The sequence below is a fragment of the Pipra filicauda genome, unplaced genomic scaffold (genome assembly GCF_003945595.2).
Source record: "Pipra filicauda isolate LSUMZ 115617 unplaced genomic scaffold, ASM394559v2 scaffold380_size693359_pilon, whole genome shotgun sequence".
In the NCBI taxonomy this organism is placed as follows: domain Eukaryota; kingdom Metazoa; phylum Chordata; class Aves; order Passeriformes; family Pipridae; genus Pipra; species Pipra filicauda.
The window spans coordinates 1-56097 of NW_024104510.1; the positions used below are offsets into that span (position 1 = coordinate 1).

Genomic DNA, 56097 nt, shown 5'->3' on the forward strand with positions numbered 1-56097 from the left:
TCCTGATAATATCTAAATGACAGCAGGGAGACTGAAGCACATTTTGTTTAGAAGTAAGATTTCTATAGAAATACTACACTCGGTTGTTATCGAAGACATTACCTTTCATTTGATGAAATTCTACTTTACTTGAAACCAAGCCATGTTTTATTCATTCTGGGGTTTTGGGGAGGAAGAAATACCTTATGAAATTTATAATCTTTTCCTCCACTTTAGCCAAGGACATTTGGCAGTACCCAAAGCTGAAACCAAGGAACTGGACATTACCTACATTTATGTATGAAGACGACAACCAGAATTACCTGGAACATACCAAGTGCTATGGTACCAGACTGGAACTACCCCATCACTGTGTCTAATGTTCTGGTGCAGTGACTCTCAAAGGCTGTGACACTACCTTGCATCATTCCTCCTACCCCCACAGCTGACTACAAAACAAGATGCTAAGAACCTGTGTTCTAGAGTACCAGGCTCCAACTCCTCAGAATTTTCTTTTCTTCGTATTCACACATAGGCAGTACAGAAAGGGAACAGCAGTTTGGAGAACCATAAACAAAATCACACAAACAAGCTTCATAACAATTCACTTTTTTTTCCCCAACTCCTTCCCACAAGGGGAAACAATACTAACCCAGGGCAAAGTAGAGCTGTAAGCAAGACGTTTGTCTTCCACTTCTCACCTCTGAATGCTGAGGGGAAAAAGTAAAAACAATTTCAAGTTCAAGACTTTTTCCAACTGTTTTACAGAATGGCAGCAAGAAGTAGATTTGTTGTCTGAGACACCAGTTCCCATCTGAGGTTTATATTGAGCCCAGCAATTCTGAATTTAACATGTTGTGTCACATTAAATAAATGCACATACTTACTCTTGTACATTCTAGCAGACACGTAACCAGCTGGAGTTCCCAGCAAGACCCACAATACAACAGCACAGGTCATCAAAGCACCACGGTTGGCAGGGGAAAGAAAATCAAGGCAAGCCAGGACTGGAGAGACAAAAAGCTTTAGTTATTTGTGGACACATGTCAAAATTCCCCTGTAACAAATCACTGTGAAGGTTTATCCCTTTCACTACCAGACATTTAAATGAAGACTGTGTGCATAAGCTTGACCATACCTCTAACAGCACTGTTTCATTCAAAAGCATTCTTTCCACCTCGCCTCTTAAGAAGAAAATTTCTCAAAGCCAAAAGGCTGAAAAGTAAAATGCCACCATCCACCATGATGTTTTACTTAAGAACACTCTATCCTGAAAATTAGCCTCTTTAATCACAGAAGGTTGCCTGAGTGTGAACCAATTGTAGAGATCAGCCTACAGAGACTTGCAAAAAAGGAGTTTGTCAGTAATCTCCAGTGTACAGTTGGTTTTATAAAGGACTTTCTCTCACCACCAATTTCTTTCTATGCTACACTGGTTGCACAGGAAACTATTGCAGTTAAGTAAGATACAGAGTTGTGACCAACACTGAAAGACAAGCCTATCAAGAAAATTCCACTAATCCTAAAGCATCATGTAATAAATAGTCGCTCCTCTATGAAAGATCAAAAAAATCTGAATCAAACTTGAAGAACAAAATTTCAAAAATGCTTCTTGTGTAGTAAGTATCAGTGTACCTTCTAAATCAATTATATAGTAAGAAAAGGAATGGTCATAAACTTTACAGATAACAGATAAGAAAACACCATCCTGTGACAGATGACATCATCATATGCATTTATAGCTATCTAAGGTAGGCTCTCATTATCTCAATGTTGTGTCAGCACCATTTCATTGGTGTGCACTCTGGCTCTTATTTCTGCACGGCTGCAGATTGTCATATCAAACATATTGGATAGAAAGTGTTCCCAGAACATTAAAGCTTTGATTACATGTCTTTGAACTTGCATTACTGGACCCTTACATAATTTACAGCATGACAAATTGTTTCTTTTTTAAAAAGAAACTTGTAAGAAGGAAGTTTGATTTCTGTACTCATGAAGAATCTGAATTAGCCCAGACAGCACAATGTTTTCAATGACAACACAACAGCATTACTGAAGCTATCCAGATTAGTGTTATGAAACTGCATTAATATTTTATTTTACTAAAGGAAGGACTTAAAGGCTTCTGTCATTTGTTTAATAATATTGCATCTTTCTTATCACTATTACACTACAAACACATCACCTTAATGAAGTTACTTACATAAAGTAATAAATGTCATAATGAAAATTTGCGTTCCTTGGCCCAAAAAGACAGAGAGTAACATTCCCTTCCTTGGAGGTCTAAACACATCTCCATGAACCAGCTTCCAGCCAAATTCCTCTTGGGCATCTTCCTGTATAAAATCAACAAAGTCTTTAGAAAAGATACATAATGCAGTAGTGAATTAACACAAACAAGATGCAAAATACATATTTAAAGTTTGATTAACTTCCAGTTAAGATCCAAAGTCAGACTAATTGCATCTGATTCATCACTCATTGATTTCATAACCCCCTAATGGTTCAGTGAAAAAGGCAGGATTTATCAAGAAAATCCTCATCTCTTAAAGCAAGAAAAAACCAAATGTAATTAGCCAAACCACAGAACATCATTCTAAATTTAAACTAAAACAAAGCATTCCATTTAATTCAACTTCAATCTAGTTAAAGGATTTATCTTTTTCTGCTTCCATTTCAAAGCACATCAGTCTCAATGACAATATTGGGAAAGAATGAAACTGTCTCTGTACTACAAAAGAAAGTTTGTTCCCTGGAACCATGAGGGACAAATACCAACACTCTGTCCCACTCCCAGAGGTGAAAAGATGGATGGCATGGGCAGGGGGGATCCTAAGGAACCACTGCTGAAGAACAAGGCTCTTCAATAGAGTCACTCAAAACAGACACTGCCCCTCACACAATAAACCAACCAAAACCAACACACGACCACAAGACCACTCTCCTCCTCATAAAATTAAAAGCTACAGGTTTCATTCAACCCAGGAATACTGAGTTCAGGTCAAAGGACTGCTTACCACTAGAATTACAGCATGCAAAAAAGCAGGGTAAGAAAGAATGCAGATGACGCTGGCAAATAACACAGAGCACCTTAAACTGCAACAGATTATGTAACATTTATTTTTGCTGGAAGATTGTCTTTGACTTCCCCACAATGATACCTCTGCTTACTAGAATTTATCTTGGTTTATGAAAAATAAAGAGAAACCAAGTTTGGCAGATTGAGATCCCTGTATTGGCCTATGGGCCACAGTGTTCATCTCAAAGCTCAGTTTTTAATAAAACTCTTTCATTACAGGCCAATTAGTTGTGAGTCAGAGTATTCTGTTTTAAAAAAATTCAGCGGTGTTTTATATTGCTAACCTTTATGTTCAAGATAAGGATAAGAATTGGACAGCTAAACCAAGTAGCATGCTACACTTTAGAGTTTCAAAGAGTATTTGAGGAAAATTACTCTTAAATTTTTTAGAAGTGCAGTAATCCTCATCTTATCCATTAATTTAGCTTAGTTCTCAGAACATTCTAACAGATTGAAGTCCCCTACACTCAAGTAGTCATTACCAAAGAGATTTGGAAAAAACCAACTCTCACTGCTGAAAACACACTGACGTGAGTTCTCTTCAGTTCTGGAATCCTCTCTTAGTCACTAGACCCTCAGAGCAATCTAGTGATTTCTAAACACTTCATTACTGTTTGTCTCACTAAATCCACAACACACTACAGCCAGCTGGCATTAGCTGAACATTAAATGCACATATTAGGACCACATCCACTGGCTCCTGCATCGATTTCTTTTCAAGTGCAATCACCAGCATCCCCTAAGTGTGAGATACTAATTTGCTTCACTGCAGATTCCTCAGCCCAGCTCCTCTTTTGCACAAATATTTCACACCTTTTTAAATAAGTTCCTTGAATTGAAACAGATCCTTAAGTCTCTCACACCTGGCAAGAAAATAAAAAGTGTGGTTTTCTGAAAGTCACACCTATCCCTGCTGTTACCCATACAAACTAATCAAACTTCTACAAGTCTTGCTCTTTATTACATTAAAAATTATCAACTAATAAAGACAACACAGTATAAGATAATGAACATAATTTAATTGAGAGCCTCACAGAAATAATCAGTTAAAGGATGTGGGAAAATTTTTCAACTTAAATTACTGTCTGGATTTGCATTAACAAAAGATATTTAATATCAAAACCACAAAGAAGAATAAAAGTATTTTCAGATGTTTTAGTTTCAATATGAAAATGTTTTGTGCATTTTGAAGTATTTCTTAAACCAGGTAGACAGCAACAGCAGCGAAAATTCAAACCTTTGTAGCATCTGACATTACTTCTCATGCTTAGGTTGCAGATATCCCTTTTACTGATGAGAATGAGAGAAAGGCTGAGTAAAAATTACTCTGAGTCTACTGGTCAAGTGTTTTTAACTCACAACCAGCTACATTCTCTTCCACTAGAGGAACCTGCCCCTTTCCCATTTTAAGGAGTACATATTTCAAAAGAACTCACAACAGGTTCAGTCAGATGGCAAAAGGTTTCAGCCACCTCATTAAGTCAGACAAACCAGACTCAGTTTGACACAGTGATTACCAGGTCTTTCCTAAGGCCACATAACATGACTTAAAACAGGGCTGCATTGACACACTTATGGCTGATGCTGGAAGGGACCTCTGGAGTTCAGCTTGTCCTGCACAAGCAGGGCCACCTAAAGCAGGTTAGCCAGCACCATGTCCAAATGGCTCTTCACTGTCTCCAAGGATGGTGATTCCATAAAGAACACACTGGCTGCTGAGGTGTGTGTCATACCACCTGCTGCATGTCCTGACTGACTCCATAATGCAACTACAGGACTCAGGAGAAATTGCCATGTCTTGATGGTGAGCCAATGCCAAAACACTTTTTAATGCCATCACTGTGTCTTGTGGTTGTTGGTGTACATAATAATGTATTATTAAATTATTAATAAAGTATTTATTAAAACCCAGGCTTTCCTTGGGAACAAAGGGACTTGCATTTCAAATACAAGTTTGTTTACGATCAAAAAGTTTCTGTGAATCACTCCACGTACTTCTAAAACCTGAAGCCTGTCCTTGCATATTACAAGTTCATCCAGTGATGCTAGAAAAGTAAGATCTTCACATCTGACCATGTATTCCTGCTGTTAGAAAAGATGAAATAGCAATACAGCTACTTTTAACCCCCAGAGATATTAGCATGTTTTAAATTCATCATAGTTACGCATCTCTCTAGATGTACTCAAAACTAATTGATAGACATCACTATCACCAGAGCAATGTGCTCATGTAAAAGCTGTAAATTTTACTCACTGAAGAGTCAATCTGGCTGTATCTTGCAATATCTTTATGAAGAGTCCTCAGAAAGATCATAGCCACCATGCCAGATAAGAAGAGAACAATTACGAGGGAATTCATTATACTGTAAATAAAGAAAAAGTCAAACTTTCAATCCAGTTATTCAGGTTTCAGGACATGCACTCAGTTCACACCAAATGTACAGCTCAAGTCTGATGAAACGTCTTAGATATTCAGACCTTTCAATGTTTTCCCCACCCAGAGAAGAGAACTGTTCTCAGTTGTGTACCTATATGATTTCTTCGGTGACAGAAGTGAGAAGAACAGTATTTCATGATACATTGCTAATTCTCAAGACAGTTACATATTGCTTTTCTCTATTTTCCTCCTTATATACCTCAGAAGTAATTTCCCTGGTGAAACAGCTACAGCTCTTAAAGCACTGTCACGTAGATTTTGTATCTATCAACCAATTAAATTGACATCATGCCCTTTAATATTTTGTAGAGATCAATTCAATCAGATTAGCCTTTTCAAACACTTACATTGCAAAACATTAACACTTCAACACAAATTATGTGCTTACTTTTGCATGGTAAGGAGGGAAATAAGAAAGAGCTTTTCACATACATCTTTTACTCGTAAAAAAAGACCTCCTTTTTTACTGTAAGCAGCAGCTGAGTACAAAACACACACTACACACATGTACCTCTCACTTGTCAGTCAGAGAAACCCAGACAGTGACAATAAGAACACTGCAAAGGAGCAAAAGTTCTCCAGAATGGAGGTGATAAGAGTAAAACACTGGAAGCTGCTTTCCCTTTGGACAATAATGATGCAATCCTTTTACAAAATTCAACGTGACAGTTGCTCCCAAGAGACGGAAATTTACTTCACGTATGAAAACAAAAAAGTTTTCTTGCCTAAAAACTTACAGACTTTGTTCTACCACAGCAGACATTTTATATATCTATAAATCCCTAGAAGCCCTACTAAGAAATCTCTGTGCTCCCCAGCAAGACTTCACCCCCCAAAAAAATGCAGATCTTACCTAAACCACTGGATGTTTGTATGAGGCATGGACTCCAAAATGTAGTCCCACCTGGAAGCCCACTTAATATTATTCTTTTCCTACAAAGAAATGAAACAGCAATTAATAGAAAGAAGTACAAATTCATTGCAGTCTCCAAGAAGGAATAAGCACACCAAATCTTTCCCATAAACCTTCCAGTCAGCATTCATATCTAAGCTTGGTATCAACCCTGGATGTTAGACCTCCCTCTTGCATTAATTCATCTCTTAAGCCTCTAAAAGAGTACCTTGGTTATTAAAATTCCCTATTCATGTCTTCTACCTCCGACTGAGGCTTCACTAAGCCTCATCTTTCTATGATTCAGGATGTAGCTGCCTGCAGATCCCAAATACAGGCTGAAAAACTATCATGCCGTTACTACAAGATTCCCTCAGTACAGCACACTGATCTTGAAACTTCAACTTTGTCAGACATACTCCATAAACATATTTCTAGTTTTCCCTCGAACTTTTTCTTTCTCATCACATTCAATGCATTTAGCACAGGCTTCTTCACTCTGCCATAACACTGGCTGATACAGATTGTTTTCCACCCTGAGTCATGGGAGACAACTTTCATTTCCAGATAGTGCTGTGATGGATTTAAGAAGTTTCACCCTAAAAGATGCTTTTATTCTCTTCTGTCTCCCTTCTCTAAAATTTGCACGAAAGCTGCACAAGTGAGGACTCTTTCTGACCCACAAGCCTTGTCCTCCACAGCTGGTCTCATGGGACATACACACCTTCTGTCCTGCTACCAAATTTCATCCCCTGACTGGCATAATATTCTGCAGAATTTTTCATGTATTTACCAGGTGGTAAATTGGTACAGTTCATTCTCAAAATTTAGACTGTATCACCAGCTTAGAATTTTTAAGTTCTGGATCAAGAACATGACAATGAAGAACTGCACCAACACAACAAGGTGGCCAAAATTGCCCTAAGTTGCTCTTTGTCAGCCCAATCAGCAGAGGATCAGTAGTTCACAGCTACTTGATCCAGGGTTTCAGAAGTGTGGTGCTGAAGTTTGTTACATGTTTACATTTTTGTGCACCTGTGTACTAAACATTAGACCCATGCTGATGTATACTTTTCACATATACAGAGCTACATACCTTGCCCATTTCAACTAATTAAAGCAGACACCACCACTGTCTTACCAGAAGTCAGCTGCCGAATTGGAAAGGATCACAAAACAGTTACATATTTAACTGCTTTATGTATTCAGGCTGACTGAAACTAATGTTCTCCTATTTAAAAACACTTCTTGCTGATAAACACTCCCTTTTAAGTTATTCTGAAACCACTAATAAAAAGTAAAACGTGAGGTATTATTTCAAATCAAGGCTAAGGGATAACAGACAGAATAAGCAGTTTTGAAGTGCCATCTGCTGGAAGCATCTAAACTCACGGGATCTGAGCTCTACCTGCTCCATGCTGGAGAAAGAGGGAGTAGGTACCCAAACAACACCCAGCACATTGCGTGACTAACCAGACAAAGTTCACATTGAAATTCTAAACTGCAGTTTACCATCAAGATTTAAACACAAATGTTAATGACAGAAGGCTCATTCATGTAGGAAAATTAAGAGAGTCTAAGGAGGATTGGGTGTCTCAAGGGAAAAGTAACAGGATATGGAGTCTTGCACCTCAAGGTCATTGGTTCAAATCAAATTCAATTTGGTAGGATGAAAGCTGTTACCCTGCAATGGCTGCCTGACTGCCTGTACAAAACAAACTGGTGGTCTCAAGCCAAATCCTCTAAGATTGGCATCTGACATCAGAGAAACAACCACGCTTTCAGGACAGACTGGAACCAAGGTACCAAGGTCTGAAGTACCTTGAATCAAATTACTGTCACCCCCAGAGAAGGTTCACTTTCCATGCTGGGGTAAACACCCATTTGCCAGAAAGTAAATTTCCTCCTGTCTAAGTCATTACAGGCTGAATAAAGCATTAGAGTGTTGGTAATCATCAGAGTATTAATTTTAAAAGATAAATGGTTGCCTACTCCAAAAAAACCCTAGGATTAACAGTTCAAAGGGATTGTTCAGATCAGTAATTGGATTAATAACTCAGGTTAGGAAAAACAAGGTAGCAAATAAATTGTCTGTTTGTATAGCAGATGAGGAGATTACCAGCAGGGAGCCCTGAGAATTTGTGTTGAGACCTGTGCTGTTAAACGTACTTGTAGGTGACCTGGAAAGGGGAAATGAAATTTGATAAATTATTCAGAGTAACAAAAAAAACTTTGTACCAATGAGGAGATATAGCAAAATTTAGAGAAGCCAGGCAGGGTGGCACAAGTAACTCACTGCTGATAAATAAAAAGCAAGATCCATGAAGTGAGAAGGAACAAGGAGACTACAGAAAAAAAAGCCAACCACATGTACAAAGTTGTGAGTCTCCAAGTAATTCCTGCTTATTCAAGAGTGCTTTTGTACCTGTACAACCCTACCAGCTGTAAGCACAGATCTCAACAAAAACACACCAAGTGGTAGGAATTACTGGGAAGTGAAGTAAGAAAAAAACATTTTTATGTCACAGTAAAAATTCCTTTTGCACTTCTCATCAGTGCCTCAAAATGGTGATAACAGAACCAAAATCAAGAGAAGAGCAACAGCATAGTTCAGTATATATATTTGGTTCCATAGAGCCAAAAATGGAAAAGCCCAATAGTTTTCTGCATCTCTCTCCCCTTCCTATGGGAGAGGGAGACAAGCAACTAGATACATAATTTGTAACTTATGCAGCAAGGACAAAAAAGGAATAATTGTACCTAAAAATTGCTTAAATATTATTTCATAATTGATGGGTTTAAGATATCAAAAAGTTAACAGAAACATGTTTAAAAATAATAGGAAACATTTCTCCATACAATGTACAGGAACTCTGGACTTACTGCCACTAGCTGCTGAAGGTCAGAAGCTAAAAGTGTGTTCAAACAACCATTTGCAAATTAACAAAAGGAAAGTCAGAAGTCTTAGTAAGATGTTAGGCCATCAGTAAAAAAAAAAATAAATCTTCAAACTGAAAAGATACCCTGTATTTTTCCTCTTTCTTTATGCATTTGATAGTTACCATTGTAAAAAAAACCTATAAAATCACTAGACTACAGGATCTTTATTATTACCCAGTACAGCTGTTCTTATAATCTAAAGAGGGAATGGGAGGAGAACAAAACAAAACAAAACAAATCCCAACACACCACACACCACACCAGAAGTGCCTGGTAGAGTCTCATAAGTTCACGCAGCAAACAGCCATTTAGCAGGGATACTTGAAACACAGGGGAGGTATTACAGTTATGTTACCTGATAGGTGAAAACATGCCCAGAAACGCCTCGTCCTCCTCCGGGCACTTCCACCACAATATACCCAAATCTCTCTGTCCAGCTCCCGCCAGTGACGCACACGATACTGCAGGACAATCCAAGAACAGTGTCACACCAGGGAAAAGCAGGTGAGCTGCATCCATCACATCATGTCCTCAAACCATCCAGCAACCACTGCTCCCTTCTTCCAGCCTTATCTCATGCTCAGAATATACAACCAAACACCGAGAAACACCTCTAAAAGATGGATTAGGTGCAGCAGAAAAAAGCAAGGGCCAGTTCCAAACAGGCCCATCCTAGCTAAGATTGTTCTTTCGGGGACAGACAGGATGACACCCACTGTAATACAGATGCATGAAGAGTCCAAGAACTCTGCCATTGTCCAGGGTTGATCAAAATCAGTCACATCTGGAGGGACCCCAGGCCAGCAGTGGTCAGTGCACAGATTAGTGCTGTGTCTGATACAGGAGAAGACTCAAGACTATGGGTTCAGATGGCACTGGTCTTCAGCCAGTGGCCTCTAGAACCAGCCAGATCCCCTGATCTGCACCAACCATTCTTCCCAGCCCTTTTTCCAGACATAATTTAATGTGGGAGATGCTAACAAGGTGAAAAGTCAAGTTAAATTAAGAAAAGAGCAGCAAGGAATCCCATGTTACAGCACTGATTTGCTAACAGAAAAGCTACTCTGCAGGAGACTTCCCAGCCTTCCTGCACAGCATGAGATTAATTTTGTCTGGGCCTTGCTCAGGAGTGGGTTCCAGGTTCACAACTATATCCCCTCAACGAAAGAAGCTCAGGAACTTGAACTTAGGCAGTGCAGTCCAAGCCAAGTTGCTGCGATGCCAGGTGATTTATAGATACAGAACACAGACAGTGCTAACCCCAGGAAGATTATGCTCTAATTCAAGGATGCAAACAGAAAGCAGATGGATCCAGACAAACAAAGCACACAGACAGGACAACAGTGCTCGACACAGCAGGCCATTCCCAGCAGGATCTTACCTGGTTCCTAGAGGGAAGGGTGCTACAACTGTTGCTACCACAGAATGGAAAAACACATTTGTGATAGCTCTGGCAAGAGATTACTCACAATTGCTCTCCTCTTCTCCTGCTGCTTGTTTGGCTCCTCTCCCTTCCTTGTCCCACCTACCTGCCCTGCCACAGGCCAAATACACAGATATCCCTTTCTCCTTGGTCCCCCAAGTCACACCTCCTGACACTTAATTATTGCCTTCTTATATGACTCTGTCCTGGCCAGACCACACCAGCTATGCAGTTCTCTATCACTGACATGAGCTGGATTCAGCAGGACAGGTCTTTCTGCTTCACATCCCTCTCTTTGCCACTACTTTTACAAGCATTGTGTGACCTGCCAGGCACTGCTGGTGACCAGAAGGGTGGCACAGGGCCCACCAGGACTCCCTCACCTGTCCTTGGTCGAGAAGGTCTTTTCATTGGGTTTGTTCCTAGCGGTGGAAGTCTAGCTGGCAAGTGAAGACTGACAGTCTAGGGGTGTGCCTCCAACCACGTGTTTCCATCCTCACCCTGTGTTAACATGGTCAGGATATTTCCCTATCAGTGACACTTGCACGAGCCATGTCCTTTGCTCTATTGAAATCACCCTGTGGCTGGGAGAGACATCCATGAACTGCAGGGCTCTGAGCCCATGACTCCCTGACCTGGTTGGACTGCAGGCTCTGTATGGGCAGCATGGTCGGAATACGGCATCGCCGTTCGGCTGTCGTCTCGTACACAACCTTATTCCTCTAAGGTCACTGCCTAAGCAACTAGTCAGAGAGAGACCTTACTCAGGGCACTTCCTGGGGAATAGGCAAGGCTCAATACCTGCTACAGCAAAGGCAAAGACATCTCAGGCTGGGTCAGCAGCCAAGGGAAAAGCCAGCGCCTGCCTCTGGGAGGAGGCTTCATAGATACTCTACCTGCTAGAGATCTCATACTCTTGAGCATCTACGGCACAGGGAATTCCTGCAACAGTGACAGTTTCTGCAATGTCTTGATGTTTCTGCCCGAGGTTTGAGCCAGTGATGGTGATTCTAGTGCCACCTTCCACTGGTCCAGACAGGGGGTACACCTGCAAAGACATGTGTAAATGTCACAGTATCTCAGACCTCTGCAGTCTGGTGACTGATCTACAGCACAGGGTCCTTCAACTCTGCCTGCTCAGTTCACTGTTATTGACTCTTTTTACTGGCTTGGACTAGTACTAGGTTGCAGCCTCACCAGAAGAAAGGCCTTAAAGAACACCACAGTTGGAGCCTTCTTTCCCATACCTTGCTGTTGCCAGCAGTCCCCACCCAGAGGTGATAATCCACTTGGAAGGCAAAGACTGCCCTGCTTTGCCTTCCCATTAACATGCTGACCACTCCACAGGGCATTTGTGCTGAAGAGTGGGAATGCACAAGCCAATACACGTTACTAGTATTGAAGCAACAAGCACCATTCCCCCCTCAGCATCAGGACGACAATGAATTGCATGCTGCACAAACGTCAAAGCTCTGTCCCTGAGCAGCATCCAAGATAAACTAAGACAAGATGCAGCACATGGATGTTGTGTGCCACTGGAGGGAGGACAAACTGACAGCAAAAGGGACACATGGCTACAGACACTTGTCATGTGGCAGTTAGCAAGAAACATTTAAAATAAACAGACAAAAATAATTAATTCCAGTAATCTCTCATGCCTTTCCCATCTTTGCTGTGCTGTTATCATTAGGTTTTGCTCTCCTTTGCTCCAGGCTCAGTTGGGCCGACCTGTTTCAGGGTCTGGTTGGGGACAGTTGGAGGATCCATCCTGTGGATCCTTTCCCAGCTCCTGAATGATTCTGCTCCTGGTGTACCATTTTCAGCTTGCACGAGATACAAATGCATCTTTCCCCACTATTTTCTATCAGCAAACTGAAAACCCAGCACAACAGCCTAGAATCCTCACAACACTGAGGGATCACAATTGAATAGGACTACCTTGCTCTTCAGATGGCCAATGTGTTATCGAGCTGCACTGTTTGCACTCTGGGTTCACAGCCCTTTAATTTCCACTGCAGAACAGAGCCCTCCTTGCCCCGGGTGCAGTACACTAGCGAGCAAATTACTTACAGAGTGAATGAGAGGTGCTGGACACAGGTCTTCAATTTCTTCCTTGCAAGAGCCCCTGAAGATACAGCTGGGGTTATCACCTCCACACCACACGCAGTTGTACTTTGAGTCAGCTGTTTGGCATCGGCTACAATCAGTGTGTCCCACAGAGCAGTTGTAAAAAGTCACTGCAAAGGAGAAAAAGTCAGAGGCATCTGCAAACATCCCCATAGAGCACAGAACAATCCAGGAACTTGGCACCCTACACAGAACCCGCTCCTCCTCCTGCCCCTGTGACAAGCAAGGGAAGTGAGGCTCTATGTTTTCCTTCTGGGAAGGTGTTGCACTCCTACCGTGAAGATCTGCAGCACTGTCCACTCGAAGGTGTCGTTGCCTCTGCACAAACACCACAGCGTTGAATTCAAGTTGAGATGCCGTGTAACTGTACTGAAAAGACAAAGACCATCAAGAGGATTTAATAGAGGCACAACAAAACATCTGAATAGGCAAAAAGCATCAGCATCTGCCCTGCAGAGTGCACGGCACATACAGCCTACACGGAGCTTCCCATGCATGCAGACGAGGCAGTGTTAGCTGGGGCAGTGGCAGCACAGGCCTGTCCTCACTGATTCCTACAGCCACAATTCTGCTCTAGAAAAAGCAGCAGGCTTTGTTCACTTGGATGAACACTGAAAACAAATGTGTGCTCATAACAATACTTGTCGAACTTCCTAACTGCATTCCTAAATGGCGTATTCCTATCTACAAGCCACTTGCTCAGAAAACTGCTCAAGCTGGCATTTATGCCATTTCAGCAGAGCTAAAGATGTAAGATTACAACTGGTCTGTAGGGCTCATGTGCACAAGAGCCTATGTTGTTCTTCTCCCTTAACTACATGAGCTTGTGAACTAAAAATATCACCTCTGCTTGCAAATCTTGCCTTAAGCAAAATTCACACATCATCCAGAAACGTACATGGCTGTTTTAATTTTGCCGGTAATCTTACAATCCACAGGCTAGCTTCTACTGCCAAGGAAGAATATTGGCATTGACAGCAGTTTTCACAACAGAACAACTATCACAGAAGTCACAATCCAGAGAATGACAAACAACAGTGCCTCAAGCTAAAGCAGGAGAAGCACTGTGCTGGCCAGTTCAGAGACAGCATCATCCCCTGCTACAGCCAAGGCACCAACAGGTTGTGTGGCTCAGACTGCACAACCTTCCTGCAAGTTGAAGATACCAGTACTGCTGGGCAGCAGCATCACAGATGAGGGCCCCATAGTGCTAAATATCCTACAGATATTTTTGCAAAACATGTTCTTTTCCCCAGAGCTTGCCTTCCAGCCTGCTGAGCAAAACCAGCACCAGTGTGAATTCTGAAATGGCACAGTAATCCGAGCACTCACCTGGTTCATCTGGCAGGTGATATAACAGAGAGACAGGTTTGTTTCATCTCCTTCCACATAAGCATCCATCACCACTGTCCTCCCCTCCACATTCAGGACACACTCATAGTCCCACTGCTGGTCCTGCAGAGAAGAGACACATGGCACCACTTCTCCATGACACAGCTTCAGGCTGCACAAGTGTCGTCCTGCCTCTCCAGTTCAGTACCTTTTACCAAGCCACCTACTGTGCCAGCAGTGTGCTCCTCCCATTCCCTTCATTATGCCAACTCTACACTACATTCAAGGGTTCTCTATGCTGTCACTGCCTCCATGTATGAAAGGTAAACCAACACAAAAAAACCACCTAGAAGGGAGCACGTGTGTCAGTGTGGGGAGAACCCAGCACAAAGGAGGGAATTAAAGGAAAACCAGTGGGACTGTGAAGTTATGCCTGTTTGTCTCTGTGAAACAGCTTGGAAGTGAAGAGTGGAGTACACAGATTAGGGCAGAGCATGTGAAAAACACTAAGTGTCTTTTTCTCCTCTCTCTCTCTCTTTCCTGCAAACCTACCACTGAATTGCTTAGATACTTCTTGTAAAAACAATGGATATGCATCTATCTGTAACCAGCTCTGCTACTCTGAGCAGTGCAGTATGTCAGGTTTAACGTATAAACAATCAGACTGTGGGCTGCATGTTCCGAGGCAGTTGTTTGTAAAAGGTTACTAAATCATCTTCCGTCTTGAGAAGCAAAGAGAATTTTTATCAAAGCCACACCCAAGAAACAGCTGTCAAGGGTGGTTTTCCCCACTGCAGAAGTTTCAGGTATGACAGGAATAGCCACATTAACTTGAGCATGCCAGAAAGGAAAGGGAACAGATGACTTATCTTTAGTTTATGGAGACACAAACAATCAGCAGGGATTGAGCAGGAAGTTATTCCAAAAACTAGCATCTGCAGTGCAGCACAGGTGCAATTTAATCCAAACGCATGCAGATCTTCTCCAGTAGGTTGGTGCACACCTGTATTCTCCCTTTTTCTGTGTGACTTTCTACCCACCAATAAATCCAGCTATGGAATTCTTTATGCACAGAAGTAGGTCATTCCTCTAGGAGAAACCTAGGCAAAGCCACAACTGTGTCTTACACATATTTTCAGCAGTTCAGTGGCCAGGTTGCCCAAACAGTGCCCTGTAATAATACAGTTTCTCAAAGGTGATGGTGTTGAGCTGACTACCTGATAGAGGTGGAAGTTCTTTCCCAGCAGAGTTATCTTCCTCGCCACGTTGACTGGAAACAGTGAAGATCCCTGGATTCCCTGCACACAGGGACATGCATCTGGACCCCAGCTAGGCTCTTCATTCTGAAAAAAACACAGGGCAGAACCTCTCCTGAGTGCTGAAATACTAGACTGGCAATCTGCATGAAAATATCAAAGAGTTACAAGCCTTAGTCTATGAATTCCAAAGCCCGGTAACTTACCTCCTCCCAAAACTCAGGGGCATCATACTGATAATCAAGGTCAGGGTGAAGGATCCGAGGAAAGTCAGGGACATCCCTCTCTGAAGAATCGCCATCACCCGACAGAAGAGTAGAAGCAGAGAAGAGAGATGTGTCATTCTCAGCCTGCAGCAAATCCATCCAGTCCTCTGTGTCCTGGAGTTCTGTGCCTTCCTCCAGCAGCCACTCCGGGGGAGCTGATGGTGGGAGCTCTGAAGCAGATAGTTCAGTTCCCAGCAATCCAGGAGAGTCATCAGAGGCAACAGGGCTCCCTGGCACCTGGCTGGGGGTCTGGGGAGATGGGATGGCAAATGTCAGTGCTTCTGTGGTAGGAAAAGGACTTGGAGCCCACTTGAAACTGGTGACAGGAGAGGAAGGTGTTACTGCAGCTGCAGACGTGTGCAGGGGGCTACCCACGGGGGTGGTGGGTGGGTCGGTGTGCCGTGGCTCCTGGGCTGTGGCTGGCCCTTCAGTGGGCAGGGCTGCGTGATCCACATTTTTGGATGGGCTGGTGAGGACAGATGCAGCGGGAGAGGTTGTCTCTGGCACAGTGACAGCAGGTTTGTCTGCTGGTGGTGGGAGCGGGGATTCTGTGGCGGCCTGGAGAGGGGCGGCTTCGGTCGACAGAGTCAGGTACGTGTAGCTGAGGGTTTCCACAGGCTCAGTCATCGGATCTGGGGCTGCAGAGGGTGTGATGTGGATGGGCTCTGTGGGGGCCTCAGTGCTTGGTCCCACATGCACAGGGGTAGTGACGGGTTTTGTGGCCATGGTTGGGGCTGTGGTAGAAGACTTGGTGAGGGGAGCGGCTGAAGAAGGATACACACTTGAGGATGGAATCTGGGCCTAGAGAAAAACAACATGGTGGGGGGAGAAGAGGGAAAGAAATGAAACAATAAAACCCAAGCAGAGAAACACTCTGTATCACTTCTCATAGGCAAGAAGCTGCTTCACCCTCTGGATTTTAATGAGAGCTGTATCTTATGCTGTCTTCTTGGGATGGGGCTGGGGAATGCTCACAGTGCAGAAAATCCAGCAACATTCCCTCTTCCCACGGGTGCCTGCTCTCACCTCCTCTCAGAGGGAGGTCTGCCAGTCTTCATCCCCCGCAAAACTGCAAGGCCACCTGTGGCAGCCAAAAATGGCATCTGTTCCACCTCCCCACTTGCAGCCTCCCGGTCAGCTTGCTCTTGTCCCTCACTTTGAAAACACAGGCTGGATAGCCCCAGGATAAGTGTGACCTGCTTCAGCTGATGGCATTTCCCCAGAAATCTGTAGTATCAGGGATGCAGAGCCTCGTGTCACTCCAAGGGGAGCTCCTCCTTGCTCACCTCCTTGCTTGATGTTACTGACAGCTGCTATTTTACCTGAGAAGAGATCTGACTCACTGAGGCTGTTACAGCACACAGGACTAGGACTGAGCAGGAGACATACCCTTTCATTGTAGATAATGGTTCCCTCCTCACAGGCTGCTTTGTGGGTGCAGAGGTGCTGCTGGATGCACCAGTTACATCCCCAGAGACTGCTCACACACTTCTGACACCTGGGACAATGACAGAAAAGCAGCTGCTAAGAAAAGACGACCCAGGAAGGTACAGCCACCCTCACTAGAACTACAGAACAGAAAAAGCAGGTTCTCACGGTGCCGATTTCCACAGCAGGGCCACTGCAGCACAGTCATAGAAAGAGAAGTCCACAGAAGCAATGAAGATGTCATGGAAACGCACTACGAGCTTTATGGTGACATGATCTGAAAATGAAAATAAAAATTTCTTAGAAATGGAGCCCCTATAATAGTTTGCCATACTGTTAGGAGATACAGCATGCTTTAGGAGAGACACTGTCAAACACAGAGACAGATCCCCTTCCATGCTTCCAGCATCTCAATCACTGGATTATCCTACAGACACTAAAAACAGACTGGACAAGTCTGTCAGGTGTAGTTTGTGACAGCTCTTGCCAACCCATGGGAAGGAAGCCTAGTCTGAAGATCCCTCAGTCTTTATAATTCCACTGCCATCTCTGTATTAGAGGAAGATGTAACACTGAGGCTCAAAGCTGATTGTCTTTCTTTGTCATCCAAAGGAAAATGAAACCCTTAGAATGGACATGGCCCTTCACATACTGCCTTCACCTTGAGAGCTTTGTTCTACAACCAGACTGAGAACTGAGTCAGTGAAGAAGTTTATAAGAGACTTGTAATCTCAGCTGCAACAACTGAAGGCTTATCTGCTTTCAATCCAGATCTCACGTCAACTACAAGCCTCAGGATAGCCCTGTTTTCTTTGGGAAAAGACTGTCACTGTTTTCTGTAGACCAAACAGCTGCAGAGATGGTCAAAACTTGCTGCAGCTGATAGTATTAGCCTAAAGGAGATATTTTGCATATGACAGTACTAAATCAGATAATTAATCTTGTTCTAGACAAATGCCTCTAACCTCAGAGTTGGTTATTAGTTCTTCAAATAATGGAGAACTGCTCCAGTCCAGGAGCTGTCATTTCTCAAAGGCAGTTGGCTACAAAAATAAGTAACAAGAACCTTGTCCACTGTTCCTCTCAGACTGAGAATTCAGAGCTCCTCTTGCAAGCAAGCTCTAGTCACAGCAAAACAATTAACATGTGAAGAATCAGTCAGGCCTAAGCTGGGTTCCTGAGAGGACAACAAGTCAAGCAGTATGCTAATCAATCAGTTAGTAATTAGGGGTGTATGGAAACCTATGATTAGGAGAAAATAAGGGTATCCTATGCGGCTGGAGGCTGGAGTCACCGCAGTACTGCCAACTCCTATCACTGTCATAGAGGTGATTGCATTTGGCAGTGTTGGAAGGGATAACACCTCCCAGCATTTCAGGGTTATGACACCATATTTATAAATATTCCTTTCTTCAAAGAGGCCATTATTTCCCATGATGCCAATAATGCTGTTTGACAGTACAGAAGATGAGGTCGAGCACTTGCAAATTGAGAGTAAAAGTTTGTCACTTGTAGCTGTTGAGCCCCAAGCTGGTAGCACAGATAAGCTGGTATGCAACCTTTAAAAGAAAGCTGGAAAAAGGCAAATACTTTAGTGTGCTGGGGAAAGTATTATAAGTAGGAACAGGAAAGTGCTGGTATCTAAGGCCCTGATGACATCTCACATAAAAAGCAATGTATGAATCTAGTTACCAGCTTCAAATTCATCTTAGCAGAGTACAGACGCTGTACAAAGAAGGACTAGCAGTAGAGTGAACTAGAGAGGAAGTCTAAGGAACAGAAGAAGAGTTGGCACAGTTAACATGGCAAAATTCTACGCTAGGAATGCCCGTCCATCGAGTGGGAGAAGAGCTGCGGAAGCAAAAGGACAACACAAATAGATCAAATAGACAGAAACCATCCACGAGCAGGTTTAGGCCACAGAACAGGAGCCGCTGGATAAGCCTCAGAGATGCAATATGAAAATAACGTAGGTAAAGCATCTTGGATTAAAAGCAAGACTGACTTACAAAGGAGTTGATAAGAATATCTGAACCCCGGAATAATGAGAACTAGACTGTGGTTTTAACTACACTGATTTTCACAACTCTGTTTAAATTCAGGCCCACATTTGCACAGCTAAACAGGGAAGCCAATCCTGCCCACTCTGCCTGCAGTGGCAGTCCATGAGGCCCTTTCCCTCTGTTTCTGACCACCCTGGTTGTTTTCTTCCAGGCTACAGTAGTGTGAAAGCCAGATATTATAATACGGTAAATAATATTGAAAATGTAGGAGTTTGAGATTGAATGAGTGTGTTAGCTGTCATGTTATGTCCATGGAGATTGCTTCAGACCTATTAGCCAGCTGCATACTTGCTTGGAAAATCCGTTCAGCCCTTTAGGTGAATTGTGTGGAACGTTTCCCAACTGGCATCTGCCTTTTACATCAGATGAACAAGCTCTTTGAAGAGATCAGCTCATCAGAGCTCACACTGACAGGCTGGGTAAAATCCAATGAGAAGAAGATAAACTGAGAACTTTCCAGGTCCTTTAGAGTGGCCAATCAGCAATACTCAGCCAGCTATTGTTCACAGGCTGACTAAGTATCTTCTGAGGTTATGCCGCACTGCAGCTTTATTTCTAACTTTAAGGACTGTGGGTCTCTTCTTGCCTTTCCTTACATGTATTTCCTTCTCCCACTACATGGATTTTGAGAAGGTTTGCATTTTGTTTGCTTTAAATAATACAGCATTATTGAAGAGAGTTCTCTCTCCTGATTTATGACAAAGCTGCCAAACCAGTCACCCCTCGAGACTGCATTTCAAATAACACTCAGATTTGCATACAACCCTTCAAACAGGATCTCTTTTCCAACTATCAGAATTTGGCATTGGAATTTGGCAACAGCCCAAAATAGCACAGGATGTGTGTGACACACAAGCAGAAAGTAAACAGATATTATGAGGAATGAAATGAACACCTGCTGACAGTCCACATACGCTCATGGCTGTTAATCCTGGCAATCTAATGGACCTACAATGTACTTTCTCCCAACAATGTTATCAGAGCTATCATGCTCCATTTAAAGCATTTCACTAACCTTTTCCTGTTGGCAAAGCTGGTGCTTGGCTGGGATCTGGAGAAGGACACATGATTCCTGACTCTGTCAGAACTGCTGGGCTTTCATAATCTTCAAAGTAACACGAGTAAAATTCTTCCTCACGCAGAGAAGGTAAATCCAAGATGGCCAAGAATATCTGCCAATTCAATATTATCCAGTAAATAATTTGCCCTCTAATAATTTGCCCTCATTTCATCTAATTTTCTGGTTCTGCTTTTTCAAAGGAAGAACCTCATAAAGTAGTTATCTACACATACACTCATTTTCCTATAATGTCTCTTAGGACCGACTGTTCCATTCATCATCTCTTGCCATTCCCAAACTGAACTTGGCATTTCTCCAGTAACTGACAACTTCCCCCTTTGCCCCAGCCTCTAGCAAAAGACAGGTTCTTGCCACTTCCTGACACAATGACAGACTTCAAATCACTCCGGCACCTTCTTAGCTTTTCTGCCAGCTCTCACATGCCAGACTGGAGATGTAATTTTGGGTAACTCCTTTCAGATCTTCCTGACAGCAAGTGTCAGGAACAAACATTGAAAGCAGAGACACTGGCACCCTATAGATACTAAAATGAGGAGGGATCGCACCCAAGCAGCCATCACATACTCCAAAATACCAGGTAACTCTTAGCAGGCAAGGACATTTAGTATTATGAGGAAAAAAACCCCAAACAATTAAATGAACAACTTGGCAGTACCAGGAGATAAGTCCCTCATGTAAGCAAAGAACATGCTTGAAGGTTCAGTGGTTCAATACCCCACAGAAAGACACAGAAAGACTTGTGACTTCTCAGTCTACAGGGGACTCTCTACAGCTTGAGCATCATCAGAGGATCATCACCACTCACATTTCTCTTTTCCTCCCTGCTGATATTGGCTGGAGTTAGTGACTGGACAGACAGACACTGCTGGGTAGAGTTAAAGCTCCAGAGCCACTGCTCACTCAACCTGGACCGCAAGCACTCGGAGCGACGGCTGCACCTGCAGGGAAACAGCAAGAAGCCCTGTGAGACATCTGTGCAGCAGGAGGGGTTTGGCTTCCAAGGGGACACTGACTGTCTTAAGCCTTGCTAGAGTCTTGGGGAAGCTGCTACACAAGCCACAGAAGTCCCAGCTTCCCACCACTTTCAATAATAGGATGAACTGTTGCCAAAATATAGATGGGTAGGCACTTCTGGAGCTTCAAGGGTCATGAACTAGTTCCTCTGGTTTTCTACAGGGGAACAGAGCCAGCAAGCAGACACACACACACTGGAATAAACAATGTCTCATTAAGCAACATCAGTAGGGGAGCAAGAAGTGAAAGATTGATAAATAAGAGAGTGACACCAGAAGAAGAGACAAGATAGTTTCTTTACATTTGAAATGAGGCAGTTTGAGCTGCAGCCAGACTAAAGCCAGGCTGAATTCCACTGGACAGGAGAATCGTGAGTGGTGAGCAAAGACCCAAAAAGCAACGAAAAGATGCCCTTTTAGGGAGGCAGAAAGAGGAATGGTAAGTTAGAGTGAATATCCCACAAAGGAACTAAAAATAAACTAAATCCAGACAGAGATATAAGAAAAGAGGAAGCAGAGACAATCCCTAAGCACTATCTCTCTAAAATCCTTGCAGGTGAACAGGGATCTATCTTACCGTCCCTGAAGGACACACCAGCCACAGTAGGGATCTTTCAGTGCCAGACAGGATTCACAGTCCAAGTACAGGGAACATTCCATTATGGGAACCTTTACCACCTGTCACAAAAAGAAATGAAAAGTGAAAACACATTACAGGCAACAAAGCTTCCAGATCTTTGGCTCCTTATACCTAACTAAAAAGTCCCATATTTGCATGCTCACCAAAGCAACTTCTCAATCTCCACTTTATCTTCCCATAAAAACAAGCAAAAAATAAAGGAACAAGTTTCCAGAGCCCATCTGAATGGCCATTTCACACCATGCTGTACAGAGGCACTGAGGCAAGTAAAGCATATTGCTATTCATAAGTTATCTGTGACACACTTTGCAAGGAGGTGACTTTATTTAGTCATAAAACTGTATTTTAACAAAGTAGATTAAAGAATAGCAGACTGAATATCATCCATTCTTTTACTTTTCTGGACTCTGTCATACAAGATCTCTCTTGACACGCAGGTGACTAAAGCTGGAGACAGCAGCTCTGGCTGAGGCCTCTGAATCCATCTGCACTATTGTCCAGCTCTACCTGGTAGAGCTGACTGGAAGTAGACCATGAAACTTTGATCAATGTGGAACAAAAACCTTCTGCCATCTAGAGGTAAATTTTACTTGCAAAACTTCTCTGCTTTAACTTACCATCCTTGCTGATTTCAGCCTCTTACCCTCTTTAATCCACTACTACACTTCAGCTACTACTGTCAGCTACTTTGAAATACCAACTTCTAATCCCAGACCCATTACTTTTGCTAAGTACATGATGTAATTTGCATCTTTTAATTGACAGAACAATTACTGTTAAGGATATATTTCAGATTTCCCTAATCTTCTTCCACTCACAGATTTCAACTCCTCCTTTGAAGTGTTACAAATTTTACAAGTATCTCAAGCTGCACTGGGGGAGTGAAGGGAAGCAGTAGCTTTCCAGCATGCTCTCATTTTTGTTTGTTCTTTCCTTCAGAGTAACTCAAGGGCTGCTTTTCCCCTTGCTAGGAGGATCCTTTTCTTTCCAGCTCAAGTCGCTGATATGAGTGGTGTTGTACAAATCCTCTCAAATAAAGTATCCATAGCTGGATTTCCTACTCAGCAGACACCAATATCCCAAAAGCCCGAGGCATCGCAGTGCCTCTTTTCCTCCAACTGCCTCTGGGTGCAAACAGAATTACAGAAAGCAGGAGAAGAGGGAAAGGTGCCTCACATGGCTCCTTATACAGCTTGATTTCATCTGCAAGATTGTTATTACATTCCCGGTCAGAGCACACCTCTGCTATCTGCAGACATTTCCCACACATTCCTGCTTTTTGTAGGTTACATGCCTACAGAAGAACAGCTTAATCTCTTAACTGATTAAAAACAGAAGTGCTACACTTTTAATACACAAAACCTCCCTCTTCTCTTCTAATCTCCTGCGAAACCAAGATGGGTCACATGTGAACCCAGAGGCTCACATTATTCTGCTCAGATGGAGATGCAGACTGTTGTCCAAACAATTCCTGCTCAATACAGTGGAACCCAGGAATTTGTGGTCTCTTGTCTTCATGCCAGCAGAGCAGCCTTTTATAGCCTGCAGTTCACATTCCTCCATCATTGCTGATACAGTCTGACAGACTTAGGAAAATGCACATGCGAACAGGACACGGTTTAGGGTAACGAGGCTTCCTCCAGCTTTTGGAAAAGGCCAGTCCCCCTCCCTGTAAGTCAGACTGACAGGCAGCTGCTGCCCAGCACAGGCTTAGCCATACAAAGTTCCTCTGCCTCCCACGCTCCCGTCAGTAGTTTGGACCTCAAATGCTTTCAACTCCTCTGTGGCGGGGATTGTATTGCTCTTACCATTGACTGGGTCATGACGAAGAGGTGCTCCTGCAACTGGTCAAACAGCAGGTCTCCACTCACCACGCTGTTCGACGGGACAGCTAACGAAGTGTATATATGTGCATCTCCCATGGCTCCTATGTACACCTGCAGGAGATCACAGCTGAGTGCAGGCAAAGCATCGTAACAGGAGCTGGGGACACCCACCCTACATCAGGAACAAGTTGGAACTCCTGCTGCGTGCAAGGATTTCAACCTCCCACCAAAACCTCCATGACTTCGGCCACATGAAGCACGTGCCTCACAGTACCTGCAGAAACCACGCAGGATGCACCAGCCCTGATGCTGGCTCAGTGCAGATGTAACCAAAGGCAACGTGACCACTGTTTGGGGGTGTTCACATTCTCCACAGTCAGTAGAGTGTGAGAAGAGACTGTTTGATAGTAACAGTCTTTAGTAGGAACCCGACTTCCCAAGGGACAAGAGAAATTGCATTTTTCCCCTTTCCACCTGAGCATCCTGGATTAGTTTTATCCTCTTTGCTTTCTGTTGAACCCAGATCATACCTTGTGCAGCCTCCCTCTGCTGTCTCCCAGAAAAGCAATGGTGTGGCCATCTTCCACATTCACTGCCACAGCTGTCAGACGGGCCTCGGTTTTCTCCAGGAGCGGAGCTGCTTCCAAGGGTACACGGCTGGCCATGGGGCTGGGAGTGTGGTCAGAGCCACAGGGGTAGGCATACAGGGTGTCCTTTTAGGGGAAGTGGAAAGGAGAGGGAAATTAGTACCAAAAAAATGGATACAAGGAACATTAGCACACTTAACACTTCCCACCATCCTCTTCTACCCAAATTCCTCAAACAGGTGCCCCAGCAGTGAATTCAGCTTTGAATCCCTCTAAGCCTTTTTTTTTACTGAGAGCAAAACCAGCCATATTTTAATAATTAGTTTAGGTATGTTAGCTGCTTGTACCTTCACAGAATCCTGAAGACATTTCGGCCAGTCTATTCAGCATCAGTAATGGAATGCATTGAAACTCCTTTGCAAGTTCTCCAAAAAACATTACTGGCTATACACTGCCATGATACAGCTTTGAGGAAGATTTATGGTATTTTTCATAACAAAAGAAAAAGATGAGAATTTCTGCTTTCAGTGCAAAGACACCTGGTGACAAGTATCGTGTGAAACATTATACATGCTTTTGTTGTATCAGCTACAAATTAAATTCTGCACCTGAAGCAGAATCCCAAAACATCAGGACACAGGGTGGGATACAACCTGCTCCAAAGTGCTTACTAACTACACTTAGGAATCATAGAGCACATACAAGAGTCATTGCTGCACACTGCTGCAATTCTTCTGAGTCCTGTGAGGGTTCTGAACATTAACTCCACAGCACAGTGCAGAAACAGTCATCCTTCTGTGCTTGTCAGATCCCTTCCAGTCCCATCAAACCTTCACTTACTGCATTCTAAAGGAGAGACAATGAAAACTGCCAACTTATTTACTATTTACGAAGATATTCCATTATGATTCACCTGTTCCCTAAGTAACATACTCAGTCTTGTCTAGGATAGTTCCTTTGTTGTTTTATATCTCTCTTGACACCTTGTTTCCTTCCATTATAATTTTACAGTATCCTTTTGGAGACCGAATGCAGGATTGTTTACCCAACAATTATTATGTAAAACATCATTTTGTAATCGATCAGTGGCTTGTCTTCAAACAATGTGGCTTGTGTAAACACACTATTTTCATCATGAAATCCCTTATGGATAACATTTTCACTCACCTCTCCAGCCCCTTACTAATTACTCTTACAAAGCTGCGTGTGGAGCAGCAGCATTAACCGTGCAGTCTACATCTACTCCAGCTCCCTCTCTTGCCTCAGGCAACGTGGTTGAATTTAGACTCCTTGTGAGCCGGGTTACACATTCCTTCTGTCTGATGTCCGTGGCTTTGCATTTGGCAGTGCTCAGCTGCACGGTACCATCCGGCACCAGGCAGTGGAGCTGCCCCCGTCAGAGATCAGCGATAACAGCACAACGTGGCATTCCTGAGGCATCTGCTTATCACCTCTCACCGATCTCACGGAAAACCTGTCCCCTTCTCTCCTCTCCTCCCATTTCTCTGGGGTTTTTTGTTTGTTTTGGTTTTTTTTTCTGTTTGTGTTGTGGTTGGGGTTTTCTGTTTGTTTGTTTGTTTTAAATACTTAGCTGCTTCCTGGAGAAAAGAAAAGCGATCAGCAGCTTTTGACAAGGTCTACGGAAATCCCCCAGTAAAATATGTTTAACCTGCTGAGCTCTGTTGCTTTCTTAAATGCATTGCTATGTTATCAGGGAAGCAAAGCTTGACACAGCAGTTCCATGTAACAAACCATGCCAGTTTACATTAGCACTGTTTTCAGTCTGATGCTTTATTGTTTTCCTTTCAAATTCTATTTCAGTGATTTTCTGCATGGTCGGTGTAAGGCTCCAACTTAAAACCTCAGAGGAGGTTATAACTTTTAATGATTTTTAGTTTTTATCATCCTCTAAACTATCATTCATTTTTAGTGACACATATATTTTTCTTATCAGCTCTGTCATTCTTTCAATCTTCTTGTAACTTAAGAGATTTCTATTTCTCCAGTTCTCTAGTTCCTATGAGATTTATTAGGAAGAAGGCCACCACCACATTTCCATGCTCCAAAGCATTAGGTATTTATTTTCAGAGGGATTCCAGCTATCTTTTGCAAGCTTTGTACCAATTCAGACAAGGTCTGGAGTGTAACAACCTCACTACTGAGGCCAATTTTTCAAGCATTGCTTAAGAAAACCCACACATGCAAGTCAGAAATACTCTTACCCCAGTTGTGCTCAGCACTGCTGTTGCCTATTTGTGATGCCAAGGGCAAGTCACCTCACACACATTTATCCACCATAAACCAACGTGACCTGTGCAGGCTCTCCCTGCACTGACACAGCCCGGCCGTGGCCTCAGTGAGGGTAATCACAGCCAAGCGCTGGAACTTGTTCCATTCTACAGGATTAAGACCATGATAACTGTATAAATTACTTATATAAATTTACACAGAAGCTGTTTGAATTGCTTTCAGTGAGTAACATCTTGGCAACGTTGCAGAAAATGCACTGCAGGGACCATCCAGTGTCCTACTGTGATGCAGCAGGTTTGGATGAAGCTGCTGCTGTGAATTCTGGTGTTGCTTCCTACCTGCACAGGCAGGAAACAACAGGACAAATCTACATCTATGCATGAAGAGGAGTGAAAGCAAAAGGACAAGGTACATGCCTTGAAAACTACACCCACAGAAGACATGCAGCCCTCCCAAGCCTTGCAGAAACATGTTTCACACTTCCAATTATCAAGTCACTAAACAGCATCGACAGAGTCTCCTGCATCTCACGACTAACAACAGATCTCCAGCAAACTGAACAAAAGAACTGCTTCTGAAATTCTTATAAAAACAAGCAATTTTTTTTTTCCCAGTTGAAGAGATTGTATTGAACTGTAAAACTCAATCTTAGCCTCCCCTGATGGGCTAAAATCTGGAGGCAGAGTTAACTAGGGAAAAGGGCATACCTTGCGCACAGGCTGGTCTGGAGGCAGAAAAATGTGAAATTAATTAGCATTATCCTTACATCCAGCACAAGCTGCCACCATTGAAAAGGAGTTAAAACTGTTCCTGCATAAAATGCTCATTGACAGGCGCTTCCACTCAGCCCTGACTGGAGCAGGCTGGAGCTGGCACAGACACTTACACGTTGTTAGATACAATCCGAACGACAACCGCTACCGTGTGCTGAATGGTGAAGGATCGAGTTTGTTAGGACATTTACATACCATTGGACACACTTGTTAATAAAACGCAGGGCTTTGGTCAGCCCACCATGTGCCAAACGATGCAGATGGAAGCCTGGAATCATGCACCAGGAATCACATAGCAGAGACTGGCCTTCTTTTCCCACCCTGTGCACCCACTTCTCCACTGGATCAAATAGTACAGGGGGACCCTACATAATTTTGAATGAAAGATTTTTCTAAAATGCTCACACCGGTTTGACATTTAACTCCATCCAGCTGCCCTAAAAATCACCTGTGACAAGTCCTTCCATGTGGCCCTGCAAAGGACACATAGGGCATGGCTAAGAAATACAGTGAAAGCAGGACATGAAGCTGGGCAATCACTTGCTTCCCAACTCTTACATACTCCTCCTGACCTTACATTCATCCTTCTCCAAGTCTGCTCTTTACCCTTCCCTTGTCCCACAAGTACTTTACAGTCAGCTTTAGCTTCTGAAGGGAAAACCATTATTTTAAGACTGGTTTTGAACCACACATCCAACCCCCGAGACTTCCAAAGCTCTGTGGTACCACTTTGCTCTTTGTAGCACAAGCCTGGGAGGATGCAATTATCTGCACAGCCTGTTCCATAGATGGGAGACACAAGATAACATGCTGCTCTGCTAAGGACCAGCAACGCCCTTGGTGCAAACAGCTGCTCACAGCCACAGAGTCTCATGCTAGGACACTGCATCCAGGAGAATGCTGCTGCCCTGTGTTTGTATCACTATCCCCCATATCACAGCACCAGACAGTGTGGCTCCCAGACTGTGAGGATTCAGAGTCACAGCCACTTTAGGTCACATTTTTATCCTGCAACATCCCATCATGCCTTTGTTGTTGAATTTAAAGAAGGATTACCACCTCTTACAGCTCTGGAGACAAAGAAGAGACAGCTCAGGAAAAGGTCCTCCTTGGACTAAAAATTCTGCAGGACTAAAGCAGTCTATAGGAAATTAGGATTTTCACAGAATCACAGAACTGTTAGGGTTGGAAGGGACCTCTGGAGATCATCTAGTCCAACCCCCCTGCCAAGGCAGGGTCACCTAGAGCAGGTTACACAGGAACATGTCCAGGTGGGCTTTGAATGTCTCTGTGCTGACTCTTGGTTTTGCTTATGTTCTGTTTTGTTCCCGGGTGCCCTTGCAGGCAGCTGTTGTGAGGTGCACCTCACTATAATCCAGCACAGCCCTTAAATCCCCTTCCCAACACACAGGTACACATACAAATACTTCTCTCCTTCCCTGCAGTGCAGACCAGGAGATGACACAGATAAAGCACAACCCGAACTGCAGGTTCAGTGTTCTTGCCTGGTGTTGCCATGAGACAGGTCTCAGGGCCAGGTCACGTCAGATGCTCTTCCCACTGCCACACGCAGTCCCTCTCCCTCTGCAAGGAATCCTGCCCATGTGGGGCAAAACAGACTGAGCCCTGAGGTTTTTAACCCAAACAGATTTTAACATCCATCTGCAAAAGCAGGATGACTTCAGGAACACAAAGCAACACAAAAACACACTGCAGACTACTCAAAGGTGGAAAGCCACTTACCGCTGGCAGCTGGACACAGTTGGAGCTGACATCGTATTCAATATATGCCACTTCTGTCCCTTCTTCTGACTTCCCATCTCTCATGTAGCAAACATCCCTAGTCCAGTTGGTCAGGCGATCCACCTCCTCCATGGCGTAGACACAGAGCGCAGACTCCTCGCTCAGTTTCCCAGAAGACGCCTGCCAGGCAGAGAAGGCAGCAAACAGCACTTCTCCCTCGGTGTCCAGCTGCCCCTGGGCCAGGTCTTTTCCTGGCCGGGTGACATAGGCCGCTTGCAGGAGGCTGTATGTATTGGCTTTGCTCTGGCAGAGCAGAGGTAGCTCCACATACGAGTAGTAATGAGAGTCATCCAGGCAGATGCGCGAGATGTAGGTCTTGTACTCGCGTGACTGAGATTTGAGGTCCCGCCGGTAGAATAGGAAATAGACACTCGAGCGGTAAGTGAAGGATTTAATGAAATGGTGGTTGTACTCGGAGAGCCGGCCCACAGCCAGTTTTGCTGTTTCTTCATAGGAGAAAATGGAGTGAGAGTCTGTTGCTTGAACATCCCCTCCGTGGGCCCTGAGATTTCGAGTAGTGATGGGAGGAATTCCTCCTCCCACTCCTCGGCTAGTGTACCCTCGTCCCACAAACAGCAAGGGGACCTCATCCTTTGAGTAGGCTATGAGTCCCACAGTGGTGATATTGGGATCATTGGCAGCAACATACTGAGTGTCACCAGGGCTCTCTGGTCGGAAGAGGACGTGGTCGATGGACGAGAGGCTCCTCTTCTCACAGATCCCCTGGTGCACGCTGCCACACACGATGAGCTCCTTCTGCTCTGCGTTCACCAGCAGTAGCTTGTTGTGATTGTCAGTGTGGTGTGCCTGGGGGCACTCCAGCTTTGAGACCGGGGGGAGGCAATCCTTACTGTCCAGAACTGGTCCAGTCTGAACCATGTTCTCCATCAGCAGGTCAGATGTCAGCTGAAAGAGAAAGTTGGTGGCCCCCAAATAAATGGTCCCAGATTCCAAGTCCATGGACAGGTGGAGGAATTTTGTAGTGTTGCGTGAGAATGTGACATACTGCAGTCCCCGTGGAATTGCTGCTCCCAAGAAACAGAGAACAGGAAGGAGAAACGTTCCCAGAGGCATGGTAAACACTCTGCAAGAGAGGAAAGGCTGTTATGACTCCTTGGAACCAGAAGTGAAGATTAACACTCAAAATCATTTAGCAGCACTCTCATTATGAGAGATGGGCAAAGAGAACATGAATAACTATAGAAGACAGAGCTAAACATGAAGAGCCAGCACAGGACATTTGCAGAAACACCAACAGCTTGCAGGAGCATCAGAAACTTAATTCACTCATCTCCCTACCAAGATGACAGGCACAGTATCCTCAGAAGAAGCTGCAATACTGCACGTAATGAAACATTGAAGCTGATCACTACTCTTGTAATATCAGAAAAAGCCATGTTTAAACTCGACTCCTGCACAATATAACTAAGATGCTATACTGGAAGTTCTCCAGGACAGGACCACATTTCCATAGGAGCCAGCACACTGTATACAGTATTAATGAGCAACACCACAGTAAAACAAACTGCTGTCCAAGACAAACAAAACCTGCAGGACCATTGTTTAAATAAATTGTACCTGAGATCTAATTCAGAGCAAACTAATAAGCCCTTTACCCTGTATTTGATCTAGATATCATAATTAAACCCTCTCTTTGTTATCACTTATGGCTATCAACAGCCTCTTGTGGGTCTAAGGCTTTTCCACTAGTGCTGCAGAGGAAACATTCCCATGCCGCCTCTGCCAGTGAGCATGACCCACCAAGCAGATCCTGGGTGCCAGGATGAGACCTCCAGAATGTCAGTCACAGCATTCCCAGCCTCTCTTCTGGGGCCACCAGTCTGCTCCCAGCCCTGCCAAGCCAGTCCCTGTGGGCCCCCATCTCCTTGGGAAGTTACACAGCATATCCAGGTGAGGGGAAGACTTGCTCGCTTGTTTCTGCACTCTCTGGGGTAGAATTCTCTTGCTGGCACTCATCTCTGCACAGCACCCCTCCCAGTACTCTGAAAGGTGATTTAAACATGCCTCTTCTGTGGACAATGCTCCATTCCTTCCCTGTCCCATGCCTCAAAGTGCAAGCAAGTCCAGTAGGAAAGGTGTTGGACAGACCCTGGGAATCACTAGACCTATTCTGCTCCTCTCCAGAGGATATTTAGATCAACTTCTCTTGAAATCTACTGTGACCCACCCAAGCCATGCCATGGATGGGAACAACTGCTCTCAACAGCATGGGGAACCCCACAGCATGGTGGAAATGTGGTAATAAGTACCTGCAACATTTAGATTAATGCTTTCCCCATGGAGAAAGGGCAGCAGCTGCAAGTACTCAATAATTTACTATGAGTACCACCTCATTTAAATTGAGAAGTAGGTGGTGATGCAGCTGTGAATTTATTTCCTTCCTTCCCTTCCTCCTCTCACAGACGTGGTATCAAAGCTGCAAAGAGCCACACAGATGCCAAGCTGGGTCAGAGGCTCCAAAGAGCTGATGAGTGCAGTATCTCCTCCAGAACTGGCCTGTAATCTGCTGTGCTCATTTTGGCAACTCAGCGATGTTAATTTTGTAGTTACAGTTAAGAAAACTATCATCACTTCCCTCCTATGGGATCATCCCTCTTGGGTCTTTCTGGAAAGCTCAAAGTGCTATTAGCCCAGAAGTGCTTACAGCACAGAGGTGGAAAAGATCTGCAGCATTTCAAGAGAAAACTACTCCAGCATTTACTCCAGGACTTAATCAATTTATGTCACAAACTTCTCACCACACAAATTGTACACTCATTCTGTACAACATCCAGCACACAATGAGCAGAAAGCACAGTAGCAATGCTGAGAACAATAGCCATAACACTCCAGATCCATCTCCTATTTCCCTGCTATTGCAAAAAAAAAAACAAAACACAAAAGTCTGCTTTCCGGCTCCTTTGTCAGTAAAACTGGCATCTTTGCTCCACCAAAAGACCAGCTGAGAGGATTAGTCTACTTGTGAAATCCAGCGGATGGAAGGTATTATAAATACAACACTTTATGAAATATAGGCTTTGTGAAGCTCTGGAAAAGCTCCACTTCACACGGTTCTTGTAGGTAAGTAGGTAGTGCTGTCAGGATATACCGGGGCGCAGGAATGCCGGCTCTGGGCTGGCAGCTTTCCCCGGCACACACAGCCGCTGATTCACACCGTACCAGCGCCGTGTTTAGGCTACGTGCACACTGGGGCTTTTGTTTGCCCTGATAATGGACACTTAGTGCTTTCTGCTTCAGAGCTATGAACACACTCTGCTTCACCCAGGCTGGCACACAGCCCTGAGCTAGCTTTGGAGTCTCTTTTCCATGGTGGTGAGAGAGCACGCCGTAGCACCTGAGAGAAACCCTCATCAGGCAGGAGATGTTACCTGGGAAGCCTGATAAGGGGTAACACACAGACTGAAGGAGGGAGATCTAACTTGACTCCATCACCTCAGGTTTACATCAGCAGAACAGATCTTGCCACAACTCTAACATGTGAGTTATTTTTAATGCATTCTCACCATTACTGTTGGAGAGAACTTGATTTAAGGGACTCCTTAACCACACAACTGTCTCTATACCTCATGCCTATGTCACGGCGGCTTGTTCTGCAACTGTCTGGAGCCTCCTCAGTTTCAAAGCTTAAAAGGCCTGCAAACAAAACAATAGACTGATGGCTATCCAACAGTAGGAGCTTGACTATGTTGTGAACAGAGCCACACTGACATGGAGAAGACAATCTTTGATCTGGAAGCAGCTGAGGATCACAAGACGTCATTAAACGACACCACTCTGAGGGATCTGTAATCTTCTTTCAAGCTAATGCAACCTTCCTCTGCCAGCACTCACACAGTAAAATCAGCATGTGTCTCCAGGATTTATGAATCCTGAAATAGTGGCTTTCTGGCTAGAGGTTGTGCCTACAAGCTGCTCAACTGCTCTGTCCCCCACAGAGTACCACTGACAACTACCAGGGCTGCACAACTAACACACACATGCTACCAGTATTTGAACTCAAAATCCAGCACACGAAGGTTATTTCCTCCAGTGACACAGATATTCTTACAAGCTCTTCAGTCTGTCTTCAAACCTATCCCTAATGTTTCACTGAAAGCACGTTACCTATTGGAGCACCTGTACAGGAAAGAGATTGGAAAAGCAACTAGCCCTTCATTCCAGCAGACCATAATCAAAAGCAGATCTTGCTGTGCTCAAAGGTCTGACCTGTATCTACTCTTCTTTCAGTCACCAATATCCACCTAGAAGTCACTTTGTTAAGAGCTAGCCCTCAAAGGTATTTCAGGTAGGAAACTGCCATCTAGTCCTCATGACTCTGGGAGAACAGAGAAAACAAAACAAAACAAAAGGGTAGTACAGCATGTTCTGCAAGCTAGTTCTAATCACCCTGCACAATGGATAAACACTGAATATAGTGCCCTTTGTTGCTCTTTGCTAAAGAGCCATTAGCAAATGAACTTGTATTTATTGCCAGGTGAGCAAACACACATTAGAAATGAGCAGGAGTGTGTAGCTATCAGCAGCCAGAAGGATTTGCACCCTACATGAAAACTGAGAGAAAAAAAGCCAGCAGTGTCTTTTGATTCCATTTGCCAAGTTGTTTCTCAAGCACGGGCATCACTGCCTTTTTTTATGCTTGCCTTTCAGTTAAGCCCATCGCAACCTCTCTGGGAGGACAGGAAGGAGGAGGATAACCTACATTTAAATCTGATGGTTTCATGACAAGCTACACTACTGAGCTCTTTATGGATTTACTGAACCGTTCTGCTTCCTGTGCTCATTGCTAGTGTATAACACAGCTGTTGCAGACAGATTGCACTAAAAGTGTGTAGCCTTTAATTAATTCTGAATGCAATTGCCAAGGCTTAAAGATTCTTTTCAAATATTCCATTTTTTTTGATGAATTCCCGTTAAAGAGGAAAATGCTCCAGACAATACTCTGAACATTGCCTCTAACTCCCTGTAAAATATTAATATCCAAATGATACTTCTGAGTTTCATTTAGTTAATCTGGATGACAACAGAAGGGCTAGAGGATTAGTCAGTTCTGCCACAGAATATTTATATCACATCCACAAAACAACAACCAGTAATGTCGAAGCAATGGCACTATTTTGTTACCTGGAATTTGAAGTGGGACCATGTTTTCTGTAGCACTATTTTTACCTCTCTGACCTCATGTATCCCTCTCAGAGACTTAACACATTTATTAAGGAAACAAACCCAGAACTGATTTGGACATATTTTAACAGCATATTGACACATAAAGATTATTTTAATCCTCACAGATTATTTCCCTAATACCACATTCTATCCCCCAAACACTGAGAGGTCAGTTAATGTTCCAAGTTCTAGGCTAGATTTCATACTCAACACCAAACCCAGCGGAATTATCCTCCAAAAAAAAGTAGGTCCCTGAAATTTCCACCTGCAACTTCCACTGTATCAGTTGCAGAGCCAACCCGCAGTGAGAGCACTAAAAGATTTAACAATTAAAAGCACCATTCTTCCAGCTGCACGACGACCCTTGTGCTCCAGCACATTCAAACAGCCCAGCAGCAGGAAGACGACCACTGCTGTGTTTTCTGCACAAAAGCCCTGAATTACAGCTCCCTTCTAAGCTTCGTATGCTTAACAGAGACTTGCTGTTTTCTGCTGTGAAAGATGGCATTCCCCTTAAATAAATAAATCCTTTTTTGAGTCTTATTTACTGCTACCAGGCCAGTTCCCTGCTCTGTTGTTTAAGAACACTTGCAGTGAGCAGCTCTGGCAGAGATGAACACAAACCTCTGTTTTCCAAGTAAAATTGACCCCAAGGAGAATCCCAAGTCCAAGCCATCCTGTTAGAGCACAACTGGCACAGACAAGAGAGCTCTGTTACACCAGATGTGAGTAGCACCAGAGCTGATGTCAAAACTTAAAAAAAACCCCAAATCTTAAAAGACAAAATATCAAATCTGAAATGGCAAGGAAAGCTGGCAGAAATTCTGTACTACAGAATTAATGGCATTATTAGATAAATAATGGGAAACTTGGGAAAGTTATGTTTTCTAAATGCTTGATAATTTCTGCTGACCACTACAAGGTACTTTTCTGGAAGAGGGCTGAAGTTATACTAAACCAATGTTGCACAAAATATTGTCACCTTTGTGATACTGCAGCCACTTTAATGATGCTCATGCACTGTTCTTTGAAAAACTGTATGAAGTTTCTGTGGAAATTGTAGAAAGTCCCTCTGGGGCCACCTAATTATTAATTTTAGCCATACTGGAATTAACTGATGGTAGTGGACAGTAATTTCCTCTAAACAGCCCTAGCACAACCGAACTTTACCCTTGCACAGAAGAAAATGTGTTATAAACACTAGTTTAAGCTTCCAGTAGAACTGGTTAATGAAGAGTTAATGATTAATACAGTGTTAAATAGTGAACTTTATATAAACCAAGACAAACTACACAAACATTTACAAGGAATATAAAGCAACCACAAGCTGCTTGCTGTTAAAGAAGCTTTCTTTATAGATACTCTGTCATTGTAAATCGAGGGTTAACTTTTCACTGCACCATCCTCTCAAGCACTAACCCAAAGTCACACACCATGGTGTATGTGCATTTTTAGAAGTGGAAATCAAGCCAGCTATTAGTTTCTCAGCATCTCAACACAACCAAAGGATAACGTTCAGCCAGTGTTAGACATTTGAGGATTAGAGTCCTTTAGGATCCGCTCCAACTTTCTGCGTAATCAAACCACAGAACACCACCAACCATCTCTTCTCCTAGCCCACGAGCTCCTGACTAAAGCCTCCTAGTGAAAGCAGGATTTTTTTCTTAGGGCTCCTAAATTACAGAAACTGCCACCTTAACCCAGCAAGCTTATCCCTGAGAGTTTTTTACCCCAAGTAAAATGCCTTGTCATTTTATCTAACTTTGCTTGTCACAAAATCTTTTAAGTCAAAGAAGCTTCTAGGCACTTTCTGCATGAAGAGTTTGAAAACTAATCCTTCTGCTTAATCCTCCTTGGGCAAGAAGATAAAGACAGCTATTCTAACTCTCACAGAGGTCCACCTACACAGAAACTCTGGCTCCAGCAGCAGACAATAATAGATGCCTAAGAAGTAGTCTAAGGGCAGACAAGCATAAGGCAATCCTTCCCTTATACATCCTGCCAGCTTTGAGCATTCCTGAATCACGGATTGCAGCACGTGTAATCCTTTGGATGGACACATTAAGTGGTCTGAGCTTCTTCAGTCAGAAATACTTAATTTTTCTTGTAGCTCTCTGAGCTCATCCCTGTTTGTCAGCATTTTTTTTTCTTTTTTTTCTTTTCCCTTTAGGTACCTGACCTGGATGAGCGTTCTCTTCTGATAGCACCTGACCTGGACAGGCCATCCCTTCAGCTTTCTAATGCTGCACACAGAGCAAACATTACTTTCCCCAGCTCGACGCACCAGCCCTCCCTTTACCCACCCAATAACCTCCTGCTCTTCTAGCTGCCACATCACATGTCAAGTTTGCATCCAGTCAAATACCATCAGTGACTTAAATATTCTCCCAGACAAGTGGTCAGGAAAAAAAAAATCCCATTTTCTAGCCTTTAATGTGTAGTGTATATCCAGAGAGCCTAGATAGCTTTAATCCAGCTGTAATAGAACCCTGCTGGGAAAGCACAGCTTACTGAGGTTACCCATCCAATTCACCCCGCTGAGCAAATTCTCTGTTTCTATTCAAATCTACATAAATCTGAGCCCATCACTCCCTCTAGAAACAAATTTGCCTGCAGAAGTTCAAGAAGCCAACTGCTGATCAAAATACAAGACTAAAATTTGGAGCAGAGAGAAAAACCCCTGCAGTACCCAGGAAATTCCAAGAGCAGATTTCCCATTTCTGGTTAACTGAGATTCAAGAGGATTTGAATCTGTTTAATATGAACTAAACTGATTTTTAAAAAAATAAGGCTCTTGAAAAAAAAAAAAGTTAAGCTACTGTGAAATGAAACTTACAGTTCCTATCATGATTTAATAAGTAGTTAAAAGACAGGAAATAAAGAGTTTCTCTGTCAGATGAAGATTATCAGTGAGATCTGCCAAAAATTTATTCTGCAACCTGCACTGTTCAATATGTTCCCATAAGACCTAAGGAGACAAATACATCTAGAAGTGGCAAATTTTATTATTAAAAAAATTCTTCATCGCAATCAAATTCAGAAAAGGCTGCAAAAAGTAACAGAACTCGGGCACTTTTAACTAACTACACCATACCTTAGATGCCAATAGATACCAAAACCAACCAAAAATACTCTAATTACATAAACACAACAGGATGCAAATTAGCTGTTATCACTCAGAGAAACTTTTGAAACTTGGTATGTCAGTTTAGTATTTAGTATCAAGTGAAAAGGCAAATACAGGCTTTGGAATAACTAGGAAAGAAAACATATATCCGCATTATGTTGTTGAATGCTGAAGGCAGCTCGGATTCCCACATCTGAAAAAGGAGACAGAATGACAAAAGGGACGACAAAGATGACCAAAAGCACAGATCAGCTCCTATATAAGGAGAGATTGAGCAGAGCAGGACTTCGGGTGGACAAAGAAACAATCGGAGGAAGATTGGGAAAAGTCAAGAGATCTGAAACATGACATAGTATCAAGATAAAAAACATGGAAGAATTGATTACCATGTCTTACAATGCAGAAAATGAGAGCACTCATCAAAGTTACAGACAACTCTCCTAAGCCAGTTCAAGGATATTGTCACTGGGTGTAGAAATATTTCAAATAACACTTAAAATGCATAATTAAATTGTAGAGCTCACTGCTGTAGGATGTCATGGAGACCAGAAACATAAACAAGTTAGAAGAGGGATTATATAAATTAATGGAGAATAGATATGGTCACAATCAGATGATGAGATACTACTCCTGGACAAGCAGGGCCCTAAACTGATGATGGTCATAAGCTGGGAGGCAAATGGAGACGGGGGGGAGAATGAAAAAAAACAAACCAAACCTACCACATTATACATGCCCTGTTTCTTACAGCCCTCATTAAGCATCTGCTTCTGGATCTTGTCAAAGGCAGGATACTGAGCTACACAGAGCTTTGCAATTTGCCCCAGGATGACATTTCTATTTAAACATCTATTTTATGGTACATTTATAGACTTTATTTATTTTTAAATATTAAGAATGTAACTCTAGCCCTGCCTAATCGCATATTTAGAAGGCTGGAAGCCTAACCTCACTGGCTATTTCTAAAGGCAGTATCTCTTATATTAACATTTAGATACCATCTCACTGAATCCTGACAGCACAGCACAAAAGTTAATGCACACCATGGGAAACCAAAGCCAAGGCCGGAGCCATCGTGCACAGAAGTGGCAGAATCAAGTTTAACGCACCAACAGTCCCTCTTCCAGGAACAGCTCTTCCCTGTCTGCCAAACGTTTGATGGAAACTTCTCACTCAGATGCTGAACACAGCAGATAACGTGTTTGCTGTTGGGACAGCCAAGCCTCCAGCAGAACCACGATTGCTAAAAGTAGGTCAGGACTGTCCGTTCTAACCAGGGAGTAAGGAAAGCTGGAGCACTCCAGACGATCTGGCCAGGTATTACAGAAAACCTTCATCTGGGGTTTCATCACTACTTCAAACAGATGTGATTCATATTTTACTGGCCTCCACCTCGAACAGGGCACACCTTCCCAACCGCACTGCCCTCCCTGTCATTAGGGGCACCTCTCCCCAGCCTCAGCCAGGATCCTCCTGTTCCCAGCTTTGGCTCCACAGGCTACGAAAGCCAGAATGCTGCTCTGCACTAGCTGTTCTATGCTGATTTCTGTAACGCAGAAATGCCCAAGTCCCTTGTACAGAAAGAGCCAGGACAGCACACGATCTCAGTGTAATCACTTCTACCTTAGAGTCTATTTTCCTTGGCAGATGTCCCTCCAGAAGGAAGAGAGACCTCTGCAACCAGCACATGCTTCCCAGAGGACAGGACTGTGACCCCTAACCAAGCTCTCACGTCCCAGAGGCAAAGGCCACACTCCCAAGTCAAGTTCTTTTGCATCCAGTCTGTCTTGGAGTCACCTTGCAAGAGAGGAGAGGAGCTTCAAACGTCCTGTGAAACTCCTGTGAAAAAGCACCAGTCCTACACCTGCACCCCAGAGGAAATCCCATGGTCTCCATGCCAGCAGCAGCCCCACAGGGTTGCACAGTAGAAGGGAGAACAGAGACCAACCACAGAAGGAGTTCATGCCAGCAGTGGTGCAGACCACAGGCAGACACACAGGGACCACATCCCGAGCTCCACCATCCAGTTGTCAAGATGCAAATGAGAAATGTTAAACACTGGAGCCTGATCTGAATAAATCCTTTCACTCTGCAGACATTGAACAGTGCAGGGTGCTCTGTTCTGTTAAAGCAATTTCCTTGACACCCCTTAAATCTTAGATTTTAGCACCACAACAGCTCTGTAAAGAACTAATATGCCCTGGGTAGACAGGAAGGAATTCTTCTCCCTAGAGTTTTCTTCCATTTCAAATAAAATTCACTTTTCTGCTCTTCCCAGTAATTTTCTGGAGAAACGTACAGTCTGACAGCAGAGCCTTCCCCTATCACTCCAAGACTGTCAGCAGTTCTGGCTCCAGCCATGAACACAGGCAGTAACATGCAAATATGTTTAATGCAATGCAGCCACATGAGTAGCACCGATCCCCTCCCACCCAGGAGAGACAGCAAAATCAACACAGCTCCTCATCACTACCACAATCTGCTTGTGGTTTGCCTTCAAACCAAGATGGGGTGTATTCTATCTTGTATTACTCAAGTCATGTTAAAGCAGTATCAGAAGTGACGCTTTGAACAATTAATCTTCCATGAATTAGTGCCTGAGCCTGGAAGGTTCTCAGTCCTCAGCTATGAACTATTAGGTTCAGTACTCTGGCAATTAAGTGACACAGGTCGGCTAGATAATGATCCAAGTTGAGGTAGCCAGACATTTTCTTCCACCTCTGCAAACCAATGCCAAGGCTTTCATAAGGCCAATAACAGACAGCAACATCCCATGTTGTTCAAAAAGTCTGGGAACCTTCCCAAGCTTGAGAAGCTTCATAACTACATAACACATAAAACACAACAGCTCCCACTGCACTACTGCAGAAGCCTGAACAGGCTGGGTCCAGAGCTGAGAGCCAGGATCAACTTCACACCAGTCTCAACAGCTCTGAGCAATGACTGTCCCACACAGGGTGGATATCTTGGATATCCAGTGCTTTCAAATGTAGTCCAACATGGAATGGTGGCCCAGGAACCATCCACGAAGGGCTCTCAAGGAGCATGTGGTTGAGGAGACACAGGCTATTAGCAGTGATGCAGCATATTCTTCCACCCTGCAACCACAGCCCTCCACCCCAGACATTGTTTCAAGGATAAAATTCAGAGCACCAGACTGTATACAGACAGGGGTGGGAGAGCTACTACTGTACATGGGCCATCAGGCAATTGCTTTGCATCATATTACTGAGGGTCCACAATACAGAGGAGTGAAAATGAGCAATGGGAAAATTAAGTGGCAGAGGAAGCAGAAACTGCGACACTGCAAGATTTGGTCCTTGGAGAAATAAAGCAAGTGGAGCAAGAGTTCTCTGGTCACTTTGTTAACAGGCAGACATCTAGCCACACCTTATCCAGAACAGCGAATTTTATAGCAAGACAAAATAAATTTTAATGCATTGCAACATGAGTTTCTGTTTGCTCGGATTGAGGAGATCCTAATTTTCTGGCAAACCATTTGAGCTACTGGTCCTGTTCAGGGCTGCAAAAGCTTCTTTGGTGCTGTCCTAAAGGCATAAAGGTTGAGAACCAGCTACCTGTTCATGGGAGCCATGAATTTTAAAGACTGTTTGGTTGAGACTGCTCTCCATCTGTTTGCTACTGCCCCACCTGCACAGTCTGACAGCCACTGGCTGGGCAGGACTGACTGGCTCATCCCTTCCCCTTTCAGGGAAGCCCAGACCTTCACCCCGGGGCTGCAGAGATGCACTAAACAGGTCTGCAGTGCTAGTCTGAAATGCAAACTGCTACGAGCAGGAATTTCAGCCAGTATAACTGGCTGACTGTTGGCTTTTCAAGAGAATGCTGCCTTGCCAGGGTCACCCCTGGGCAAAAAAGTGCCCAGGAGACAGGAAAACCAGATTTACAGTAGTTTGTTAGGAATAGCACTGAGTTTTGCATCTGAGTGGCTGCTCTTCTGCTAGAAGGAACAGCTAGACAGAGCAGAGGTCTGTTAAAGAAAAAAGGCAAGAGTTATGCACATCTGTGCTGGAAGGATAAACCATAGCCTGTGGTCAGCAGAGTTCTGTTTGCAGATTGTCCCAGTTTCAGGCACCCTTCCTTTGTCATTTTAAGCTCCACACACATGGCAGGGACTGTGCCTTCCTCTGGGAAAGGAAACTGTTCTACTCTGCCACACATAGAAAACTAATAAAACCTCACAGAAGTGTGGCTCAGACAGCACTCTTCAGGCTTACACATGGACCAAACTGAACAATCAGCCACCTCATGTCAACCCAGGAGGCCACAGTGGGGCTGGCACAAGTTACCCTCATAAAAAAGTTTTAATTTCAATCTTCTCAGGGCTTAGTGGAAAATACACTAGTTAAAATCACGGATCAGCTAGGAATAGAAAAGATCATACTGGCTAAAGATGGGGTCAAACTAAATCTAATCTGGACAGACTATCTGGAGAATGGCAGAGAGGTCCAGCACACACAGGAACAAGCTGAGAGAGAATCATTGCTTGAGCAAAGCTGCTGATGAAAACAATAATTGAGAAATTGTGAGCAAAAAAGGAAGGATACTCTGTAAATGGTGTAACAACTGAGCCCCTTGCTACTCTGCAATGATGAGACTTAGGGTTTGGGATAGAAATTTCTTCCTGCATCAAACAGCTGACTAGGTGCAACATGTCAAGATGCTGATTAACAGGATGGGAACTTTAGTCCACTCCACCTGATGCCAGTCTTCCCCAATGTGACCCTTGTCCTAATCCTGTATGGACTCCACCTGGCTTTTGTCAGCCCCAGGCCTGTCTGTACTACTCAGCTGTAATTTGAACACTCAATCTCAGCCACTCCATGGAGTAACTTTCACTACAGAGTATGAGATGCAGACAAGATAGTTTCTGTATCCTTGGAAAGGGGCTATAATTTCCCAAAATATATCAACTCAGTTTTCAGTCAGAAGAGCATTCCTGCAAAAATACACATCATCCTAATTCCACTACCGGTCAGCTTTCCATAGCTGCTCCCCAAGGACTACAGCAGCAAAGTTAGTCAACAACAAGTTAAAAAAAAACCTCAAAAAGCCCAACAGGATACTGCCTAACAGCAGAGACTACGTCTCTAGGGACAAAATGACAGAGACCCTGACATTGTTCTCTTCCTTCTGAAATTAAAAGTTCAAAGGAACAACTAAGGGCTGTTCTGTACTGTGCCCTCTGCAGATTTGGGTAAGCATCTAAAACCAAGTTCAAGCCTAGATTTTCAGGGGTGAAGTATATAGAAGTGAGCCCTGTTTTCAAGTTATTTTTAAATGTTTAGACAGGACCTAAAATAAGGCCAGTGTTTTGAGTACTTCTGAAGAGTAGGAACCTCACGTAGGCCATGACATTTTTAGTTCAAAAATTCTTTGGAACAGAGGTTGCACTGTAATGCATCAGCTTATCACCCATTTTAGCTCAAATTCAGTTACAGTGCATTACAAGGCAAGAAACACCTCATTAAAGGGGGAGAATTCACACAAGTAAGATTCAGGCTATCAGCAGTAAGACAGTCTCTGTACCTCAGTAAAATATGTACTATCCCATAGGAACAGCATATGCACAGAGAAAGGGGGAAAGTCAGCTTCACTGCTTAGAATACTCATCTCCATACCACCCTTCCTACCTGTGTGGTATCCAGAAATATACTCTCCACTTCTCTTCAAACTCAAGTCAACTGTCTGCAGACTCCAACAGCCCACAGGCAGTGCCTTTAGGAAGCAAGAGATGCATGCTGTACATCACAAGCATCACAGAACCAACCTAGAACACAAACTGTGCCAGTCTCTTTTTTTACCAGTCTTATTTGTATCCCCCCTCCCGCTCCATGCTGACGCACCAGGTTGCATTTGTCTGGCTCTGGCCTGAAACATAAGAATGAAGTAAGCACTTTACATAAGAATAAAGTTAGCACTTTACCTCCCTGAATACTCTTCCAGGCTTCCACCATGTGCAGCTCAGGGTCTTCTTGGGATAGAGGTGGTTTCCATGCATTTACTAACCCTCAATAGTTCCTTCTTCTATATTTGAGGACACTGCTCCGTGTCCTCAAATACTCACAGATGTTTGGCATTCACTACATCCTGTGGCTTCCCAGGTTAACTGCACACATCAAGGACTAAGTCATTATTTGTTTTTAAGCTTACTTCATGCTGGATCCATGCAACACCTATTCAGACTTGTAATGAAAAAGGAAAAAAAAAGGTTGTTCCCCCTCTAACCTTTCCATGCCATTCAGGATTTGAAGGTAACTGTCACTAATTGCTTTTCAGGTGGAAGAATCCCAGTTTATTCTGTTCTTTGTATGGAAGGTAACCCTCATGTCTGGTCACTGCAGCTGCTGTTCCATTTTTAAAATCTGAAGATACCTTTCTTCAGATGGCAATGGTTTTCCTAAAGCTATAGAAAACTCAACTCCATAAGAGCCAGAGAAGCTACTGTGAGAATTATCAAATACAGCAGGGATTCCCCACTTCTGTAGTGAATTGCTAGTGAGGTAATTCTCTTAAAATATTCAGCCTAACTTCTTAAACTGAGTTTGCTCAAAAGCAAATTTACTTTCAAGCCTCAGCATTCAGCTGCACGCTTCTTCCTCCAGAATAGAGTGCATTTGCCAAAAACTTCCTCTCCCTGTTGGTTCTTTGAAAATATTTGAATTAGCCTGCCCTGGTGAAGGATGGATCCCTCCTGACAAGGTTGTGTGCCAGGACTTTAATCTGTCCTATGTTATTTATGAATATTTCAATCCATCAACTTTTTACTCCAGTATGGGCGTAGTATTCTGTGATTTCCTGACACAACTTGAAACAACAATATCCTTACCACACCTGGTTCTCATGAAGAGCCATATGAGAATATTTGGGTTTGGACATTGTTTTTATCATGACTCCCTCAAAATCCTGAGTGATTTCTTTCACAAATGCAGTGATCCTAATTGCTTCCCACATTCTTGATTATCAGATATAGAACTTTGTTATTTATACACGCTTAGCTCACTAAGCAATCTAAACTTTCCTGTCAGGCTGAAATATCTGGCTTTTCTCTGTCCTTTGCCAGTTTCACTACTAAGAGTCAAACAAGCATTTTTTTAAAGATGCAGAGATACAGAAGTATAACTGGAACTAAAAAAGAAGCAGCAAGGCCATTAAAACCCAACAGAATACCAGAGAGGGCAAATATATTACCTAGATTTACAGTACTCAGTGCCAACAGCTTTTTAAAAATATAAACCAGCCTCACAATTTAGGGCTTTGAACTATACTCTAAGGATTAGAAGGAACACCTCATCCCACGAACAGCCTATAACTCATCCTGATGAAGGGGGAGAACCCTTCTCTCAAGGTTCTACAAGCACCTGAGGTGCTTTCAGAGGCAAAATGTAGAAACCTATTTGGAACTTTTATTCTTTACCTGTCAATACATGTAGGTCTGTATAATTTATCCACTGAGAGATGATCAGATACTACCAAAACGAGAATCTAGTTGTAATAAGGTTAAATCATTAAACAAATGGAGCATGTACACCTAGTGAAAAAGAACGTGTATTGGGAGACATTTCAGAAAGAGAACCCCAAGACATCAAGATGCAAGATCCAAGTGCCATTTGGAGTGGTCTTTCACTCATTAGGAAGGGGAGCTGGAGGTAGCAATGGAGACGCTTCACATCACATGTGAAGGAAGCACGTGGCCCCAGGTCTAGTAATACCCAACCCTCCACTATTCTGAGTAGTCTGCAGAGAGCACACTATACACTACACAGAACTGCTTGCCAGGCATAGGAAGCAAGGAGAAAGAAACATCTACAGCCAAATCACATCATCCTGGTCTGGAGCAACGTGCCTTCCTCCCTGCAAAGGTGAGGGTCCTCCTGAACAATTCTTGCCTTGCACACAAGCACAGCAGTTTCATGTTCATCTTTACTCTTAAAAAGTGGCGGTGCACAGAAAATGGGGCAGAAAGTCAGCCCCTGCACTGTTTAAAAGGCAGGGAAGAGCCGAGGAGGGAACAAGTAACACTCTCCTAGGTAACACTGAGCTGCTACTCCGGCTGCACAGGAATGAAGTAGAGCACGACTCAGATAATAACCATAACTCACTTCTCACAAGTTAGTTTGTCCAGACATGATCTTTCACATTTAAAGGTACTAAAAACCATGTTGTCTAGTGCACTTCTGCTGGAGCACTTTTTCAATAGGATCTGGACAGAATCAGCTCAATATCTCAAAGAATTCAACATACAGACCTCTGTCCTCCTTACAGTTTTATTTTTTATGTACCCTGAAAGGATGGATCCAGAAGAGACTGGCCTGAATTCAAGTCATCTCAAGTACTTACTCATTCCCTATTTCAAACAGCTTTGATTTAGTGGTTTTACTGGAACCACCCAGAGCAATGCAAAGCTGAGGAAACCAGACTCACCAATCTTTGTACAAGTGTTATATGTACTCGGAATTTATTCTTGGATGCTCCAGATTGAAAGAGGTTTTCTGAAAACTTGCTCTTTGTCATCTAAGAGTTCAGTCAAGATCTACTACCAAACTGAAACCACATAGGCTGTACACCCAGAGAGGTCTGGGCTGGGGGTTGTTGCCTGGCTTTGTTCACTGTTTTTATTTCTGCTGATCCCTCCTGCTGCTATAGCTGCAAGTCCAACAAGCAGACATCCTTCTGATGAAGGGCTCCTGTACTCCCAGTGATACTCATCTCTCCAGTGCAAAAGTCAGTGACTCATCTAAATCAGCTCCTTATATCCAGGTGCCAGAGTTTCACTTCCCAGCCAGAAGTTCATGCAGATCTGCAGATCTCCAGCAGCTCATTCAGTCTGGGATCTCTGGTGTACCACCCTACATTTGATATTCAGATTCCCATATTCAGATTCCACATATTCACTTACAGAGTGCTTCACTAGGCAAACTGACATAGGAGTTGTAACTACCCTGTTTAACAGGAAGCAGCATGAAAGGAGAACTCAATTTCAGGGAGACATTTCTTCAAGGGTCTATAGCTGTCAACACCACAGAGCTCAGCCAGCACAAAGCAGCTCATCATGCTGCGTGATGATTGACAGACAGAGATGAACTTCACTCCTGCTCCAGGAGTCTGCCTTCACATTTGGCAACACTCACTGGCCCATTTCTAGTTATAGATCACCAGCAGAAAGTCACGTTTTTGTTTTGTTATTTCTGCCTGCAGGTTAAATTCATTCACTTGTACAGAAAATTCAAAGTTTTAAAGTTGTATTTTACATTTTAAGTGCAGCATCAGAGGTGCCAAGAAGACTCTTGCAAAAGGTGTACAGTGGCCTGACTTCAGCAGCACTGCAACCCACAAATCCCAATCAATCCCTCAAGAAAGCTGAGGGGGGTGGGGAAGATCAAGACAAAGACAAAAATGGCAGGCAAACAAGTAATGTCTGGAGTAAATACATCTGCTTACAGCATAACTCTACAGAGCAGAGCTTCTGTTGAAGAGATGCCCTTCATCCTTCATAGGATTTCCCTGCGTAAAGGGAACATTCCCTTTGCAAAGGGAACAGTGCACATTCTCACATACAGCCACTCACTCTTTCCAGAAGACCACGTGCCTGGTGAGCTCGTCCAACTAACCCCAGATGGCACAGCTCCTCAGGTGGGTTCGTACCGCAGCAGCATCAAGAGGCTGCCCAGCATGACACTGTCCACACAAACCGGGATGATCAGGAACATGGAGGAGCCCGGCGGGCTGCAGCAGTCCATGGGCGTCCCAGTGCTGACTCCCGGCGCATTTTGCTTACCATCTGGACTCTTGGGAACGTTGAGACACCTTCATTTCTCTTATTGAAGAGTGTGCCTCAAGCTGGAAAAAACAACATAGCGTGAAATGCAAAGACTATTTTTCCAATAAATTAAATCTCTGTTGCACTTGACTCCCGCTGTGGTTCCCTTCCCCCTGAGAAGGCAAGGTCTGGCCAGCTGCACAAAGTCCAGGCAGCCCTGGGAAAACAATGGGATCTTTTTCTTGCCAGAACCAGCCTTCCCGTTCACCCTTCTAACCATGGCATGGAGGACACCCCCAGTGTGTCTGCGGAGGAGAGGAGTCTGTTGGCATAGCAACTGTACACGCTAACTCTCTGCTAATGAACAGGGATAAAATGTTTTGTTCTCATTAGGAAAAATACAGACACATTCCTGATTGGTGAGTAATGTCTCTGCCTCTGGGAGATTAGCTCAGAGCTGTGCAGCCTGAAACAGCCTCGATTCAGCCCACTGCAGTGCTTCCCTTGAACAGCCACTCTCCAAGGACCCCACATCTCTCAAGGGAAAGCCCACAGAGCCTTCTGTAGCACTTTGCCTTCGGGCCTGAGACAGCTCAAGGCGAGAATAATGAGAAGAGGTTTGACAGGAGCAAACCAGAACAGGCACAATGGGAACACACCCCCTGTCCCTTCGAAGAGCCAGCTCTCGCTGGTGCCTTTGCTGCACCTGGGTCCCAAGCTACCTCGCAGCCAGGGAGAGTTTCTCTTTGTGCATCCACTGCAGGTCTGCATCGCACAGGGCTCAGATCAGCCTGGGACCCCAGCTCCTGCCCCGCATTTCCCGGTGCTAGGTGAGTAAATGGGCAGAGCACAGAGCTGCAGAACACTCAAGAGCAGAGCTCAGCGACCATTAGATGCCTGGGTGCAGAAAAGCAAACAAGGGCTGCTGCCTACCCGCCTGTATTAGGATTTTGGCACTTAACGATCAACAAGATCCACCAGGAGTTTGGTGTTTGCAGAATATTTGCACACTGTTGTTTCATCACTTGGGTCTGTATCTGGGTGCTGACCCAGGCTACATAAAGCCACACAGGCAATACTGCTTCCCAAACCCTCTCTCCTGCAGATCCCCCTGCCACAGGAGTCAGCACAGCAAGTGGGAGCATCACAGTAGTTCTCCCTTGTGCAAAGGGGATCAGGGGCAGAAGCAAGGCCAGACACCCAATGCGCAAACAAAAATCCAGTCTCTAACTACACATTTGCCATGCTTTTGGTATAACCTGGTCTGTACAGCACAAACACAGCCCAGCAGAATCAAACTGTGTAACTGCCCTCCAAGCACACGGGTTATCCCTCCTTTATGCTGCTACTGGGTCCTCATGTCAATTCACCTTGCCTTGAATTTAGAAGCTGTTAAAAATAAGGACTGCACACCTTAGTCCTCAGAGAATATTTCTAAGGGCTGAACAGGTACTCAAACTTCCTTTTCCCTCTGCTGGGAAATTGGTGCTGGCCAGGATTAGTATCCCACACAGAGAGACACTCAGCTCCACAGCAAACTGGGATGTGGCAGAGGCCTCTGGCTCTCCCAGCCCCCCCCCCCGCACTGCTGATGGAGAAATGGTGGGATTTGGGTTTGGAGGCAGCCACAAGTTGTGCTCTGAGCACCTGCTAATTCCCTTCTCCAGCCCCTCAGACCTTCATCTTCTTCTCCCCCCTCTTTCCTCTCCTCAGGGCTTCAAACAGCTCAACTCAGCAGCTCAAAGAGGTGCAAGAGGAGAAGAGAGAAGCATCAGGAAGGAAGGACCCTGCTGCCTTATGCCTTTGAGGAACTTGCACGTCCTGTAAGGAACTCAATGCTACTTCTTTCGCTCAGCCACAAAACTCGTGTGTTAACCCGTGCTACGATCTGCACATGGAATTGCTGGGGCATCATTTCTACTCTACATCCTTCCAGCTGAGAATTCATTTATTTCAGTCTCTATTGCCGGCAAAGCCATCTTGCTTTGCCTAAAGGAGAGAAATAACCCAGCACCTTACCCAGAGCCTGCCGTGCAGCGACAGACCCCAGCCTTGGCTGGCAGCCCCTGCCCAGCCTGCCGTGAAGTACAGATCCCTCCCAGCCCAACACAAGGCCAGAGGGGCCAGGGTGCTGTTTTCCACCCTCCAGGCATTTTACTTGTTCCAGGCGATCCCTCCCCCAGCTCTGGTCAGAAAGGAAAAGCCGTGGGAATGGAGCTCAACACCCCGAGGTAGGCTCACCCCCAGGCGATGAGGAGCTTAACTCCCTGTGCGCCGGCGGACAGCCCTTCCTCCGCAGAGCCTGGCAGGAGCTCGGTGCGGGGGTGACAGCCCCGGGAATGGCCTTATCCTGCTCCCTGCACTGCCAGAGACCTGCGTCACATCTCCCAGTGTTGTGCCAGCAGTGGAAGGACAGACATGCCACTCACGCCTCACAGTCCCTCGTGCTTTCCCAGGACGCCCGTCACTCCTGCAGCCCCACCTTCCAGTGTTTCCATCCCTCACCGGCACACAGACAGCAGCAAAACAGAAGAGGAGAGCACTCTTTCCATCTTTCCACATTCCCAGCAGGTCTCAGAGGCAGCCCACTTAACAAAAAGTTATCTTCACCATGGCATCAAGGCCCGTTTCCTCTGTGCCCGCACGCCGCGGTACAAAGCCGCCCTCGCTCGGCGCGGTGCCTGCGGTCAGCCATCAGCCAGCATGTCAGGAGTTAAGTTCGCATTTCCATTCTCCTGACCTGCACCAACGCTGGCTGAATATCGAGCTATTCTTTGCAGCTTGATAAAGCATGAGAAAGCTAAAGGCCTCACACACTCCTCTTTTCACGGCTTGGCCCGCTGCCCACAAGCTGTCACTCCCTGGCACCCAGGGCAAAAAGAGAGGAGGCCAAACTGCAGCCAGCTGCAATGAATCACTCGCTCCCCGTCCCTCCTCCCCAGGGAGCCCGGGTCCCTCCTTCCGGCAAGGGGATAATGTCTGCCTGGCTACGCTGGCTTCTTTCACAGAAAAAGCCATCCTGGGGCGGGGGGTGTGGAGGGGCTTCTATTGCAAAAGCTGCTGCCACAAAAAAGCGCAAAGCAGCTCCCAGCAAGACCGAAGAACGAGCATTTCTGCTCAGCAGCTGGATGGGAACACACGCCTGCAAGTGTTGAGCACACACACCACTTAAAAACGTGAAGCTGGTCATTTGTCTAAATTGCAGGAAATTCTAGAGGAAGTCTCAGTCACAGAATCTGATTTGAAGGAGACTCTTTATCCCTTCATGCCCCATTCGTGTGATATTTATTTTGGGGGCTGATTCCCATTGCAGTCCCTTCCTGGCTCCTCTTCTCCCTCATTACATCGAGCCCAATTACCATGTCTCAGCCAAGCTCTTCCAACCACCACCACCATCCCCTCAAGTTTATTTTATGGGTTCCATCATACAAACTGCTTCCACACATTACAGTTCATTATTCACTTTTAACACAAAGCAGCAGAGGGAAATGTGTCCAAATTTCAGGGTCACTGGCATCTGAGACAAAAAATGCAGCTGAGAAGGCACAGGAACACCAAGGTCATCATGTGCCTTCCTTGCACTACAGGCCCACATTTGGAGAGCAAGGTAAAGATGTCAGCTGTTTGCTTTCTGAGGAAAGGGATATTCATCAATAAAACACACAAACTCAGCCCCTTTCTGTCAGCCTAAGCATGAACTAAACAGTGGCACATGGATTCACATGGCACATGGGATACCTCCATCCACTCCGTTCTCTCTCCTGCAGAGAAGGTGTTCACTGCACAGTAGGCAGTCCCTGCCTCAACAGCCACATCTCTCTCCCAGTACAGAGGAAGGAGCTGCAAACTGCAGTTCTACTGGGAGAAGGGTTTAACCCCAAGCCCAGCAAAGGCAAAGCCTCACTACCTCGAGGATGGGATGAGAGGTTGCCTTCCCAAAAGCATGTGCTGCCACCTCCAGCACCCCTCTTCTCCCCACAGCACTATTCCAGTGCCTCATATCCCTAACAGCCATACAACCCTCTCTGTCCCCTTTCCTCCCCAAGGCAGCCATTTAGGCTCCAAATTCAGCATACCTGTCTGCTGGTAGTGTGCTTCAAATTCAGCCAGTGCCCCGGCAGGATGAAATACTTATCTCTTCCTGCACTTGTGGGGTGATGAGGGAAGGAAGAGCCTCACAGTTCCCACCTGGCAGACAATGTGTATTCAAACAGTGAGAAACTCATCAACTTTGTTTGGGTTACCCAGGCAATCCACAAAGGGTTTCTTTTATTATTGTTGTTGTTTGGGCTTTCAGAGTGTGTGTTTTTACAAAATCTGGAACAGCACAAAACAGAATCGTGAAAATAAACTTTTTTTTTTTTAAACAGAAACGGAAAGGACCTTTACTATTCCTAAAGCTACTTTCAATACAAAGTAGTTGAAGTTGAAACCAAGTTGAAACCAAGTCTTTAAAAGTCTTTCAGGGGCATAGCCTGTCAAGAATCACAAGTAACCACATTGAATGCCACTTTATCACATTCTCTGCCAAATGACACACTACATATGGATTTTTCCCTTATGATACATTTATAGCACTTCATAAGGTTTCTCTTGAACTCCTGTACATCTACATCAGTAAGTGCCTCCTCCACAACACTTGCAGCTAGAAAAGTAGTACACTGAAAAGATTATTTCATTGAGCATCCCTAAGCTAGCAAGCTCTGGAACTCAGGTTATCCCTTGTGCAAATGAACTACAAAACCCTCCTTAACTGTACTCACACATACCATTCTGCTGTGGGAACGTTCAGCATTGCCCTCCTCTGCCAGAAGGATCTCTAAATGCTAAGCTTAATAGAAACAGTTAATATCCCAAGCATGGCTCTGAGCCATCTGAGCTCTATGTGTAATATAATCGCGTTCATAATGCTCAGAATAGCACTCTGGAGCCCTAGTACAGACTAAGACCTCACTGTATTAAGTGTTGTGTGGATAGTTGTAGCGGTGCCGCTTTCTCCTCTGTAAAATTACTGAGCTCCATATACAGGAACCAACCATAATCCATATTTTACAGAAGTTAGGACACAGGAGAGCAATGTATACTTTTCAAATGTCTTTTTTTTGGCAGCTAAATCAAGTTAGTATTTTCACAGACACACTGAGGGAGGGAGGGAAGGGAACACTGAGGTTACTCTCTCTCTGGAGCAGACAGGCAAAAGCCCAGTTCAGCCAAAGCTCACTGAGGCTCTTTATGTTCCCGTTCAGTGACAGAGGTCACTTGTCGAGGACTGAACCAGATCTAGTACAGGGCTGCCTGCTAAGCACGCTGGCAAAAGGATCTGAGCTATACTCTTCTCTGCAGTTGTTTGTGTTTCTTCAGGAACACCAAAGACCTGGAGTTCATCCCAACACTGCTCACACTGCCTTTGCTAAAAATATGCCTTTTAGCTCCAAAGTAAAATTTGGCTTGAATTCCTTTTGCTCTGAAGAAAGGAAGCCCATACACAGGATCTATGAAGAAAGCAATCACTTGCATTTGCTAAAACACTTCACTTAGGCAAATTCTAATTCTTTCAGCACAGATTCCAGGATATTTTCCTACCATAAATACAGGTTAAATTTGAGTGGATTACCCTGTGATCGTCTTCAAGTTCACATTGCACAGCAGGTGCTGCTCATACTTCCCAAGCATCCAGAAGTCACAGCTCTTCAATTCATTGATTTTTATGAGGCACCAGGTCATGCTGTCTGGCCTTCAGCTGATCACAGTTCATGAGCTTTCTGCACATTTCTGGCTTAGGAACTGTATTATGTTTGAAGTGAATAGAGACTAGATGCCTTTTGGCAAGATGCCTGAGGCAAAGGCCTCGGGAGAGAAATCCACCATTTCCCAGGCTGATACAAATGGACAGGCATCCCCTCGCTTCAGCTTTTATTCCCTATTTGTGAACAGACTGAGGGAGCTGGCTACGAAGGACATTCTCCTCTCAGCTAAAAAAAAAAATCTGTGGGTTTTAGCACAGCTTTCTTCTGCTGGGTTGTTCCCCAGATGAGAGGAACCCCAGCAGCCCACACAGTGTCTCTGATCAGAGCCTGCTTTGCCTGCTGCCCCAGCAGCAGGTTCTCCTGAGCTAAACAGAACAGGTGTGGAGGCAGGAAGAGAAACTTCCTGCTATTTCTTAAACCAGATTTACAAGGATATGGTGAAACAGAGTAAGGTCATGGGTGAGGGGAGATTGAACAAGTTTATAGCTAACCAGCCAAACTGCCATCAGAGACCATGACCTACATCAGATTTTCACAGAGAAACCAAATCCAAACCCATCACATGCAGAACAATTGGGAGCTGCCACTGCCTCCACTCTTTCTGCGCCACTGGAATGCAATCAGAACCACAGCACCATCCTTCCCCCCACTGATGTCCCTGTTCCTCTAAGAGGAGGTCATAAAAACTATCTCATCTTTTGTGTGCCATGAGTGATGAGGATCTGAAAGCCTGGGGTTTGGCAACTAAAGTAACTCCTGTGAAAATGTTACTGGAGATTTTTGCCAGAACAGTGAGAAGAGCTTTCCACCTTCTTGAAAAAGGTAATGTATACAAAGGCAATCCAGTGCAGAGCTGCAGGGACAGCAAAAATGGAAGTCCCACTGCTGTGGTGAACATTCCCAAGGCTGTCGGTGAACATTCCCAAGGCTGTTGGTGTGTGAAAGAGGATGAAGTTGGTTGCTGCTTTATCTATAGTCACTCAAGAGACAAGCCATCAAGATCTACAAAAATTCTGGTGGTCTCCTGAAGAGCAGTTTCGAGGAGAAAGACTTTTCATGAGGATATTTTTGACTAGTGGTTGAATAACTTCTTTGTTCCAGACTACAGCTAAAAAAAAAAAAAAACAAAAAAAAAACCTTTCCTGCTATTGCTTTGCCATTCAAGACATTGTCATTGTCACCTTTCAGATGTGTAAGCATAAGAGACAGCAGCAGCTGAGCTGTGGTAATTAGGAGGAAGAGATGTGCAGGCCTTGCCTGCATATTTCTGTTAAGATGCAGTTTACACTTTGGCAGGTTTAACAGTCCCCAGCGAAAATAAGCAATCTGCATCTGCTCCAGCCCACCATCCTCGTTTCTGAACCCTTCAAACAGTTCTGGAAAAATCAGCACTGCCTCCATGCTCTTTTCAGGCCTAAATGCAGTCACAAACCCATTAATTCTCTTACAGTAATAGAGGAACACTGGCTCTCGACCTGTTCACAAGACATTTACTTCAAAAAAAACACATTTCCCATTTTGTTCAAGCATCTACCGAGTTCCAAGTTTCACTGCTCTCTGTACTCGCAGCAGGGAAGCCAAGAAGGACGCAACCAACCTCATTCAATTCTATTCACAAGCACCCCTCCTTGGGAAAGCCAATAACTTTCAGAGAGCCTCTGCAGACTTTGCTCCACCGCTTTGCACTCTGGAGAATGGCTGGTTGGTAATCCTCTTTTCACTCAGTGAGCACAGACCCAAAGGTTTTCATTCCTGCGAGCTCAGAAATTTCCATTTCCATTTGAGAGAGACATTTTCCTGGCACTCCTCAAAAGATGCATTTGTAAAATAGGGAAACAACCTCAAGGAATGCTAAAGCAAAGGAATAAAGCTGTACGTGGACAGTCTTTCTACCTCAGCCAGGAAAGGAAATTCCTTCTCAGCACCAATGCCCCATAAACACAACCTACTCTGCAACTACCAAATACTTGATCTGAAGTGAAGTGACCAGCTGACCACCCTGCCCTGTGCAAACACCAAACATTTTCCTAGGTGTTGATGATCAGCTGAGACACCAGCTGCCAAGATCTCAAATTAAAGAAAAAGTCCAGAAACGCATTTGTGTGTGCATGCCAGACAAGAAGGGAAAAGAAGGGGTGCACATCAGATGTCTGAGACACATTAGAGAGGTGAAGATGTTTTACTGAACTCACTACAGGGAAGACACACTGATGACAGTGGTTTCTAAACTTGTAGTCCATAGACATTTGCTGTCTACAAGGGTAATTAAAAAACCAAATCCATTCCCATATCTCTGTTGGAAAACGTTTAAAAATTTGCAACTCCAAAGAGGCTGAAACTTGCTTCTTCTAAATGCAAAACATTTAGATGGCCCAAAGCCAAGTCCCGGAAAAAAGCCCTAGTCAGTAGCTCAGGAATGCCAGCTCTTAACACAAACCAAACGCATACAAACCCTCTGGTCGGGCAATTCACAGTATCATCTACCACAAAAACTCACTTACTCAAAAATTGCACTCTTAAAATTGCAGCTATCATTCACCTCCTTAACTCTATGCCAGGGAAACCTAACCGAGTCTCACTTTTACACTCCCCAAAGTAGTCAGCCGAGTGAGCTATTTTTCCTACCTTGCTTTGGGGAATTCCTGCCTAGTGTTTCTGTAAAGAGAAACAAGAAGGCTTCGCGCAGCATCAGGCAGGATCCCCTCCATCACTCCCAGCTCCTTAGCAGAGGCATTCCTGAGGCGCACTGTGCCCTAATAAATCAACACAAGTGCTCCAGGTTTCCCCGGCAGCTGGAAACTGGAATTCTGCAGGGAAGGCAAACACCTCCCCAGCTAAAGCAAACACAGCCAGGGGAGCCCCTGCTGAGCACCACGGCTACTGTCAAAAGAGGGGCGGAGGGAGAAGGTGGGATCATAAGGGATCTGGCTGACAAAAGGCAATCCAGCATAAAGACAGAAGATGGCCATGAGTCCAGCCCTGACCTAGGCATTCCTTTGTGCAGGCATGTGCTTGCCAAAATGCTTTATCCGAATAAAACCACAAAACTTCATTTTTAGA

The 56097-nt window shown here is 44.3% G+C and overlaps 1 protein-coding gene and 1 long non-coding RNA gene across 2 annotated transcripts; both read right to left on the reverse strand.

The window, feature by feature from the left end:
- Positions 1 to 308: 308 nt before the first annotated feature.
- LOC113993239 lies at positions 309 to 6450 on the reverse strand. Its single transcript, XR_005564881.1, has 5 exons — positions 6352 to 6450; positions 5316 to 5424; positions 2186 to 2318; positions 867 to 986; positions 309 to 689 (listed from the first exon to the last, which is right to left on the reverse strand). It is a non-coding gene; the product is annotated as an uncharacterized LOC113993239 (long non-coding RNA).
- Positions 6451 to 11175: 4725 nt separating this feature from the next.
- LOC113993379 (plexin-B1-like) lies at positions 11176 to 47021 on the reverse strand. Its single transcript, XM_039384859.1, has 16 exons — positions 46972 to 47021; positions 29139 to 30282; positions 24316 to 24498; positions 23768 to 23896; positions 21897 to 21997; positions 21112 to 21244; positions 20241 to 20397; positions 17331 to 17439; positions 17124 to 17232; positions 15675 to 16535; positions 15430 to 15555; positions 14213 to 14335; positions 13156 to 13249; positions 12824 to 12990; positions 11650 to 11801; positions 11176 to 11254 (listed from the first exon to the last, which is right to left on the reverse strand). Exons 1-16 carry the CDS (start codon positions 47016 to 47018, stop codon positions 11176 to 11178), a joined length of 3714 nt encoding a protein of 1237 aa, XP_039240793.1. The 5' UTR covers positions 47019 to 47021.
- Between the last annotated feature and the right edge of the window lie 9076 nt (positions 47022 to 56097).

Bases quoted from the DNA above. Each gene is read 5' to 3' on its own strand.
- LOC113993379 (XM_039384859.1), bottom strand. From the start codon at position 47,018: ATGAAGGGCATCTCTTCAACAGAAGCTCTGCTCTGTAGAGTTATGCT. The intron at 23,897-24,315 runs GTATGATCTGGG...GATCTCCTGCAG, and splicing joins GCAGAGGGAGGCTGCACAAG to GTGTACATAGGAGCCATGGG. The intron at 13,250-14,212 runs GTGAGTGCTCGG...TTGTCTTTTCAG, and splicing joins TCACCTGCCAGATGAACCAG to TACAGTTACACGGCATCTCA.